Consider the following 72089-nt stretch of genomic DNA (forward strand, 5'->3'; position numbering starts at 1 on the left):
TTATTACTAATACCATTATTAATAAATTTATTAATTATTAACATTTAATAAATATAAAATATAAAAATAGAAGATTACAAATCTGTTATAATTCGCTAGCTGTCTAATTCTTTCTACTATATCTGATTTGCTTACAAAAGGAATCCAATTGCAGAAACATACAAATTAGGTTAGCAATTACTGTCAGGGGCGAATTTAGAGGGGGGGGGCAGTGAAATGTCCCGTTCTTATTGATTAAAAACGTTCCATATTAATTGATTTCGTTGCGAGGTTTTGACCTCTATATGAGACGTTTTTCAAAGACTGCATTCATTTTTAAAACAAACCATAACCTTTATTTCATAGAATAAGGTTTTAAAAAGCTTTACGTAGATTATCAAATAATGATAATCTAAAATATCCTGTTTACACACGATCATTACATAATGGTTTACAATACAAATATGTTACAACAAAATAAGTTTCTTGAATGCAGTTTTTACACAATATCATACAAGCATGGACTCCAAATCTCGTCCTTATTTAAGTATGCGACAGCGGAAGCTCTTAATAATCACCTGAGAATAAACATGCTTAAAACGTCAACAAAAATGTTGGTGAGTTATAGGTTTAACCAATATATATCAAATCATAATAATAGACCACAAGATTTCATATTTCAATACACATCCCATACATAGAGATAAAAATCATTCATATGGTGAACACCTGGTAACCGACATTAACAAGATGCATATATAAGAATATCCCCATCATTCCGGGACACCCTTCGGATATGATATAAATTTCGAAGTACTAAAGCATCCGGTACTTTGGATGGGGTTTGTTAGGCCCAATAGATCTATCTTTAGGATTCGCGTCAATTAGGGTGTCTGTTCCCTAATTCTTAGATTACCAGACTTAATAAAAAGGGGCATATTCGATTTCGATAATTCAACCATAGAATGTAGTTTCACGTACTTGTGTCTATTTTGTAAATCATTTATAAAACCTGCATGTATTCTCATCCCAAAAATATTAGATTTTAAAAGTGGGACTATAACTCACTTTCACAGATTTTTACTTCGTCGGGAAGTAAGACTTGGCCACTGGTTGATTCACGAACCTATAACAATATATACATATATATCAAAGTATGTTCAAAATATATTTACAACACTTTTAATATATTTTGATGTTTTAAGTTTATTAAGTCAGCTGTCCTCGTTAGTAACCTACAACTAGTTGTCCACAGTTAGATGTGCAGAAATAAATCGATAAATATTATCTTGAATCAATCCACGACCCAGTGTATACGTATCTCAGTATTGATCACAACTCAAACTATATATATTTTGGAATCAACCTCAACCCTGTATAGCTAACTCCAACATTCACATATAGAGTGTCTATGGTTGTTCCGAAATATATATAGATGTGTCGACATGATAGGTCGAAACATTGTATACGTGTCTATGGTATCTCAAGATTACATAATATACAATACAAGTTGATTAAGTTATGGTTGGAATAGATTTGTTACCAATTTTCACGTAGCTAAAATGAGAAAAATTATCCAATCTTGTTTTACCCATAACTTCTTCATTTTAAATCCGTTTTGAGTGAATCAAATTGCTATGGTTTCATATTGAACTCTATTTTATGAATCTAAACAGAAAAGTATAGGTATATAGTCGGAAAAATAAGTTACAAGTCGTTTTTGTAAAGGTAGTCATTTCAGTCGAAAGAACGACGTCTAGATGACCATTTTAGAAAACATACTTCCACTTTGAGTTTAATCATAATTTTTGGATATAGTTTCATGTTCATAATAAAAATCATTTTCTCAGAATAACAACTTTAAAATCAAAGTTTATCATAGTTTTTAATTAACTAACCCAAAACAGCCCGCGGTGTTACTACGACGGCGTAAATCCGGTTTTACGGTGTTTTTCGTGTTTCCAGGTTTTAAATCATTAAGTTAGCATATCATATAGATATAGAACATGTGTTTAGTTGATTTTAAAAGTCAAGTTAGAAGGATTAACTTTTGTTTGCGAACAAGTTTAGAATTAACTAAACTATGTTCTAGTGATTACAAGTTTAAACCTTCGAATAAGATAGCTTTATATGTATGAATCGAATGATGTTATGAACATCATTACTACCTTAAGTTCCTTGGATAAACCTACTGGAAAAGAGAAAAATGGATCTAGCTTCAATGGATCCTTGGATGGCTCGAAGTTCTTGAAGCAGAATCATGACACGAAAACAAGTTCAAGTAAGATCATCACTTGAAATAAGATTGTTATAGTTATAGAAATTGAACCAAAGTTTGAATATGATTATTACCTTGTATTAGAATGATAACCTACTGTAAGAAACAAAGATTTCTTGAGGTTGGATGATCACCTTACAAGATTGGAAGTGAGCTAGCAAACTTGAAAGTATTCTTGATTTTATGAAACTAGAACTTTTGGAATTTATGAAGAACACTTAGAACTTGAAGATAGAACTTGAGAGAGATCAATTAGATGAAGAAAATTGAAGAATGAAAGTGTTTGTAGGTGTTTTTGGTCGTTGGTGTATGGATTAGATATAAAGGATATGTAATTTTGTTTTCATGTAAATAAGTCATGAATGATTACTCATATTTTTGTAATTTTATGAGATATTTCATGCTAGTTGCCAAATGATGGTTCCCACATGTGTTAGGTGACTCACATGGGCTGCTAAGAGCTGATCATTGGAGTGTATATACCAATAGTACATACATCTAAAAGCTGTGTATTGTACGAGTACGAATACGGGTGCATACGAGTAGAATTGTTGATGAAACTGAACGAGGATGTAATTGTAAGCATTTTTGTTAAGTAGAAGTATTTTGATAAGTGTATTGAAGTCTTTCAAAAGTGTATAAATACATATTAAAACACTACATGTATATACATTTTAACTGAGTCGTTAAGTCATCGTTAGTCGTTACATGTAAGTGTTGTTTTGAAACCTTTAGGTTAACGATCTTGTTAAATGTTGTTAACCCAATGTTTATAATATCAAATGAGATTTTAAATTATTATATTATCATGATATTATCATGTATGAATATCTCTTAATATGATATATATACATTAAATGTCTTTACAACGATAATCGTTACATATATGTCTCGTTTAAAAATCATTAAGTTAGTACTCTTGTTTTTACATATGTAGTTCATTGTTAATATACTTAATGATATGTTTACTTATCATAGTATCATGTTAACTATATATATATCCATATATATGTCATCATATAGTTTTTACAAGTTTTAACGTTCGTGAATCACCGGTCAACTTGGGTGGTCAATTGTCTATATGAAACATATTTCAATTAATCAAGTCTTAACAAGTTTGATTGCTTAACATGTTGGAAACATTTAATCATGTAAATATCAATCTCAATTAATATATATAAACATGAAAAAGTTCGGGTCACTACAGTACCTACCCGTTAAATAAATTTCGTCCCGAAATTTTAAGCTGTTGAAGGTGTTGACGAATCTTCTGGAAATAGATGCGGGTATTTCTTCTTCATCTGATCTTCACGCTCCCAGGTGAACTCGGGTCCTCTACGAGCATTCCATCGAACCTTAACAATTGGTATCTTGTTTTGCTTAAGTCTTTTAACCTCACGATCCATTATTTCGATGGGTTCTTCGATGAATTGAAGTTTTTCGTTGATTTGGATTTCATCTAACGGAATAGTGAGATCTTCTTTAGCAAAACATTTCTTTAAATTCGAGACGTGGAAAGTGTTATGTACAGCCGCGAGTTGTTGAGGTAACTCTAGTCGGTAAGCTACTGGTCCGACACGATCAATAATCTTGAATGGTCCAATATACCTTGGATTTAATTTCCCTCGTTTACCAAATCGAACAACGCCTTTCCAAGGTGCAAATTTAAGCATGACCATCTCTCTAATTTCAAATTCTATATCTTTTCTTTTAATGTCAGCGTAGCTCTTTTGTCGACTTTGGGCGGTTTTCAACCGTTGTTGAATTTGGATGATCTTCTCGGTAGTTTCTTGTATAATCTCCGGACCCGTAATCTGTCTATCCCCCACTTCACTCCAACAAATCGGAGACCTGCACTTTCTACCATAAAGTGCTTCAAACGGCGCCATCTCAATGCTTGAATGGTAGCTGTTGTTGTAGGAAAATTCTGCTAACGGTAGATGTCGATCCCAACTGTTTCCGAAATCAATAACACATGCTCGTAGCATGTCTTCAAGCGTTTGTATCGTCCTTTCGCTCTGCCCATCAGTTTGTGGATGATAGGCAGTACTCATGTCTAGACGAGTTCCTAATGCTTGCTGTAATGTCTGCCAGAATCTTGAAATAAATCTGCCATCCCTATCAGAGATAATAGAGATTGGTATTCCATGTCTGGAGATGACTTCCTTCAAATACAGTCGTGCTAACTTCTCCATCTTGTCATCTTCTCTTATTGGTAAGAAGTGTGCTGATTTGGTGAGACGGTCAACTATTACCTAAATAGTATCAAAACCACTTGCAGTCCTTGGCAATTTAGTGATGAAATCCATGGTAATGTTTTCCCATTTCCATTCCGGGATTTCGGGTTGTTGAAGTAGACCTGATGGTTTCTGATGCTCAGCTTTGACCTTAGAACACGTCAAACATTCTCCTACGTATTTAGCAACATCGGCTTTCATACCCGGCCACCAAAAATGTTTCTTGAGATCCTTGTACATCTTCCCCGTTCCAGGATGTATTGAGTATCTGGTTTTATGAGCTTCTCTAAGTACCATTTCTCTCATATCTCCAAATTTTGGTACCCAAATCCTTTCAGCCCTACACCGGGTTCCGTCTTCCCGAATATTAAGATGCTTCTCCGATCCTTTGGGTATTTCCTCCTTTAAATTTCCCTCTTTTAAAACTCCTTGTTGCGCCTCCTTTATTTGAGTAGTAATGTTATTATGAATCATTATATTCATAGATTTTACTCGAATGGGTTCTCTGTCCTTCCTGCTCAAGGCATCGGCTACCACATTTGCCTTCCCCGGGTGGTAACGAATCTCAAAGTCGTAATCATTCAATAATTCAATCCACCTACGCTGCCTCATATTCAGTTGTTTCTGATTAAATATGTGTTGAAGACTTTTGTGGTCGGTATATATAATACTTTTGACCCCATATAAGTAGTGCCTCCAAGTCTTTAATGCAAAAACAACCGCGCCTAATTCCAAATCATGCGTCGTATAATTTTGTTCGTGAATCTTCAATTGTCTAGACGCATAAGCAATCACCTTCGTTCGTTGCATTAATACACAACCGAGACCTTGCTTTGATGCATCACAATAAATCACAAAATCATCATTCCCTTCAGGTAATGACAATATAGGTGCCGTAGTTAGCTTTTTCTTCAATAACTGAAACGCTTTCTCTTGTTCATCATTCCATTCAAATTTCTTCCCTTTATGCGTTAATGCAGTCAAGGGTTTTGCTATTCTGGAAAAGTCTTGGATGAACCTTCTGTAGTAACCAGCTAGTCCTAAAAACTGGCGTATGTGTTTCGGAGTTTTCGGGGTTTCCCACTTTTCAACAGTTTCTATCTTTGCCGGATCCACCTTAATACCTTCTTTGTTCACTATGTGACCGAGGAATTGAACTTCTTCCAACCAAAATGCACACTTTGAAAACTTAGCGTACAATTCTTCCTTCCTCAATACTTCTAACACCTTTCTCAAATGTTCACCGTGTTCTTGGTCATTCTTTGAGTAAATAAGTATGTCATCAATGAAAACAATGACAAACTTGTCAAGGTATGGTCCACACACTCGGTTCATAAGGTCCATGAACACAGCTGGTGCATTAGTTAAACCAAACGGCATGACCATAAACTCGTAATGACCGTAACGTGTTCTGAAAGCAGTCTTTGGAATATCATCTTCTTTCACCCGCATTTGATGATACCCGGAACGTAAGTCAATCTTTGAATAAACAGACGAGCCTTGTAGTTGATCAAATAAGTCATCGATTCTCGGTAGTGGGTAGCGGTTCTTGATGGTAAGTTTGTTCAACTCTCGGTAGTCGATACACAACCTGAATGTACCATCTTTCTTCTTGACAAACAAAACAGGAGCTCCCCACGGTGATGTGCTTGGTCGAATGAAACCACGCTCTAAAAGTTCTTGTAATTGGCTTTGTAGTTCTTTCATCTCGCTGGGTGCGAGTCTGTAAGGAGCACGAGCTATTGGTGCAGCTCCTGGTACAAGATCTATTTGAAATTCAACGGATCGATGTGGGGGTAATCCCGTTAATTCTTTCGGAAATACATCAGGAAATTCTTTTGCGACGGGAACATCATTGATGCTCTTTTCTTCAGTTTGTACTTTCTCGACGTGTGCTAGAACAGCATAGCAACCTTTTCTTATTAGTTTTTGTGCCTTCAAATTACTAATAAGATGTAGCTTCGTGTTGCCCTTTTCTCCGTACACCATTAAGGGTTTTCCTTTTTCTCGTATAATGCGAATTGCATTTTTGTAACAAACGATCTCCGCTTTCACTTCTTTCAACCAGTCCATACCGATTATCACATCAAAACTCCCTAACTCTACTGGTATCAAATCAATCTTAAATGTTTCGCTAACCAGTTTAATTTCTCGATTCCGACATATATTATCTGCTGAAATTAATTTACCATTTGCTAATTCGAGTAAAAATTTACTATCCAAAGGCGTCAATGGACAACTTAATTTAGCACAAAAATCTCTACTCATATAGCTTCTATCCGCACCCGAATCAAATAAAACGTAAGCAGATTTATTGTCAATAAGAAACGTACCCGTAACAAGCTCCGGGTCTTCCTGTGCCTCTGCCGCATTAATATTGAAAACTCTTCCACGGCCATGTCCATTCGTGTTCTCCTGGTTCGGGCAATTTCTAATAATGTGGCCCGGTTTTCCACATTTATAACAAACTACATTGGCATAACTTGCTCCGACACTACTTGCTCCGCCATTACTCGTTCCGACACCATTTGTTCCTTTCGTTCTATTAACCCCTGGTCCGTAGACCTCACACTTCGCCGCGCTATGACCATTTCTTTTACACTTGTTGCAAAATTTGGTGCAGAACCCCGAGTGATTCTTTTCACACCTTTGGCATAGCTGCTTCTGATTGTTGTTGTTGTTGCGGTTATTATTGTTGTTGGGATGATTGTTGTAGTTGCTGTTGTTGTTGTTGTTGTTGTTGTTGTTGGGCCGTTTGTTGTAGTTGCGATTGATGTTGCGATTGTTGGGATAATTGTTGCGATTATTGTTGTAATTGTTGTTGTTGTTGTATTGGTGATTCTTATCACCGTTTTCCTCCCACTTTCTTTTGACTTGCTTCACATTGGCCTCTTCAGCAGTCTATTCTTTAATTCTTTCTTCAATTTGGTTCACGAGTTTGTGAGCCATTCTACATGCCTGTTGTATGGAGGCGGGCTCGTGTGAACTTATATCTTCTTGGATTCTTTCCGGTAATCCTTTCACAAACGCGTCGATCTTCTCTTCCTCATCTTCGAATGCTCCCGGACACAATAGGCACAATTCCGTGAATCGTCTTTCGTACGTGGTAATATCAAATCCTTGGGTTCGTAACCCTCTAAGTTTTGTCTTGAGCTTATTGACCTCGGTTCTGGGACGGTACTTCTCGTTCATCAAGTGCTTGAATGCTGACCACGGTAGTGCGTACGCATCGTCTTGTCCCACTTGCTCTAGATAGGTATTCCACCATGTTAACGCAGAACCTGTGAAGGTATGCGTAGCGTACTTTACTTTGTCCTCTTCAGTACACTTACTTATGGCAAACACCGATTCGACCTTCTCGGTCCACCGTTTCAATCCGATCGGTCCTTCGATTCCATCAAATTCCAAAGGTTTGCAGGCAGTGAATTCTTTGTAGGTGCATCCTACACGATTTCCTGTACTGCTAGATCCAAGGTTATTGTTGGTATGTAGCGCAGCCTGTACTGCAGCTATGTTTGAAGCTAGAAAAGTACGGAATTCCTCTTCATTCATATTCACGGTGTGTCGAGTAGTCGGTGCCATTTCCTTCAAAATAGTTAAATGGAACAAGTTAATCATACAGAATATTAAGAGTAGTTAATAGTATTTCGTAGCATAATATGAACTCATTTATAAAAGCTTTTTCTTCATATTAGCGTTTTATAAGTTTAAATTCGGGTAGTACCTACCCGTTAAGTTCATACTTAGTAGCTAATATACAATTCAACTACTACAATTCTATATGAAAAACTGATTATAATAATATTTCGCGTTCAAACTTTTATACAATATTTTACAAACTTACAATACCGCTTATTTTACATAAAGCATGAAATATAGCACACAATAACTTTGATACAAGATAGTTGTGAAGATAATTCTAGCTAGTACACAAGTCGTTCAGCAAAGGCAATAAAGACACGTAATTCATACGTCCAGAAACAAGTCATGCATTCTGGTTTTACTAGGACTACTTCCCATCCTTGGTCTTGTGCAACATAACCGTTATGGCCGTTGATAAGACAGCGTGTTGTAACGTCGTCAAAGGGATGAGGGTTACGTAATGTCCAACAGTCCCGTAATAATCTAAAAACCTCATTTCTTACCCCAATTACCGACTCCGTCACTTGTGGAAACGTTTTGTTTAATAGTTGTAGCCCGATGTTCTTGTTCTCACTTTGGTGAGAAGCGAACATTACTAATCCGTAAGCATAACATGCTTCTTTATGTTGCATGTTAGCCGCTTTTTCTAAATCACGAAGTCCAATATTCGGATATATTGAGTCAAAATAATTTCTTAACCCGTTGCGTAAAATAGCATTTGGGTTCCCCGCAATATATGCGTCAAAGTAAACACATCGTAACTTATGGGTTTCCCAATGTGATATCCCCCATCTTTCAAACGAAAGTCTCTTATAAACCAAGACATTCTTGGAACGTTCTTCGAATGTCTTACAAACTGATCTCGCCTTAAATAGTTGTGCCGAGGAATTCTGGCCGACTCTAGACAAGATTTCATCAATCATGTCTCCGGGTAGGTCTCTTAAAATATTAGGTTGTCTATCCATTTTGTGTTTTTAAACTGTAAAATAGACAAGAGTTAGATTCATAAAAAAAATACTTATTAATACAAGCAATTTTTACATATATCATAAAGCATAAGAACACTATATTACATATATTACACAACACGAATACAACTATCTTATTCCGACTCGCTCGTTTCTTCTTCTTCGGTTTTGGTTCGTTTTGCCAAGTTTCTAGGGATATATGATGTTCCCCTAATACGAGCCGTTGTTGTCCACATTGGTTTAGAAAAACCTGGTGGTTTAGAGGTTCCCGGGTCATTGTTACAACTTAAGGACTTCGGGCGTTGACGATACATATAAAGTTCATCGGGATTGGAATTAGATTTCTCTATTTTTATGCCCTTTCCCTTATTATTTTCTTTTGCCTTTTTAAATTCAGTTGGGGTAATTTCTATAACATCATCGGAATTCTCGTCGGAATCCGATTCATCGGAGAATTGGTAATCCTCCCAATATTTTGCTTCCTTGGCGGAAACACCATTGACCATAATTAACCTTGGTCGGTTGGTTGAGGATTTTCTTTTACTTAACCGTTTTATTATTTCCCCCACCGGTTCTATTTCTTCATCCGGTTCCGATTCTTCTTCCGGTTCCGATTCTTATTCCGGTTCCGATTCTTCTTCCGGTTCCGACTCTTCTTCCGGTTCCGACTCTTCTTCCGGTTCCTCTTCGGGAACTTGTGAATCAGTCCACGAATCATTCCAATTTACATTTGACTCTTCATTATTATTAGGTGAGTCAATGGGACTTGTTCTAGAGGTAGATATCTATCACATAATATCAAACGCGTTAAGAGATTAATATATCACATAATATTCACATGTTAAAAATATATAGTTTCCAACAAAATTTGTTAAGCAATCATTTTTCAAGTAAACACGGTCGAAGTCCAGACTCACTAATGCATCCTAACAAACTCGATAAGACACACTAATGCAAAATTCTGGTTCTCTAAGACCAACGCTCGGATACCAACTGAAATGTCCCGTTCTTATTGATTAAAAACGTTCCATATTAATTGATTTCGTTGCGAGGTTTTGACCTCTATATGAGACGTTTTTCAAAGACTGCATTCATTTTTAAAACAAACCATAACCTTTATTTCATAGAATAAGGTTTTAAAAAGCTTTACGTAGATTATCAAATAATGATAATCTAAAATATCCTGTTTACACACGACCATTACATAATGGTTTACAATACAAATATGTTACAACAAAATAAGTTTCTTGAATGCAGTTTTTACACAATATCATACAAGCATGGACTCCAAATCTCGTCCTTATTTAAGTATGCGACAGCGGAAGCTCTTAATAATCACCTGAGAATAAACATGCTTAAAACGTCAACAAAAATGTTGGTGAGTTATAGGTTTAACCAATATATATCAAATCATAATAATAGACCACAAGATTTCATATTTCAATACACATCCCATACATAGAGATAAAAATCATTCATATGGTGAACACCTGGTAACCGACATTAACAAGATGCATATATAAGAATATCCCCATCATTCCGGGACACCCTTCGGATATGATATAAATTTCGAAGTACTAAAGCATCCGGTACTTTGGATGGGGTTTGTTAGGCCCAATAGATCTATCTTTAGGATTCGCGTCAATTAGGGTGTCTGTTCCCTAATTCTTAGATTACCAGACTTAATAAAAAGGGGCATATTCGATTTCGATAATTCAACCATAGAATGTAGTTTCACGTACTTGTGTCTATTTTGTAAATCATTTATAAAACCTGCATGTATTCTCATCCCAAAAATATTAGATTTTAAAAGTGGGACTATAACTCACTTTCACAGATTTTTACTTCGTCGGGAAGTAAGACTTGGCCACTGGTTGATTCACGAACCTATAACAATATATACATATATATCAAAGTATGTTCAAAATATATTTACAACACTTTTAATATATTTTGATGTTTTAAGTTTATTAAGTCAGCTGTCCTCGTTAGTAACCTACAACTAGTTGTCCACAGTTAGATGTGCAGAAATAAATCGATAAATATTATCTTGAATCAATCCACGACCCAGTGTATACGTATCTCAGTATTGATCACAACTCAAACTATATATATTTTGGAATCAACCTCAACCCTGTATAGCTAACTCCAACATTCACATATAGAGTGTCTATGGTTGTTCCGAAATATATATAGATGTGTCGACATGATAGGTCGAAACATTGTATACGTGTCTATGGTATCTCAAGATTACATAATATACAATACAAGTTGATTAAGTTATGGTTGGAATAGATTTGTTACCAATTTTCACGTAGCTAAAATGAGAAAAATTATCCAATCTTGTTTTACCCATAACTTCTTCATTTTAAATCCGTTTTGAGTGAATCAAATTGCTATGGTTTCATATTGAACTCTATTTTATGAATCTAAACAGAAAAGTATAGGTATATAGTCGGAAAAATAAGTTACAAGTCGTTTTTGTAAAGGTAGTCATTTCAGTCGAAAGAACGACGTCTAGATGACCATTTTAGAAAACATACTTCCACTTTGAGTTTAATCATAATTTTTGGATATAGTTTCATGTTCATAATAAAAATCATTTTCTCAGAATAACAACTTTAAAATCAAAGTTTATCATAGTTTTTAATTAACTAACCCAAAACAGCCCGCGGTGTTACTACGACGGCGTAAATCCGGTTTTACGGTGTTTTTCGTGTTTCCAGGTTTTAAATCATTAAGTTAGCATATCATATAGATATAGAACATGTGTTTAGTTGATTTTAAAAGTCAAGTTAGAAGGATTAACTTTTGTTTGCGAACAAGTTTAGAATTAACTAAACTATGTTCTAGTGATTACAAGTTTAAACCTTCGAATAAGATAGCTTTATATGTATGAATCGAATGATGTTATGAACATCATTACTACCTTAAGTTCCTTGGATAAACCTACTGGAAAAGAGAAAAATGGATCTAGCTTCAATGGATCCTTGGATGGCTCGAAGTTCTTGAAGCAGAATCATGACACGAAAACAAGTTCAAGTAAGATCATCACTTGAAATAAGATTGTTATAGTTATAGAAATTGAACCAAAGTTTGAATATGATTATTACCTTGTATTAGAATGATAACCTACTGTAAGAAACAAAGATTTCTTGAGGTTGGATGATCACCTTACAAGATTGGAAGTGAGCTAGCAAACTTGAAAGTATTCTTGATTTTATGAAACTAGAACTTTTGGAATTTATGAAGAACACTTAGAACTTGAAGATAGAACTTGAGAGAGATCAATTAGATGAAGAAAATTGAAGAATGAAAGTTTTTGTAGGTGTTTTTGGTCGTTGGTGTATGGATTAGATATAAAGGATATGTAATTTTGTTTTCATGTAAATAAGTCATGAATGATTACTCATATTTTTGTAATTTTATGAGATATTTCATGCTAGTTGCCAAATGATGGTTCCCACATGTGGTAGGTGACTCACATGGGCTGCTAAGAGCTGATCATTGGAGTGTATATACCAATAGTACATACATCTAAAAGCTGTGTATTGTACGAGTACGAATACGGGTGCATACGAGTAGAATTGTTGATGAAACTGAACGAGGATGTAATTGTAAGCATTTTTGTTAAGTAGAAGTATTTTGATAAGTGTATTAAAGTCTTTCAAAAGTGTATAAATACATATTAAAACACTACATGTATATACATTTTAACTGAGTCGTTAAGTCATCGTTAGTCGTTACATGTAAGTGTTGTTTTGAAACCTTTAGGTTAACGATCTTGTTAAATGTTGTTAACCCAATGTTTATAATATCAAATGAGATTTTAAATTATTATATTATCATGATATTATCATGTATGAATATCTCTTAATATGATATATATACATTAAATGTCTTTACAACGATAATCGTTACATATATGTCTCGTTTAAAAATCATTAAGTTAGTACTCTTGTTTTTACATATGTAGTTCATTGTTAATATACTTAATGATATGTTTACTTATCATAGTATCATGTTAACTATATATATATCCATATATATGTCATCATATAGTTTTTACAAGTTTTAACGTTCGTGAATCACCGGTCAACTTGGGTGGTCAATTGTCTATATGAAACATATTTCAATTAATCAAGTCTTAACAAGTTTGATGGCTTAACATGTTGGAAACATTTAATCATGTAAATATCAATCTCAATTAATATATATAAACATGGAAAAGTTCGGGTCACTACAGGCAGGGGGCGCCCGCCCCCAGTCGATTTCGAAATTTTAGTGTAAAAATTTGGATTTTTTTCATTTTACCCCAAACTCAAAAGCCATTTGCCCCAAACCCAAAAGCCATTTGCCCCAAAACCTACATATTTTGCCTCAAAACCTTCAAATTTTGCCCACAAACCTTCAAATTTTATCCAAAAACCTCAAAATTTTGCCTAAAAACCTCAAAATTTTGTTCCAAAAACTTCGTATTTTGCCCAAAAAAGTTGCTACGATTTTAATTTTTTTTTTGCCCCCGGTGAAGAAAAATCATGCTTCCGCCACTGATTACTGTCATCCCTTTATTATTTTATTTTTTTTACGTACGACTGAAAACTTATCCTTTAATCGATCAAATTCAGGTTACAAATCAGTAGTTCCAATTTCCTTTCATTATCATTATTACGTACCAATCACAAACACCCTCAAAGCTTTTGTAAAAAAAAAAACGAATTTAAGAAGAACCTGTTCGGTTCCTGTTCTGTCCACGTCTTTTTTTTTTTTTGAAAATACGAATTCAAACTTATTTCAAATTGTGTTAATTCAGTTCAGTTGGAAATCATGTGTTCAAACGATCTGGGAAGTTTCAAACCTCAATTTTTCTTAACGATTTCAAATTTAGGAGTCAAAGTTAAAAATCAAAAATTCAACATAATTGTTCATCATTAAATTCGGGTTTGTTTCAATGTTTTAAGTTTAATTGATGCTTCAGGTAGTTTCTAATAAACCTTTAGAATCCTTTTCATGTTATAACTTTTGTCTGAAACACTTTGGAAATCGAAAATTGATTTAGTGTTCTTCTTTTGTTTTACGAACAGCAGCAGGTTATTTGATAAATAAATTTTTGCTGTCTGATAATATAAATGTAATTGTTGTAGGTCGTTTTAACTAAATTTCAACTCTAATTTAAACCTTAATTCGTTTTAGATTTAGTTGAGTTTAATTCTGGTAATCCGAAGAAGATGAAATAGAGATATTACAGAAAATATTAGGGGTTATAATAAACTGGTTTGGACTATAATCAGAAAAACAGACTTGGAACGATGGTTATGAGTGTTAGCGGTTTAGCGGGAGGTCAAGGGTTCGAGCCTTGCTGTGGCTTATTTTCTTTTTGGAACTCATTTTATAAGAGGTAGTTTTCAATTATTATTATTATTATCATTTTGATTATCATTTATATTATTATTAGTATTAATGTTATTACTATAATTATTATTATTATTATTGATATTATTGTTATTATTAGTATTATAACACTTATTATTATTATCATGGTTATAAGTATTATTAAAGTATTTATTATTGTTAAGATTGTCACTTAAGTATTATTATTATAGTTACCTTTAACAATGTTAATAAAAGTAATATTATTTAGTATTATTGTTATTATCATTAATATTAATATCATTAAACCTTCCTAGCACTAGTATTATCATTGAATATTATTATTAGCATGATTATTATTAATATATGTATTACTAATTATTATTATGATTAGGATTACAAATCGATGTTATAAAAGGTTTAATTATTGGTTTAGAAATTTAACGTGAAGATTTTGATTATGATTAACATAAGTATTGTTATTAATATTATCACAAGTAATGAAATTGCTATTATTATTATAAACTGTATCCTCTAAATATTATTATTATTACTATTATGAAAATAATAAAACTCATTATTAAAATTATTAGTATTAATAATATTGACGTAAGTATTATTATTAATATTAGCACTTTCGTTAACACGAATATTATTAACAAGTACTATTATTATTAAAAATTAATATAATTATTAATAAAAGTATCATTTCTTTAAATCTATATAAAAACTATTATTAATACTATTATTAATATTATTAGTACCATAAAAATCATTATTATTATCAGTATAATTACTCTAAAGTTATTATAACTAGTATTTTGTAAACAAAAGAGTAATTACATAAAAGTATATTCAATATACATACTTTAACTATATTAATATTTTATATACAAAATGAATACATTTAATTAAATAATGAAATATATATATAAGTTATTAATATAAAAATTATATCACTAATAATAATATACATATTTATTCGATTACGATTATATTAATGAATATACAAATGATATAGGTTCGTGAATCCGAGGCCAACCCTGCATTGTTCGGTTGTTCAAATGACGTCATATGTATTTTTACTACAAAATACAGTATTGTGAGTTTCATTTGCCTTTTTACCCTTTATATTTTTGGGCTGAGAATACATGCAGGTTTTATAAATGATTTAAAAAATAGACACAAGTACGTGAAACTACATTCTATGGTTAAATTATCGAAATCGAATATGCCCCTTTTTATTAAGTCTGGTAATCTAAGAATTAGGGAACAGACACCCTAATTGACGCGAATCCTAAAGATAGATCTATTGGGCCTAACAAACCCCATCCAAAGTACCGGATGCTTTAGTACTTCGAAATTTATATCATATCCGAAGGGTGTCCCGGAATGATGGGGATATTCTTATATATGCATCTTGTTAATGTCGATTACCAGGTATTCACCATATGAATGAATTTTATCTCTATGTATGGGATGTATATTGAAAACTGAAATCTTGTGGTCTATTAAAATGATGGACATGATTATTTATGTTAAACTAATGAACTCACCAACCTTTTAGTTGACACTTTAAAGCATGTTTATTCTCAGGTATGAAAGAAATCTTCCGCTGTGCATTTGCTCATTTTAGAGACATTACTTGGAGTCATTCATGACATATTTCAAAAGACGTTGCATTCGAGTCGTTGAGTTCATCAAGATTATTATTAAGTCAATTATAGTTGGACATATTACGAAATAGGATGCATGCCGTTAACTTTCGATGTAAATAAAGGTTGTCTTTTCAAAAACGAATGCAATGTTTGTAAAATGTATCATATAGAGGTCAAATACCTCGCGATGTAATCATATGTTATTGTATTCGTCCTTATGGATTAGGACGGGTCGCTTCATGTGGTATCAGAGCGGTGGTCTTAGCGAACCAGGTCTGCATTAGTGTGTCTAACTGATAAGTCATTAGGATGCATTAGTGAGTCTGGACTTCGACCGTGTCTGCATGTCAAAAGTTTTGCTTATCATTCGTGTCGAAAATCATCTACTTATTATCCTTAGAAAATTACCTGCTTATCATTCTTTGTCTAAACACATCTTACTGCAATGATTGCATGAATAGTGTATAGACAAAATCCATATCTTAGCGTATCTGTCACTGTAAACTTTATCTGACACGTTTCCTTAATTTTCTCCGTAATTCATGGGATCTTTGGAAGTATGTATAGATATTCTATATATAATTAGAATATCATTCGATATTCGAAAATTATTTCATATCAAAACCTTTAACTGATCGTGAGAGATGGATCCTACACCTAGCTTAGATTCCATTAGTTTCGGAAGCGATTTCGAGATGTATATTGAAGCAGACTCCGAAGTCAATGAACCAGAAGTGCCTCAACCATTTAGTTATTTTTCTTTCTGGAGGAGATGGGGGTGGATCTGAGACTTACTCACTCGATGGATAAATGAAGAAGGCGAGCCCTACCGCGAACCAAACTTACCTCCTAACATCGGAGAAAACGATGTACTCACCGGTGAACCTATGCGCAACACTGTATTCACCCTTCTTGCTAAAGTTTTTCACCTCGAAGGTCGCATTACTGCAATCTCATAAAATATTCAACCTCTACTTCCGAATACCAATAGAAGGGGAATATTAGAAGAAGTTAGGGAGCTTCGAATTGATAATCAAGATCTATCGAATCAGATGAGTGGATGGATAGAAATGATAGAGGGTAGGATAGAAAACCTGACAAGAATGGTGCGTGATCTACAAGCTATACTTACTACACCAACATCATCACCAACCTCAGCACCAACAACACTTGTAGCACCGACAGCAACAGTACCACCATCAGCAGCATAACCAGTACCAACCACAACAACATCATCACACGTCTCAACCTCGCAGTCTATACCTCTAGCATAATCATCGTTCTACGAATCGTTCTACATAAACTATCTTCGTCCTTCATGGCGATTATATAATCTCTAATGTTTTAGAGATTATGTACTCTAGTTCTAGCCGTACATCTGATGAGTTTAATATCACATTGACTCATTAAATCCATGATTACGTCTGAAGAAAATATATATGTATATATGTTTTCATAAAGATGGTAATTAAAAGTTTTATTGTACAAACTGTTAATGGTGAAAATATTTTAACGGGTAGGTAATACCCGAGGAATATTTAGATTTCACATTAATAAGTTACATTGTACGTTCTTCGAATCTGATTCAACAGTCTTTTACTATCCTACTTACATCCATCGATATACAAATCCGTTCACCACAGAATAACCATATTCATCTAATTTTATATTGAGATTTTGATTTATCAGAATCCAACAAGTGGCATAATGAAGAAAACATTTGACAAAATAAAATTTGTTAGAAACAAACAAATTAACTATGAGAAATTTTGTTAAGAATCCACGCTAACTGTTCCTAGCTAATTGTTCCTAGCTAACTGATTACATTTTATTTATCGCAATTTAATTATCGCAATTTACATTCTCGCAATTTTATTTATTGTCATATAATTTTCTGTTATTTACTTTACGCACTTTATTTATCATCATTTAAATTTCTGTTATTTATTTTACGCACTTTAAATATCGGGACAAGTATACAATATTTTGACATATCATATCGACCCATCTATATATATTATTTGGAATAACCATAGACACTCTATATGCAGTAATGATCGAGTTTTCTATACAGGGTTGAGGTTGATTCTATAATAATATATATAAGTTTGAGTTGTGATCGAGTCTGAGACATGTACACGGGTTACGATACGTATTAATTAATTCGAATATTATATAGTAACTTATATATGAATTATTATTTGTACACTGCTAACTGTGGACTATCAACATTGGACAATTAAAATGAATTAAAATATTGATTATAACATATGAAACTAAATAATTCTTCAAGTTTGCCACTTGATTTCAACTTAAACCTCATTTGTATCTTGACAATTCTAATCTGCGTTCAAACCTTTCATGATTCTTGAAAACACCTCAATTGAAAGGATGAACCAACCGCACTTCATCTATGGAAGAAAAGATTGACGCATATAGTTATGCACCTGAAAACTCCCGGACCCTAAGTAAAAGTTTAACACGTGTCTGTCTTAGCTCCTTTGGCATTGTTATTACCGAAAATAACATTGCAACTCTTTTTCAAATTAGCCAATTTTATCACATCTTCAACAAATCAACTTCAACTTCCATTCGAATTAGCCTTATTATAACCTCGATATATAAGTTTGCCTGTCGTCATTGTTACCGGAGAACCGTTTATATTTCACCACATTAGCAGTAAAATTACCATCAACTTCAATGAATTTGGACTTTCCGAAAAATCATTATATTCATTAAAACCCCATCTTGTATTCATCTATACCCTATAACAATAATTGCCATACCAATTACCGGGAATCAGCAATCAGTATTTCGAATCTCGTAGCATTTCTACATCAATAGTTATATGTATACATATAACAATTATCTCCTAGAATTACGATCTTCAATTCTGAAATTTTGAAAAGGCACCCAGTTTACGAATCGATACTCTGAATGTGAAAAAGCTGAATGAAGCAGCAGAAACTGTAGGCAACCGTAAACGACCTTAGTCATTGGAAGTTTGATGATAAAGAATAATATGTTGGAAAAGCTCAGAAACGTTGTAACTGGAAAACGGATAGAGTTAACCATGAAGGAGACCAAGGACAAATACAAAGACCATATCCTATATTCAAAGAATCCAGGTAATTCTGGATCCGTTGAAATCTTTAGAAAATATCTTGCTCCGAAGTCATGTTAAAATCTTGCGAAAAATTTTTCTTCATCAACCATCGAACTTAGAAATTCTAAAATATCATCATCAATATCTTCGATATTTCTGAGGATATTTTCATAAATATTCTCGTCCGAAATTATATACCTCTTCGTGCTTCCTGTGTATCATTATATTGGAAACATTCAATAGAAAATTTAGTACTAAAAAGCAGATTATGCGAAACTATGAAGAAAGCCGTGGACAAATCACAAAGAATAAGTTTGACTTCAAAGAATCCAAATGATTCAATGTCTGCTAAGGTATTTAGTGAATATCTTGCTCCTTACTCTAAACCCTTGCAGACAATAGTTTCTATCATCCTCTGATCTTAGATATTCCGAGATATTATCGTATCTTTCATTATAAATATCCTCCATATTTCTAGAGATATTTTTATAACTATTCTTATCTGAAATCATTAATCTCTTCGTACTATCAGTATTACATCGTATAGAAACTGTTAGTTTCTATATTCTGTAAACTTTCGAGCTTAAAATATGAATGTTATTGAAGTAATGTTGGGAACTGATGCATGAGTTAGTATAATATAATGACACTTGATCAACGTGATTATATTACAGTAAGTCATGCCGAGTTGATAATGGAATGTGATGATTCACAGTACCATCATTATGTGCCATGTTACACGATTCTTTCATTCTACTTAACCTCTAAACATATCAAGAAAATATTTTCTTGATGGTTCTGTCTTTTCCGTAACTTCTGGTAATTTAACAATTTAAATCGTGCTATTACCTTTCCTTTCCACTTAGAACATTAAGTTATGTTCATTCGAAATTTTATACGTACGAATTCGAGACGTCTTAATAGCTTTACTTTAGGTCGGGGAGAAAACAAAAACATGGAGCCTCGAAATACAAATTGGAGTATAAATCGCAGCAAACAAGAAAGATCATAAACCGTGTATGTCTATGCGAATAGCAAGATAAAGACACGGGAGGATCAGGAATACAATAATCCCTAGAGCGTAATAGAAGTAAACAGATTCTTCTGGTGGTAAATGAAAAAGATGAATTATTGTTGCAATGACTAGAATAATATTCAGAATTAGAACTGGATTGAGCATTTTCACAATCCTTAGAAGAATAGATTGAGGAAGAAAGTATATGAGTGATGAAAATAAAAGGAACGAAAGAGGTTGATTTATAGCGAAGCGATCGAGGCAGATGACCGCATTAAATTAAAGAGAATCCTAATTTTATTAATTACCGAAGAATCAAATCTTATAGATTACAAAGATTTTCTTTAAATCCCTTGAATTCCGGAATTCAACCCTGACTCTGTCAAAAGTTAATACGAATTTTTACTTTTCCTATCTCAATCTTTTGTGATAACTTCATTCGTACTCTTCGATTAATCGAATAGTTTTATCCACATTACTCAATGATGATAAAACTCTATTTACCAACTCATATTCGTCATGAAATTTTTTTTTTGTTAGCCATGACCACCTCACTCAAATTTTGGGACGAAATTTCTTTAACGGGTAGGTACTGTGATGACCCGGAGATTTTTGACCAAATTTAAACTTAATCTTTGTATGTTCCGACATGATAAGCAAAGTCTATAATGTTGAGTCTTGATAATTTTGAAACAATGTTCATATAGTCAATTACCCTTCGACCATTACTGACGATTCACGAACAGTTGTGTAAATAAAAATGTAAATTATATATACATATATAAATATAAGAATACGTATTAAATTAAATTAATAAAATACAAAATAATCATTTGAATCGAATATGTAAAGTATGATACAAAATAATTAAACTGTTTTAAAAGGAACCTATGTTTATATATAAGATTTTTGCATACAATTGATATATTATGTATATTGTATTAAATATTCGAATATATTATATGAATAATATAATGGATAATATGTAATGTTAATATATTAAATGTAATTACAAGTGGGAATATAGTTATTATATAAATGAATATTACTTTCACTATTAATATTGACATCAGTATTATAAATCTTATAAATTTAATACATAATATATAAATATGAGATTCGATAAGCATAAATTGTTATATCAATATTATTAGTATTACTCTCATTATTAGTATTATTATTTGTATTATCAATATTATTATTTATGATAAAAAATATAGATATGAAAGTGTATATATATAAAATGTTATATTATTACTAATACTATTATTAATAAATTTATTAATTATTAACATTTAATAAATATAAAATATAAAAATATAAGATTACAAATCTGTTATAATTCGCTAGCTGTCTAATTCCTTCTACTATATCTGATTTGATTACAAAAGGAATCCAATTGCAGAAACATACAAATTAGGTTAGCAATTACTGTCATCCCTTTATTATTATTTTTTTACGTACGACTGAAAACTTATCCTTTAATCGATCAAATTCAGGTTACAAATCAGTAGTTCCAATTTCCTTTCATTATCATTATTACGTACCAATCACAAACACCCTCAAAGCTTTTGTAAAAAAAAAAAAACGAATTTAAGAAGAACCTGTTCGGTTCCTGTTCTGTCCACGTCTTTTTATTTTTTTTATTTTTTGAAAACACGAATTCAAACTTATTTCAAATTGTGTTAATTCAGTTCAGTTGGAAATCATGTGTTCAAACGATCAGGAAAGTTTCAAACCTCAATTTTTCTTAACGATTTCAAATTTAGTAGTCAAAGTTAAAAATCAAAAAGTCAACGTAATTGTTCATCATTAAATTCGGGTTTGTTTCAATGTTTTAAGTTTAATTGATGCTTCAGGTAGTTTCTAATAAACCTTTAGAATCCTTTTCATGTTATAACTTTGGTCTGAAACACTTTGGAAATCGAAAATTGATTTAGTGTTCTTCTTTTGTTTTACGAACAGCAGCAGGTTATTTGATAAATAAATTTTTGCTGTCTGATAATATAAATGTAATTGTTGTAGGTCGTTTTAACTAAATTTCAACTCTAATTTAAACCTTAATTCGTTTTAGATTTAGTTGAGTTTAATTCTGGTAATCCGAAGAAGATGAAATAGAGATATTACAGAAAATATTAGGGGTTATAATAAACTGGTTTGGACTATAATCAGAAAAACAGACTTGGAACGATGGTTATGAGTGTTAGCGGTTTAGCGGGAGGTCAAGGGTTCGAGCCTTGCTGTGGCTTATTTTCTTTTTGGAACTCATTTTATAAGAGGTAGTTTTCAATTATTATTATTATTATCATTTTGATTATCATTTATATTATTATTAGTATTAATGTTATTACTATAATTATTATTATTATTATTGATATTATTGTTATTATTAGTATTATAACACTTATTATTATTATCATGGTTATAAGTATTATTAAAGTATTTATTATTGTTAAGATTGTCACTTAATTATTATTATTATAGTTACCTTTAACAATGTTAATAAAAGTAATATTATTTAGTATTATTGTTATTATCATTAATATTAATATCATTAAACCTTCCTAGCACTAGTATTATCATTGAATATTATTATTAGCATGATTATTATTAATATATGTATTACTAATTATTATTATGATTAGGATTACAAATCGATATTATAAAAGCTTTAATTATTGGTTTAGAAATTTAACGTGAAGATTTTGATTATGATTAACATAAGTATTGTTATTAATATTATCACAAGTAATGAAATTGCTATTATTATTATAAACTGTATCCTCTAAATATTATTATTATTACTATTATGAAAATAATAAAACTCATTATTAAAATTATTAGTATTAATAATATTGACGTAAGTATTATTATTAATATTAGCACTTTCGTTAACATGAATATTATTAACAAGTACTATTATTATTGAAAATTAATATAATTATTAATAAAAATATCATTTCTTTAAATCTATATAAAAACTATTATTAATACTATTATTAATATTATTAGTGCCATAAAAATCATTATTATTATCAGTATAATTACTCTAAAGTTATTATAACTAGTATTTTGTAAACAAAAGAGTAATTACATAAAAGTATATTCATTATACATACTTTAACTATATTAATATTTTATTTACAAAATGAATACATTTAATTAAATAATGAAATATATATAAGTTATTAATATAAAAATTATATCACTAATAATAATATACATATTTATTCGATTACGATTATATTAATGAATATACAAATGATATAGGTTCGTGAATCCGAGGCCAACCCTGCATTGTTCGGTTGTTCAAATGACGTCATATGTATTTTTACTACAAAATACAGTATTGTGAGTTTCATTTGCCTTTTTACCCTTTATATTTTTGGGCTGGGAATACATGCAGGTTTTATAAATGATTTACAAAATAGACACAAGTACGTGAAACTACATTCTATGGTTAAATTATCGAAATCGAATATGCCCCTTTTTATTAAGTCTGGTAATCTAAGAATTAGGGAACAGACACCCTAATTGACGCGAATCCTAAAGATAGATCTATTGGGCCTAACAAACCCCATCCAAAGTACCGGATGCTTTAGTACTTCAAAATTTATATCATATCCGAAGGGTGTCCCGGAATGATGGGGATATTCTTATATATGCATCTTGTTAATGTCGGTTACCAGGTGTTCACCATATGAATGAATTTTATCTCTATGTATGGGATGTATATTGAAAACTGAAATCTTGTGGTCTATTAAAATCATGGACATGATTATTTATGTTAAACTAATGAATTCACCAACCTTTTGGTTGACACTTTAAAGCATGTTTATTCTCAGGTATGAAAGAAATCTTCCGATGTGCATTTGCTCATTTTAGAGACATTACTTGGAGTCATTCATGACATATTTCAAAAGACGTTGCATTCGAGTCGTTGAGTTCATCAAGATTATTATTAAGTCAATTATAGTTGGACATATTACGAAATAGGATGCATGCCGTCAACTTTCGATGTAAATAAAGGTTGTCTTTTCAAAACGAATGCAATGTTTGTAAAATGTATCATATAGAGGTCAAATACCTCGCGATGTAATCATATGTTATTGTATTCGTCCTTATGGATTAGGACGGGTCGCTTCAACCACCCAGTGACGGAGGATTGTAAGGGCATGGGGTGTCATGGTCCCTCCAAAACGTTTTGTCCTTACAAGCGATTTGTATAGATTTAGGGACTAAATATGTTAAAATTCAATCTTTGCCCCCATCAAATTTATATTTGAATGTCTAGCATACTGTTTATCAATCCTCTGTTTTTAAATTGAGAGAATACATCTTTTGATTGAGTTTATTCGCCCCCTCATTGTAAGTGTTCAAGCTCCGTCACTGTTACCACCACTACCTCCGACGATTATAAACCTGAATCGCTAACTAAGTACCGCTGCCTCCGTTTTCCGATCAAGCAACCCATTTTTTGATTCGAGGATACTGCTGGTTTGTGTCTTAAATTGATTAAAGAGGTAAATAGTAGTGATGAAGATATGTGCTTTTTATGATGAATAAAAGACTGACGTATTTACTTTCACCTTGGACGAAAATATCCTCACATGCCTTGCACTTGCGTCACTTAACAGATATTGACTTACAGTCAGGTACCAACCACGTAATTGGTGCAAACATTAGGTTCATCCATGTCACAAAAATACTTTAGGCCAATTCGTATAATTACCATTACCAATATAACTAATTGACAAAATTTGTCTTATTTGTTATGAATAGTAATATTCAATTTTTCACTTTTCACAAACCTATCCCCCTAACTTTAATTAAAATACAAATCGAACCCCCACTTTATACCTATATTAATAGACAAAATTTGTCTTATTTGTTATGAATATTACTATTCAATTTTTCACTTTTCACAAACCTAACCCCCTAACTTCCATTAAAATACAAATCGAACCCCCACTTTATACCTATATTCTAACTTATTATTTATCCCATCACTAACACCAAAAATACTGAATAATAACACCCACCACGCTTTACCGACTTGTACACTGCGCTCAAACAGTGAGACCCACATAGACCACTACTGCGCTACATTTTTTTTTGTCTCCAACGATAAAAGAAACAACTTTCTTAAAAGGAACAACCCTTCAATGCTACCAAAAGATGTCGAAAAACATTCTTTTTTACAAAATAGATCAACTAACTTTAACGCTAAAAGAAGCAACTTTCACAAAAGGAACAACCATTCAATGTTAGATGTCAAAAAAAATTCTTTTTTACAAAATAGATCAAGATTTTTTTTTTTTAACTCGCATTCAAAACGGAGCCCCCGGCACGAAGCGAGGACTCCGCAACTAGTTTTGACCAAACATCATGTACTAACCGTGTAAATATATCTTTGTTTTTTAGTAAACGAAAAAAAATTATATATAAAGGAGCAACTTCGTAAATAAAGAGGAATAAAGTTTGAAATTTGGAGTTTGTGGATGGTCGAAAATGACGATGGTAATATCGTGAATATATTGGAAAAAGAGACCCTAAGCTCTTAAACGACCCTAAATTCGGGTTGCAATTGTCTGTCTGATTTTGAGTGTAGAGCTTTTGCTTGACCAGACCTCTCTCTCTCTCTATATCAATATTTTTTATATGTACACAAATATAAATATAAATATAAATATATATATAATATGATTATAATAAATAAATATTAAATATATATATACAGAGAGTTTTCACTTTTCAGAGCAAGAAAACCCTACACAACACATTGCTTTGCTGTGTGTATATACATTTAAATTTATTTAAATTTATATCTATTTATTTAAATAAATAATTATATATATACACATAGATACAAATTTCTCACCTCATTTTTGAGAGAGAGAAAATAATTCCAAGAACTTCTCTTCATACTCTTCTCTTATTTTAAATCATCATCATCTTTGTTACTCCGTATATTTTTGTTATTATTACCGCCGATCTGAGTTACCGAGTTCGTGTGAGTTATTTAACTCAACTCGTTCCTTCCCTTATTACTTGATGAGGAGGAGAGAGATCGATTGTGCTCTCTAGTTATCCTGAATTAATGGTTTGTGAAGTTACTTTTTTTTTTTTATTTTTTTTTTTCCTTTTCATTTTTGCTTGATAATAATAAACAAATAAACAATAATAGCGGCTAATATGCAGCTTTATATTTTCAAGTCAAATCTGTTCAACCAAGTTTCTACATGTTCAAATCTTTGTGTTGTGGTTGTCAATTTCTCATATATCTTGATTGATGCTATAATTTCTTTTGTAAATCTATTTTGTTTATGTTGGTAGTATATATTTAGGGCGATTTGAGGCTTAATTAGCTCATGTTCTGGAGTTATGCTGAAATTATTCGGTGTTAGTTGTATTTGATGTAGTAGGTTGAGGTTAGATTGAGGACCTTTTAGAGCCGAAGATACTTGAAGGTTTAAGTAGTTGAAACTTTAAAAATTTGTTAACTAGAGAATTTAGGGTTTTTTTGACTTATGAGTTGAACTTATATAGCCAACATCCAGTTCTAATATTTGATTCAGGGATATATAATTGATTTGGGATGGACAACCCAATCATCATTTTGGCTTTGCAATTTGTTATCAGGAAAACAAAAATCAATGTTTTAGAGAGGGAAAAAAAGATTTTTATACTCATTTTTATTAGGGAATTAACTATACTACTAAATCAGTTTAGGAAATTAAGGTTACATATTTGACTCTCATTTCAATGAAGAATCACTGTGACAAATGTGCTATTAGTTGCATAGTATTGTGTAATTTGCTTAAATGACAACTTGTTAAATCAACACTTCTCTACTAGAACAAGATGGCATAAGATGCTTTTGGAAAACTTAATATTATTATGGTTTGGATTAGCCTTCGTAGAAATTGGTATGCATGTATTTAGCAAGGGTGACATATAAAATGGGCTAAACAGCATATTACTTGTGCACTATCGATTAGCTCATTAGTTGGACCGTTTTTTGGTTGTTTGCTTCACCTTACTTCTTCTCTCGAATAACTTGAGACTTGTGTAATGATTAGTGAGGTTGTGCTTTGGAGATTGGTAAGCACTACACTTTTATCTCTTCATATTATATTATATATACTTGAGTGTCAGTTTAATTGGTTAACAAGTCTATTTTCATGAAAGTTATAGAAATACCTATTTATTAAACGTAACAGTTGATAATATACATCATTTGAATGCAGAGTGTGGATTATAGATAAATGCTGGCACAAGTCATTAGTGCAGTGTTCAATGCCTAGTGTTCTATATCGAATTTCTAGAACTTTCTGTTGTATTCTCCTTTTCATTTCTAACACAATAAAATACAATACTTGCAGGCGGCACCGGTTAATATTATTGTAGGCTCACATGTATGGGTTGAGGATTCTGCTTTAGCATGGATTGATGGGGAAGTGACCCAAGTTAATGGGCAAGAACTTCTTGTGCATACCACAAAGGGGAAGACGGTGAGTGGTGTAATGCTACATTGACTTATGTTTAACTTAATTGACCTGGGTTTGACTTTGATTTAACTGACTTATTTGATTGATTGTAGATTGTTACAAACGTCTCAAAAGTGTTTCCTAAGGATACTGAAGCTCCTCCTGGAGGTGTAGATGACATGACACGGCTTTCATATTTGCATGAACCTGGAGTTTTGCAAAATTTGGCAGCCAGATACGAACTTAATGAGATTTATGTGAGATGTCATATTTCATTATTCCTAGAAGTTTAGAAGTTATATCATAAGACAAGATAACCGGGTTGCTGACAGTAATTTTCGTGTATTTCCCTTTTGTAGACATATACTGGAAATATTCTAATTGCTATAAATCCATTTCAAAGATTGCCTCATCTCTATGATACCCACATGATGGAACAATATAAGGGAGCAGGATTTGGCGAACTCAGTCCCCATGTATTTGCTGTAGCAGATGTTGCGTACAGGTATAGTTAGTTAACATTCTGTTTAGCTCATTGTATGTTACTTTTTGGCTAATATATGTTACTTTCTGTATAGGGCGATGATTAATGAGGGAAAAAGCAATTCAATCTTGGTCAGTGGAGAAAGTGGTGCTGGCAAAACTGAAACAACAAAGATGCTTATGAGATATCTTGCACATTTAGGTGGCCGATCAGGTGTGGAAGGACGTACAGTTGAACAGCAAGTCCTGGAAGTAAGTTTGGAATTTACTTTATTGTCCTTGTATCCTGATTCTAGCTCTTAAAATGTTATGACCAACATGTATTTTTTTTCGTCTCACAATGTTATTATGGCTGATAAACTTTGCAGTCAAATCCAGTACTAGAGGCATTTGGCAATGCAAAAACTGTCAGAAATAACAACTCGAGGTACATTATTACTTTGAAACTTTAAAGTTTGGAAATTTTCAGTAGTTGTTTTATACATTTATTTTCATTTGTATGAAACTGATTATTATTGTTATGTTGATTGTGGCATGTCAAAATAGTCGTTTTGGTAAATTTGTTGAGATACAATTTGATAAGAGTGGGAGGATATCCGGGGCAGCTATTAGAACTTACCTGCTTGAGAGATCTCGTATTTGCCAAATATCAGATCCCGAAAGAAACTACCACTGCTTTTATCATCTTTGTGCTGCACCACCTGAGGTATTCATAAATTCTCCAGTTATAATATATAACTTTTTTGATAATTTTTATTTTTTATTTTTTTTTACGCGATACTTACAAGAGCATTTTCTCTTTGAAAACTTTGAGAAAACTTAAGTCTTATTCTCTATTGGCTGATGTTCAAAACAACTTACTATATAGACACAATTCAAACATGTGTAACCATCTAATTCTTGAACTATCCCAAACTAAGTTTATCTCAGACAAATAACCTCGTTATGAAAATAATGATAACTAACAAGAATAGGAGATAATGATACAATAATAATAACATTTGGAAACTAAACAAGTTTCTCCATTTTTCAGGACAGAGAGAAGTTCAAATTAGAAAGTCCACAGTCGTATCATTATTTGAATCAGTCGAAATCGTATGAGCTTGAGGGTGTAAGTGATGCCCATGAATATCTTGCCACAAGAAGGGCAATGGACATTGTTGGTATCAGTGAAGAAGAACAGGTCAGTATTCTAATAAGAAATGGCATCCCTATCTTATCCTTAGTTATATTTATTGGATTGGATTCTCACGTTTCAGATATATTTCAGGATGCAATTTTCAGGGTTGTAGCTGCCATTCTTCATCTTGGTAACATTGAGTTTGCAAAGGGAAAGGAGATCGACTCTTCGGTGCTTAAAGATGAGAAATCTAGGTTTCATCTGAACGTGACAGCTGAGTTGCTTATGTATGTTTACTTATCCAATTCATATTCTAACTAATTATGTCGCGCATTTTTAAATTTTGATTAACCATAATACATACCAACAGGTGTGATGCCAAGAGTTTAGAGGATGCACTGATCAAGCGTGTGATGGTGACACCAGAGGAAGTTATTACACGAACTCTTGATCCTGAAGCTGCACTCGGTAGTCGGGACGCGCTTGCTAGAACAGTCTACTCTCGCTTGTTTGACTGGTGAGTTAGTAAAACCAGAGTCAACAGTGGTAGATGAATTTCTTGTTTTATCTTACAAATTTATTATATAGCTTGATTGACTATATATATATTCTGTAGGATTGTGGAGAAAATAAATAATTCAATTGGACAAGATCCAAACTCAAAATCAACAATTGGTGTCCTTGACATATATGGGTTTGAGAGTTTTAAGCATAACAGGTAGTGTATTAGAATCAATTCCATTCCAACTTAAAAGCATGCATTTGAATGCTTTCATGCTGATAAAAGGTTTGTTTGAAATAGTTTCGAGCAGTTCTGTATCAACTTCACAAATGAAAAACTGCAGCAACATTTTAACCAGGTACAGTTGTCTCAATTTCAATCAACGTAACGAATTATATACATTAATATCAGCTAATTTTATTTTCCTGTTATCATGTTCTTTTTTGCAGCATGTGTTTAAAATGGAACAAGAAGAGTACACAAAGGAAGCAATAGATTGGAGTTATATAGAGTTCGTTGACAACCAAGATGTTTTGGATCTTATTGAGAAGGTGTTGTGTGTCTTGCATGCTTGCATGTATAATTCAATCCATTCATAAAAAAATATTATAAATTATAATGGGAATTAATAAATTTAATTGCAGAAACCTGGAGGGATCATCTCACTTCTGGATGAAGCCTGGTACGATCCTATTTTTTATATGTCATGATCTTCATATCCAAAGCATGTTTTGCATCACAAATAACAAAAAACCTCGATGCAGCATGTTCCCAAAATCTACTCACGAAACTTTTGCTCAGAAGATGTACCAGACGTATCCAAAACACAAGCGGTTCATTAAACCAAAGCTGTCCCGCACTAATTTTACTATATCTCACTATGCAGGGGAGGTGAATTTTGGACTTTATCCATTTAATTATTCTGTCATTACACAGGGTAATAATGTGCAAGCTATTAATCGTACTGCAGGTGACTTATTTGGCTGATCAATTTCTGGAAAAAAATAAGGATTATGTGGTGGCTGAACATCAAGATCTGTTAACCGCGTCACGATGCCCCTTCGTTGTTGGTTTATTTCCTCCACTTCCTGTAGATTCATCCAAGTCCTCAAAATTTTCCTCGATTGGTTCGCGCTTTAAGGTATAGTTACTGTTCTTTGTTGCTTTTTACTTGTATGTAAATGAAACTCTCTTTAAAAAAGGCATTTAATGAAAGATGAATGTGTGTACCAATTGCAGCTGCAACTTCAGTCTTTAATGGAAACCTTGAGTACAACAGAACCTCACTACATCAGATGTGTGAAGCCAAATAATGTTCTTAAGCCTGCTATTTTTGAAAACCTAAACATCATCCAACAATTGCGATGTGGTGTAAGTATTTCATTAACTTATATTGTTCAATCTTCAAGGACTTAATTTTTTTCTCATTAGTGTATAAATTGTACCTTTTAATGAAGGGTGTTCTGGAGGCAATTAGGATCAGTTGCGCTGGTTATCCTACTAGGAGAACATTTGATGAGTTTCTGCTACGGTTTGGTGTTCTTTATCCCGATGTTCTGGACGGAAAGTACTGCTCAAATTCTTATTTCTTTTTCTTTTAATTTTTTGGAGGTTCTTTTTTTCTTCATTTTAGTAATCCGGTAATGTAATTTTATGTAGCTATGATGAGAAGGTTGCATGCCAAATGCTGTTGAATAAAATGGGATTGAAAGGCTACCAGGTAACAAGTTTGACAAATATTTTCATTTCCAGAAATTTGAATATTTTAGATGTTACTGAGTTTTAAAATAGTAGTTGTAAGAAGAAGCTTCAACAAACAAGGAATTATCTTGATTATCCTTTTTTTGCAGATCGGTAAGACAAAGGTGTTTCTACGAGCTGGTCAAATGGCAGAACTAGATGCTAGGAGGGCAGAGGTTCTTGGGAATGCAGCTAAAATCATTCAAAGACAAATGCGTACTTACATTGCACGCAAAGAGTATATATCTATACGCAAAGCAGCTATCCAGTTGCAGGCTTGCTGGAGAGGTAAGCCTTTTTCTTTTTTTTTTTTTCAATCACAAATTATCTTTAAATTCATTATTATAAATAACTGTATCATTGTTCTATTAGAGATTGGCTGACTGCCTTTCTATTCTTTAATCAGGTTTATCAGCTTGCAAGCAGTTTGAACAGTTGAAAAGAGAAGCAGCTGCACTCAAGATTCAAACGGGCTTCCGATGTTTTGTTGCTACCAAATCTTATCTAATTCTCAGGGTGTCTGCAATCACACTGCAGACAGGTCTCAGAGCAATGACTGCACGAGATGAATTCAGATATCGCAAGCAAACAAAAGCTGCAATTTGTATACAGGTTCAACAAACAGCATGAAGCTTAAGTTATTTTCCAATAAATATATGAGTTATATGTTTATTTCATGATTGATGATGACATGCAGGCTCACTACCGTTGCTACAAAGCGTTCTCTTACTACAGGAGTCTTCAGAAGGCTGCATTGTATACTCAGTGTGGTTGGAGGCGAAGAGTTGCTAGGAGAGAGCTGCGGGAACTCAAAATGGTAATTAAAATTCTTTTAGAAACCTGTATGTTACTTTATTATAATGGATTTATGTCTAGAATCGGTATTTATTTGTGAGTTGTTAGGCTGCAAGGGAGACGGGGGCCCTCAAAGAGGCAAAAGACAAATTAGAAAAGCGTGTGGAAGAACTTACATGGCGTTTGCAGTTGGAGAAGCGACTAAGGGTAAGTTTACTTTACTGTCCCTGGCTTTGAAAATTTGAATCTTCTATTATTGTAACTTTGATTTGATTTGATACAACTTTATTCTTATATTACAGATGGAATTAGAAGAATCAAAAACCCAAGAAACTGCTAAGTTACAGGATGCACTACGTATAATGCAAATCCAAATAGAAGAAGCTAATGCCAATGTAATTAAAGAGCGTGAGGCTGCACGAAAAGCTATTGAGGAAGCTCCCCCAGTAGTTAAGGAGACCCCAGTCATCGTTCAGGACACTGAAAAAGTTGACACCTTGACAGCTGAGGTGGAAAATTTGAAGGTATGCACTTTTAGTCTAGATGATAATAAAAAATTGTATTAGATGAATGATGATTAAGTCGGTGGTGGTGGAATGTAATAAAATATTATCCTAATGAAATTTTTTGTTCAGGCGTTACTAGAAAATCAAAAACAGGAGGTAGAAGAGGCTAGAAAGTCTTTGGTTGAAGCTGATGCCAGGAATGCTGATTTAATGAAAAAGTTTGAAGATGCTGAGAAAAAAGCGAACCAGCTTCAAGAATCTACTCAAAGGTGAAGTTCGAGATCCATTATGGAATAATGTGATAACGCATTTTGATATAAGCTGAAATTATGGCTAATGATTGTTCACGAGTTATTAAAATGTGTTTTCTTGATTATTATATAGGCTTGAAGAAAAGCTCTCAAATATGGAATCTGAGAATCAAGTACTTCGCCAGCAAGCACTGACCATGTCACCTACTGGAAAATCTGCAAGGACAAGAACAATGATTATTCAGGTGAAGCACAAAAGGAACTTGTATTTGAAGTTCAGTTACTTGGGTTAGCTGCTCATGTATATGCTCGTTAATTCTTATTTTTTTTTATTTTTAATTTTTTTGATAATTCTACAGAGAACCCCGGAGAATGGGAATGTTCACAGCGGGGAATCAAGGGTGGCTACCCCTGTAAGAATGCTTATAGTGTGATTAAAATGACTGCAATATAATATTCAGATGCAGAAATTATTTATTGATGTTGTTTTTGTCATATGTTACAGGAGACGACGCTTGCTCTATCAAACTCACGAGAGCCTGATTCTGAGGAGAAACCACAGAAATCCCTTAATGAAAAGCAACAAGTAAGCGACGTCGAGCATTAGTTGTGCCAATTTGTATTCTTAACAGCCAATTTTGATATATTGTTATTTTTTTCTAACTTGATTACCTAATTTTCGTTTTCAGGAGAACCAGGATGTACTTATCAAGTGTATCACACAAGATTTAGGGTTCTCAAGTGGCAAACCAGTTGCAGCTTCTCTGATATACAAAAGCCTACTCCATTGGAGGTCATTTGAAGTTGAAAGAACTACTGTTTTTGATCGCATAATCCAAACCATTGCTTCCGCTATTGAGGTAAGTATTTTGTCTTATTTTGATTCGTTTATCATGACTTATGTTGACCAAAATCAAATAAGTAAAAAGCACGGACGTAGCTGATTTTGAATTTTGTGTGATAAAAGGTCCAGGATAGCAATGATGTGTTGGGGTACTGGTTATGTAATACATCCACATTACTTACACTACTTCAACACACCCTTAAAGCAAGTGGAGCAGCTCATATGACTCCACAAAGGCGGAGGTCATCATCAGCATCTCTTTTTGGAAGGATGTCTCAAGTATGGTGTTCGTATATAGCATAATATATAATATTATGTTCATTGATTGATGTTTTTCTTTGAATAAAGTCTTAAACTTTGATGAATTTCAGGGATTACGTGCATCTCCTCAGAGTGCAGGCCTTTCATTTCTTAATGGTAGAGTTCTTGGTAGACTTGATGATATACGTCAAGTGGAGGCCAAATATCCTGCTCTGTTGTTCAAACAGCAACTAACTGCATTCCTTGAAAAGATATATGGAATGATACGTGACAATTTGAAGAAAGAAATATCTCCATTACTTGGATTATGTATTCAGGTAAACTATTCTTATGCTCAGACTATATATGGACCATTAATTAATAATATCAGTTCAGCTTTCGAGGTATTTACATGCAGCCGCCTAATTGAATTGATGCAGGCTCCAAGGACATCACGTGGAAGTTTAGTTAAAGGGCGGTCCCAAGCTAATGCCGTTGCTCAACAAGCGTTGATTGCTCATTGGCAGAGCATCGTTAAAAGCCTTGATAATTACTTGAAGACAATGAAAGCAAACTTCGTAAGTTTTATACCCTTAAACAACAGAAATAATTGAACTTCCTCGGTACTGACATGTTTTCACTTCTGGATTTACAGGTACCCCCGTTTTTGGTGCGCAAAGTATTCACACAGATATTCTCGTTTATCAATGTTCAGCTATTCAACAGGTAAATGGTGTTAATTAGTTTATGTATTCCCGTTTACCTACAACGTAATATATCTTTACTGACTGATTGTTATTTCCTTTTCGATGGAAGTCTTCTATTGAGACGTGAGTGCTGTTCGTTTAGTAATGGTGAATATGTGAAGTCCGGGTTGGCTGAACTTGAACAATGGTGTTGTTATGCAACCGAGGAAGTAAGCATTCATATATTTTAGTTAGATGTCAGGAACTTTTTTATGATTTTTTTACTTGCATATATTGATGATTCATGATGAATTATACAGTATGCAGGAACTGCATGGGATGAGTTGAAGCATATTAGACAGGCTGTTGGATTCTTGGTTATACATCAAAAGCCCAAAAAGACCTTGAATGAAATAACCAATGAACTTTGTCCTGTAAGAATATGAGAATCTGCGATGAAATTCAAAACATCTCAAATAAATAGTTAAAAATCTTTTGTTATGATTTGAGGCCTTTGTTTTTGCTTTGTGCAGGTGCTTAGCATACAACAGCTATACAGAATTAGCACGATGTATTGGGATGACAAATACGGCACACACAGTGTTTCTTCAGAAGTATGTTACTTTAGACCAAAATTTTGACTATATGTACCATCTTTCCAATAATTTGGTTTTGAATCTAATTGTTATTCAACATCCTTCTAAGGTTCTTTTTTTTTGGGTACTTAGGTCATTTCAAGTATGAGAGTTATGATGACAGAGGACTCAAACAACGCTGTTAGCAGTTCATTCTTGCTTGATGACGACTCCAGGTATGTTAACAAAAACAGTATAATAATAATAAAACTATGATTCTTGTGAGTATATGTTAGTCATATCACATTCAATTTTTTTTGTGTGTGTGTATAATGGTTGATACTTGGGCTTATTGTATTGATGCAGCATACCATTCTCTGTGGACGACATATCCAAATCTATGCCACAAGTGGACATAGGCGATATTGAACTTCCGCCATTGATTCGTGAAAACTCAGGTTTCGTATTTTTACATCAAAGGACAGAATGATGGTTGAATGAATATTCAGGTGAAAGGAAAAGAGTTGAAAACATGCAATCATTTTGATGCCATGGCTGCTGCATACCTGTGAATACTATGTTTTTTGGTTCATTCAGTTACTACGGTGTTATTTTATTATATTTTTTTTTCTTTTTTTTTTCCAGGCATTTTGGGTTTTTATTAGTGTCTGGGTTCCTACAAAATTTATTTTGTGTCCCTTGAGCCCTATGGTTGGGTTGATAAGGGGTGATTTTATTGATTAGATATGGCAAGATCCAAAATGTTGCCAAAAGTGTGGTAATGGGGATTGGGAAGGTGGATGTTAGGGTTAATTGCAAATTGTTAGGTTACAATTTGTGATATAGTTGTCAACAAACCAAAACCTGTATAGATTGATTCCTGGAATTCGTATAATGTATGTATATCACACCTTCCCATCCCTTCAGGATCTACTTTGTGTTTAATTTACTTTTATGGATGGATTGATTCTATCTCTGTGGTTTCCTCTCGTTGAGTTTTTTATTTTTTAACAAATCCGACTTTGATAAGTTGGATGATTTACTTTCACGAAATGTTAACTAGTTATTTGCCAATTGGGTTGTATGTTTTAATGAAAATAATATGATCGATCAAGTAAATTACTCCCTCTCGGTCAAGTTTATTGTTCATATTTTCCTTAAGAGTCCACAATAATCATTTCCTTATTAAGCTGTGGTTTTTATGGTACCGTAATACACTGATACAGTGATACGTAGTAACTTGGAAGGGAGTATGTATATCACAACACTTGATTTAAATGCTACTACCGTGTTAGTTTAAAATATGGGACTGAACTTGTACACCTGTAATTCTGTATATATGTGATATTAAATTGTGTCGTCAAATCTGTGTTTAAGATTCAAACGGAAACAAAATAACCAAAGTATGTTTTGTTGGGATTTAACTTGGTATAAACTGTAAAATATGCTAGTTATGATTAGCGAAGATCATCTTATTCTTGCGGCTGTTAACTACACATATGACATGTTGTATTTGAAAGTGAATCCAAAGCTGCATACATGGTATCTTTAAAAGTGAATTAACCAGATTACTAATCCACCCATCACAAGGAAAACGAAATCTGAAGTTTTATTTATCCCGTATCAGACGAGAATTAGAAGCAAGTAGAATGGCAGAATCTAAGTGTAATGTCGAACAAGTAGGTGTAAATGTTGAGTTATACAGTGAACTCAATGGAGTCAATTACAAATTATGATTCAACAAGATCTAGTTACGTTCAAGTGAGAGATTCTAGTCAAATGAAAGGGTATCAGAGATCATTTTGATTCTATTAGTAATGTAAGCAAAATCAACCATTAGGTAACATTTGCATTAAGTCTTGCCTAAAGCAACCAATGGTGATATCAACGAGTCATTGGTTATAGCAGTATCATGATCGCTCTTCTAATTATGAGATTGGCGGTTCAAATTATGGGATGAACAAATGTATATATATATATTCGTGATAAGTGATGGAGTGTGTCAGTTTGTCATTTGAGAAAACAACCAATGGTGATATGAACAATCAATAATTTTGTATTATTTTTTTTGGGTTTTTTTTTTTCCGCTTATCTTACAAATGCAGATGCAGAATGTAAAATGAAAGCCATATAATATAATAATATAATAATGTAAGTTATTTTCCAATGATAAATAAATAAATAAATACATACATTGTTATGAAATACCGAGTAAAAGATGAAAAGAGTATGACAAATGAGAGTTATTTGTAAAAGTTGAAGGGGAGATTTGTAATAAAGAAAACCATGAGGGAGCCAATTCAGACATTTTCTCTCTTTTTATTCATGTTTGAAAAACTTTTGTAGGAAAAAGGGTCAACTTATAAGATAGGTATATATCTCTCTCTATACAGATAGAGAAGAGAGGAGGATAGTTACAGAATACAGAGTTATTCAAACAAAAAAAAACACCCAAATATTCATATTCATTGAAGTTACAGTAAGATGATGATTATCTAAACAAACAGATGCAAAGATCGAAGTAATTGGAGCTTTTTCTTTTTTTCTTTTTTAAAAAACAACACACGCAAGCATCAATCTCTATGGATTTAAATTAGGGCTCTTCTTTACGGATTCATCGAGGCAAGTGTTTTAATCTCAATAGTTCATATGAAATTTGAATTTTCACTTAGTTTCCTAGATGAATTTTATACATTTGTATAAAAAAATCAACTATATTTGAACTGGGTTATCATAAAATTTGAATTTTAATCGTGCCTCATTTATCAATTTAATAAATCTGTAAGCTAATTAAATTAGGTATTTTTTTTATTATTAATTTTTGTATATGCTAAGTTAGTTTAGGTAGTTAACAGGATGTCAAGGAGTGTTGTGAAGAGAACAAGTGATGAGGGTTCAGGAAATGAACAACTTTATAATGATATCAATGTTTTGTCTAAAGCTTTGTATGGAGATAATAAAACAAGACCTAGGATTGTGAATTCTACAGCTAGTAGTCGATCGGTTGCAAAACCACAATTTCCGGATACAACAAGGTCTAAACCTAAAGTTAGTAGTAACGAAGATCGGTTTTTGAAAGACAAGAAATCGATTTGGAGTTGGAACAGTTTAAAATCGTTTACTCATGTTCGTAACAAGCGGTTTAATTGCTGTTTCTCTCTTCAAGTCCATTCAATCGAAGGACTTCCTCCGAGTTTCGATAATCTTACGGTCTGTGTTAAGTGGAAGAGACGTGACGGTGAGTTGACCACTCGTCCGGCTACCGTTTCGCAAGGTGTGGCTGTGTTTGAAGAACTGTTGACAAATACTTGTTGGGTTTATGGTAGTAGGAGTGGACCCCATCACTCAGCTAAGTACGAGGCTAAACACTTTTTGTTGTATGCTTTTGTGTATGGTGATGACGTTGACCTCGAGGTTGACTTGGGAAAGCATAGGGTTGACCTTACTAGATTGCTCCCTCTTACATTGGAGGAGCTAGAGGACGAAAAAAGCTCGGGGAAATGGACTACGTCATATCGGTTGTCGGGACAGGCGAAAGGTGCAACTATGAATGTCAGCTTCGGTTATTCGGTAGTTGACAGTAGAGTCAAATCTCCTGCAAAACCGTCTGGTATCAAACGAGGTGAAAGTCTTCCTTCTTTTAATCGTTCTGTTGAAGATATAAAAGATCTTCATGAGGTTTTGCCGGTATCAAAATCGGAATTATCTGAATCGGTGAGTATGTTGTATAAAAAACTTGAGGAAGAAGAAGATAAGTCACTTATCTCTGATGATCATGAAACACAACCGGATGTTCAAAGTGAAGTTAAACCCCTGTATCAAGATCCAAATCCAGATCCTGATTATAATAATAACACGATCAGTGACTTTTCTGTCCTGGATCAGGGAATTGAAATTTCCTCGAAAGAAAATGTAAAACAAGAGCAGGATGAAAGTGTTACGAAAGAACAAAACTTTGATGACAAGGAATTACTGTTGCAAGAACTGGAGTTGGCGTTGAGTAATGTAGTGAAAGATGAATCTGATTCTCAAGAAGAAACTGAAAATCTGAAAGAAGATGATGATGATCATGATGACGTATTATGCAGCAGCACAGAATCAGGTTTTAGATATGAAGAAGAAAGTGTTAAAACTGGTTATATAGAGAAAGGGAAATCGGTTAACTTGGATTACGCAACTGAGTCTGTGACTGATGATTTCTTAAACATGCTTAAGATGGAACAAAGTCCGTTTACGTTGAGTTCTGAAAGCGAGTCGAACTCTCCACGTGAACGGTTACTTAGACAATTTGAAAAAGATTCCATGGCTAATGGTTCTTCTTCATTGTTTAACTTCAATATTGATGAGGATGATTATGATGAAACGGGCTTCATATCTGACCCTTCATCGGCCTCAATGTGGGGTCCAGTACCAATACCAATACCAGAAGAAGAAGCACCAAACAAAACAAAAGCATCTATTTTGGAAGACTTAGAGACGGAGTCTTTGATGCGTGAGTGGGGTCTACGTGAGAACGTTTTTCAGCGGTCCCCACCGAAAGCCCCGGTAGTTGAGATCTCTCGTGAAGAGCCACTTGAGCTTCCTCCCCTTGGAGAAGGGTTAGGGCCATTTGTTCAGACCAATAATGGAGGCTTCTTACGCTCCATGAACCCCGAGATTTTCAAGAATGCTAAAAGTGGAGGGAACTTGATTATGCAGGTTTCCGTTCCGGTTGTCGTACCTGCAGAAATGGGGTCCGGGATTATGGATGTGTTACAATGTTTGGCTTCGGTCGGTATCGAAAAACTTTCAAAGCAGGCAAGCAAGCTCATGCCATTAGAAGATATATCTGGAAAGACCATTCAACAAATGGCTTGGGAATCCACACCACCTTTGGAGGCACTACAGATGTATGTATGCATGCATCAGTTTTTATCTTATTACTCTGTTCATTTGGATAATTTACATTACATATATTATTATTGTTATTGTTATTATACATCTATTGTGCAGGAAGGAATCGTTGCAGCAAGAGTCGGTTGTTGGACAATATGCAGCAGGTCAGTCGAGTGTAGAGTCGTCTGGTCGTAGTAGGTTAAAGAAATATGATTTGGGTGCAGCAGATCAAGAATACGTATCATTGGAGGATCTTGCTCCATTGGCAATGAACAAGATTGAAGCTTTATCAATGGAGGGATTAAGAATACAGTCGGGGATGTCAGATACAAATGCGCCTTCAAACATCAGTCCACAATCAATTGGTGAAATCTCAGCTCTCGAGGGTAAAAGAGTAAATTTTGATGGATCTTTGGGTTTAGAAGGAACTGGAGGACTGCAGTTGGTGAATGTTAAGAACAGTAGTGATGCTCATGATGATGATGGTGATGATATGGATGGTATAATGGGTTTATCGGTTACCCTTGATGAATGGATGAGATTAGACTCTGGTGAAATGGACGATGGGGATGAAATAAGTGATAGAACATCAAAGATTCTTGCAGCTCATCATGCTAGTGATCTAATGCCTGCAAGAAGAGGCAAAGGTAAAGGTAAAGGCTCAAAGAAAGGCGGTGGTGGTCTGTTGGGTAATAATTTCACCGTTGCGTTGATGGTTCAGCTTCGCGACCCGTTAAGAAACTTTGAGCCTGTTGGTACTCCAATGCTTGCTCTTGTTCAAGTAGAGAGAGTTTTCGTCCCACCGAAACTTAAGATTTACAGCTCTATTTTTTCGTTGTGGAATAAACCCGAAGAAGAAAAAGAAAAAGAAGATGATTTGAAAGTTGAAACAGAGAAAGTTGTTGAAAAAGAGAAAATTAAGGTTGAAGAAGAAGAAGAAGAAGAAAGTGTTTTGGTTGGTCAGTTCAAGATTACAGAAGTTCATATTGCAGGTGTGAAAAGTGAGGAGGAACCAAGTAAGAAGAAGAAGGCGATATGGGGTTCGAACGCTAAACAAGAACAGGCTGGATCACGATGGTTGGTTGCAAATGGAATGGGGAAGAAGAATGCAAAGCATCCGCTTATGAAGTCAAAAGGTGGTAGTAGTAGTAGTAGTCTGTGGAGCATATCATCAAAGGGGAAGAAGGGATCATCATCGTCAGTAGTTAAGGAAGAAGATGCACAACCTGTAAGAAACCCTAATGTTATCATACCCAATCAAACAGTCAAGTTACTTAGTGGAGCAGGTTTTGTATAGACAGACGTACTCTTGATGAACGAACAACACCCCCCTTAAAATTACATGCATCGTTAAATGGATTTTTGACGTGTAATAAGGTGAATCTATCTCTCTCTTGAATGGTTTGATGTGGCAAGTTACTACTTTTTAAATTGATGAAAAACTATGCTGCTGCTGCTGCTGTTTGTTGTCATGAGCGGTGGACTTGGATTGATTAATAGGATTAAGACTTTTGGAGCCAGACCTGATTAGCAGCATATCTTAATCTTATTGACTGCTACACTATGTGAATCATGGTATGGTATGTTGCATATGTCTGACTACTTGATGTTTCGAGTTGCATTATCAATACTTCCCATTGTTCATGTTTTGTGTAAGATGATGTTTTTTACTGGCTTTTTGCTTCTATCTTTGTATTTGCTACATATATATTTAGAGTTGACAATGTTATATGACATTTAGTGCTTGTAGTTTACTGACAACATATCAAGTAATCAAATATGTGTAATTAGTAGCCAAAAAATAAATAAATAAATAAATAAAAATTGCCGAATGGGTCATATAGTTGTGCTTACAACCTTCCTGTTCGTTTTATTTAATTAAGCATCTTTACAAAAAGTTTTATTTTATTTTTAATTAAGAATTAAATTAAATTGGGAAAACATATGAATTTGTCCACTACGAATATGGAGAGTATCATGAGAGGCCAACGAGAGAGTATCAAATTAAAATTATCATAAATAATACTCCCTCCGTCCCAAATTAGTAGTCACTTTTCAAAGTCTTGTTTTCGCAACTTTGACTTTAAATATCATTGTTTGTGTTATATAACCTTTGATGAAATTTATACGAATAGAATGAGTTCTAGATGTACTTTTTATTGGTATAACTTTCATGGAATATTATATATTCTAAATAAAGATATTTAAGGTCAAATGTTATAAAACAAGACTTTGAAAAGTCAAAACAGGACTATTAATTTGTGACAGAGGGAGTATGTAATAATTAATGAATAATTAATAGTGAGTAATTGTAAACGTATACTAGCGGGTAAGTCAGATGAGTCGTATAGATTAGTGGATAGGATTTTACCCGAGTCAGGTAGTGAATACCATCAACCCGTCCATGACTCGGTGGTACACTTTTTTACTCACACCCGTGCCCGCGACGCGTGTAAAATTTTACAAGTTTACCAACCCATCATGGATCATGAATATTTTCTCGCCCATTAGCATCCCTACTAGAGTTTCTATAATAAAAGCAAGCGTAAAACTTGCTCATCTTAAACTTATCATTTTATGCGTTCCATTAAAAAAAACCTACTAATATCACTGAAAAACTGACATATCGAGTATATCTTAAATTCAACATAGGATAAGATACCAGGATTGGAGTACTAAAAAATTTCTTTTATGTCATTTCTCATTGTTATTAAAATGGTATACACAAAAAAAAAAAAAAAAAATTCCTTTTTCTTTTTTTCTTTTTTTTTTTACGAAAAAACGAATACTCATATAGAAATGAGGTCGTTTTCCAAAGAAAAACGCCCTCAATAAGGAATACTAAAAGATGGGAAAACGGGAAAACTCGCACCTAGAAAGCAACTATCCAATCGAAACTATCTATAAACGAGCCTCCCAACGACCCGAAAAACCATAAACACAAACTAACCAAACAAAACGAATACAACACGAAAAGAAGAATCACAACAAACTAACAAACAAATGGAACCGGACCGCTCAACCTCGAGGTCCCGCCCTTTTCAATTACCGTTTACCGTCTCTTTTAAGGAATTCTTCCCGGACCGATTCTCAATTTTGTACGACACCACATTGGCGGAACCGCCACGCGGTGCGCTCTCGTTGGCCAAACGTGTCATCATTTCATCGAAAGCCGCAAAAGCCTTCGCGGACATATTACCTCGCCCGAATGTTGATAAACTACCTTCTTTACCTCACCCTTATGTTGGTATTTATAAAAAATAACATTAACAAACACACACATGAATCATCGGAAAACTGCATTAATCAGGCGACACACTCACCCATGAGTGTATGGCTGGCCAGACTGTATCTAATATCTATCTACACTTTATATGTAGCCAGCACAACTAATGTATTTTTCGCAATATTTTTTATGTATGGCGAGTTTTATGTCAGCACAAGCACCATATGAACTAAACTATGGTAAAACTCTCTTAACCAAACTGCAGACTGCTGCTGCAACTATTTACATATTCCTGAATATCAACAACAAACACAATAAGAGACAACAAACGTCTGCCTTTCTCCAAAAACTGCTTACAGTACCAAAGGCATGTCAAAACAAAAGACTGAATTTCTACTTGGAATCATTATATTATCAATTTATACAAGTAAAAAAGGGGAAAAAGATAAGAGAGATCTAAGTTCATGTCAACACATTAGCACCATAATGGCAGGGTCAAAATAAGTGCACAATTAAACGGGATGTAGATTCTGATATGGCAGCACCATCTTCACATCATGGGCGACTGTAGTGAGGAGGATCACAAAAAGCTTCTGGTCACTGCAATTGTCAATAAACAAGAAGACAATTACAGTCTTGATATCTCACCTACTCGCAGGATTCGCTATCTGAGAAAAAATTACAAAACTATTGACGGTGAATTTAACTTAAAATAAAACAATACTGAATATTATATTTGTAACAATAATAGTAAAAACATACTTAAGTATTCTAAAATATCTAAAACACTCAAAGACAACATAGCTTAATTCAAATCCATCCTATGAGTTACTACTTTAGAGCTTGACATAGACTATTAGTATTCAAGTATTTGAAACTACCTTCAATATGAAAAAAAAAAGTGGACCCAAATGAATATATAGTTGATTTTCAATGAAGTTGCTGAGTAAATAGGCCATTTCAATTTCAAATCTTGAGAAGAAATAAACTGAAGTTTAGTGACTTTCTTGGGACAGGGACATCCCAATCCAGAGTGTTGCAAAATTCACAGGTTTATTTATTTGTACTAATGATTGATTGACAAACGCTTACTGCTTTTTCTTAATTAATAATAACATACCGTTTCCATTGTGCTGAGATTCATTGCTTTTTTTTAAGACATTTTGGTGTAAAAATGTACGGACAGTTGTCCAATAATGATCACCACCAGCTATCCATGTGTCCATATGCATGCCAGTAGGGAAATCAACAAAGGTGCATCTTTTGTTATGCACAGCTGCTTTTGCATATAGCATATCCATGTGAAATGAAGGAACCATCTCATCTCGTCTCCCAGATAGAAAAAGAATTGGCTGTTTGACCTAGGCATCAATGAAAAAAAAAGAAATATGGCCAATCATTGATTATCGAAGAAACACAATAAGAATAGTTTTAAGAGTTGCAAGCATCACAAAGTGACCCAAATTCGCTAGTAACCTTACCTGTCCAATTACGTCGATCGTGCTCCACGGAGAACGAACAACGAAATTAAGAATTTTGGGGCCTTTAGTGGTGCTACCTCCAATAAACCACTTCAAAAAAGGTAACAAAACTCCAGCCATGTCCAGAATTGAAGTAAAAGTGTTTTCCAATATCAATGCTGACACCTGAAAAGGTTGACACATATAATAGAAAAGTTGCGACTTGTGACTCATATATAGATAATACACTACGATATATAACACGAGTAAGAGTTAAAACTAGAAACATAACTTCAACCCAGAACTTGGAAATCTTAATATAGATAGGACAATAATAAAGGGATATATACACCACAGGCCAATATGACATGACAATGGTATGATCTAACGATAGTACATGATATTGGTATGGCTGGCAACAAAATGTAATGCAATATATAACTAAAGACCAGGACATCTAACTATAATAACTAACCTAAACTTCATGGAAAATGATAAAAAAAGAAAAAAGTAGAAGTGACATATCCAGTCAGTGAGTTTTTAAGAAACATATTGTTGATTAAGGTTTACCTTATCTGGGTTGTTTTTTGTAACAACGGCACCAACGGCCCCACCAAGAGACCTTCCAAAGACTACTATCTGAGAAGTGTCAATATCGGTTCTCTGGCTAAGATGATCTAGAGCAGCCTAGTCAAGAATGTGAATGCATTCCCAAAAAGTTCAAATAAAGAGCAAAACAATAATAAAAGAATATTAATATAATAACATTGTCTGGAATGCAGACCTGTGCGTCCCTGATGATTCCTTGTTGAGAAGGATAACCCTCACTAGAACCATAACTATTAATTGTCAAACACACAATATTAGTTAGATGAGCAACAATACGATGAACATATCTTGATTGAAAAATAATAATAACAGGATCGCGTTTTCATATTATTATACGAAACAAGAGCATACCCTCTATAAGAAAGCATAAAAACATTGCAATGCAACTTTTGTAGCATAATGCGCACCATCTCAAGACGATGTGCAATATCTATAATTCATCAGTTAGGGGCTCCAATAATCAAATCCACTCAAACTTATATTGGCAGAAGAAAAACAAAATTTGGAATTCACGTTAACAGAAATAACTAAATAAGTATTTAATTCAGTCTATAGCAAAAAAGGATACTTCCAGCATTTTCTTGGAAAAACAGAATAGTTGGGCCTGCAAATGAAAGAACAATAATCTTAATTATGCTTCAAAGTAGAGAACACCAGGGATCTGGGTAAAAGAACTATTCGAGATTACATTCTATAAAATATTTGGTAATTAACTTTCTCCTGGGTAAGATATAGATATATTTTTTTTTATGGGCAAAAGGAGAAATATATTAATAACAAACTCGTTACAATACAAGGCACAGGAACAAACCTGCCCAAAAGATCAATACAACACCAAAAACAAAACGAACACAACCACCAGAAAACCAAACATCAACACCAACCTAAACTAAGCCGTCTCATCTTTCACGACGCGCTACATTTAGGCAACTAATCAATCTCATAATGGAACTACATATCCCTCCATTTAAGATCCCAAACCTCGGCTGCTTTAATCACAGCAGGACTCTTTTTGACTTTTAGAGTCAACATTTTGATTTGAACATGTTGTACACTGCAATCCGTTCACATCTTGTAGTGGATGGAATACAAACATCATATCAAAATGCAAAACTAGATTCACAATATAATATCAAATATAGCACAACTTCTGAAGTACATAACACCAAAACTGTTGGTGGAAGTTTATTGAGAGCATGGTGACGAGTAGTGTAAACCCTAAGTTTCAATATATGTTTATCGGATCTGAAATAATTGTGGCTAACAATAAGATAAAGGAGCTGAAGTTGGATATGGATTTGGATGTGAGATCACAGTTACAAAAGTGAGATCAGATAATATCAGATTCATAATAACAGATTAGTATTTAGTAGTAAGTGAATACGAATACAAATTTACAAATTACTAATTACGAATTACGAATTATAATAATCGCATAGATAGATGAGGGAGGTACAAAACTAAACCTAAACCTAGGTACCATACGAAAGCCCTAACTGAAAAGCAATATATATCCATAGCTATGAAAAATGAAAATTGAAGAAGAGAAATGTAGATGAGAAGTAAACCTGTACAATCAGGAGAGAATTTGATGAACCAGGAATGAAGACGAACACCATCGGAGGAAGTGAGCCAAACATCTTCGAAGATGAGACGAAGGCGAGCAGGTGTGATGGGATAAGACTTGGTGAGACCAGGCAAAACAGGAACGTAAACTAATTTCTCCTGTAAAGCCACTAATAATGCCATTCCGGCTACCACTATTCCACCTACGCCGTACATCAATAAGTTCATGTACGACACCATCTTTATCTCTCTCCTCTCCTCTCTCTCTCTCTCTCACACTCGCAAATACTTAAAAACCAAACTTATGTTATTACTCCCTTATTAGTACTTTTTTAATGGTCCCTGTGCTTCACACTATAGTACACACATAGTCCCTAAATTTTTTTATTTGGGTGGTGGTCACCATAATTATCAATATTACGTGAATGGTCCCTGACTCTAACAGATACAATATTAAAAAAATCCATAAGTCAATATTTTGGTGGTCCCGATGCTAACACACGTTAATCGATTTGGTTTCGCGTTTCGATTTCCCATTTCGATTATGTGTTTCAAGATTGAAACGAGAAACTAAAACGTGAAACTTGAATGCGAAACCGAAACACAAAATCGAAGCGCGAAATTAAAACCCGAAACCAAATCGTGAAATCGAAACATGTTTTGGCATTTATTATAATCATCAAGAATTCTGACACCAACTTATGATGTTGTCAACGTAATAATTAAAAAGATAAAAAAAAATTCTTCATTGTAAACTAAACTTTATTGACATGACATTACTAAACTAAACTTATTTTTTATTTATTATACTCTATCAGTCTCAAAATAACTGTCTCATTTTATTTTTCAAAGTTTATCTTCTTAAATTTTGACTTTAAATATTACGGAGTATTATTTTTAGAATATACAGTATTTACGAAATTTATATGAATGAACTCAGTTTTAAAATATGTTTTCATAATTACAATTTTAAAAAAAAATATATATTATATAATACATATAATAATATTTAAAGTCAATTTTGTAGGATAAAGGCTTAAAAGGTTAAAGCGGAACTGTAATTTTGGGACAAAAGGAATATTATTAGTATTTATTCTTATCGTGTATATATATATATATATATATATATATATATATATATATATATATATATATATATATATATATATATATATATATATATATATATATATATATATATATATATATATATATATATATGGGAGGGATCCACTGAGAACTCACTAAGAGTGAGAACCTGAGAACTCAAATTCGAACAAAAAATTTGGCGGCCGAACAATTTGTGGTTAGTCGAACAAAAAATTTAGATGCATGAAAATCACATGTTCTACAATTCTATTTATTTCTACAAAATTTGGTTCGGTTCTACAAAATCGTAGAGCAAAAATTAGTTGGAATTGGAGCATTTTTGTTCGGCCGCGTGAATTTTTTTCGTTTCTACAAAATTTTGGTTCGAATCTACAAAATTGTAGAACTAAAATTGGTTCTAATTACTCATTTTTTGTTCGAATTACTTCTGTTCCTTTGATTTTTTTTTTTTTATTTTTTTTTTGATTTAGCCCGATTTAGAGTTTAGGGTTTAGGGTTTTCGGACCCTAAACCCTAAACTCTAAACCGTTCGTGTAAAAAACTCATTCTAAACCCTAAATCTAAACCCTAGAATCTAAACCCTAAAACCCTAAATCTAAACCCTAACTTAATTTGATGAAAATTGATGTAGAACTAGTGTAGAACAGCATGTTCTACATGCTGTTCTATCATCATCTTCTACATAAAATGTAGAACAAGCTAACAATGCATCTAAAGACCAAAAATAAAAATTGTTCGACTATGCCTATTTTTTGTTCGGCCGCGTCATTTTTTTTTTGCTCGAATACCTAGTTCTCTGAGTTCTCATTCTAAAAATGGTTCTAATTCGATCCCTCTACTATATATATATATATATATATATATATATATATATATATATATATATATATATATATATATATATATATATATACTCTCCCTCCGTTCCATCTTAACTCTTAAGTGTCCACTGTTGACTTCTCAAAGTCATTTTTTTATCAACTTTGATCGTAAATATTTTTATTTATATTATATAATATTTGATGAAAATTATATGAATGAAAACACATTTAAAACTTAATTTATTCATATAATTTCCATCAAATATTATATATCACAACTAAAAATATTTACGGTCAAAGTTGAAAAAGAAAGAATTTAAAAAGTCAACAGTGAACACTAAAGATGGGACTGTGAGAATTTATACTAAATGGTGTAACTTTTAAGCTATATGATTGGCTCAATTGTTTAATTTTATTTTATTCTTATTATTACTTTTATATATGCTAAATCATATATATATATATATATATATATATATATATATATATAGGCAGGATCAATGGGGAAGTACCAATCGGGGGAAAGCAAATTTTTTTTTTCATTTTTTTTTTTTTGGAATTTTTTACAGGCATCAAAATCACACGAAAATATGAACATTTAAAAAAGACACTTCGTGATAAATGTTATTATTTAGGCGGGAAAACGATCGACAAAAATAACATTCAAGATAATATTGATCGTGAAGAATGCTAACGTTTTTTTCATGTTTTGTGAAGTAAAATTTAGCCCGATTTAAAGTTTAGGGTTTAGAGTTTAGAGTTTGGTGTTTTGGATTTAGTCCCTAAACCCAAAACCCCAAACCCTAAACCATAAACTCTAAACCGTTCGTGTTAAAAACTCAATCTAAATCCTAAATCTAAACCCTAAACCCTAAATTTCTAAACCCTAATATCTAAACCCTATAAAACCTAATATCTAAACCCTAATATGTAAACCCTAATATCTAAAACCTCAACATACGCTCGAAAAACACGATAATTGTTATATATTACTTCTTCGAGCGTTTTTCCGTCAAAATAAAAACATTTATCATAAAGTGTCTTTATTAAATGTTAATATTTTCATCCAATCTATAATGTTTGTGAACAAAGTTTTTTCAAAAAATGAAAAAAAAATATTGCTTCCCCCCGCTTCCCTCCGATTTGTGACGGTCCGGAAATTTCTGACCAAATTTAAACTTAATTTTATATGATTTCGAGACAATAAGCAAAATCTATAAGGTGGAGTCTCAAAAATTTTGAACTGTTTCATATATTCAATTGACCTTTCGACCAGTTTCAACGATTCACGAACCACTATCTGTAAATAAACACATATATATTTAAATATAAATATCTATATCTATCTATATCTATCTATATTTCTATATCTATATCTATATCTATATCTATATTATATATAATAACAAAGTCACTTTCACCTAATCATCCCTTAATTTAGCTTAAATGTCAAAGCAAGAACCATTAGATTAAAATTTAACTTTCAATAATAACCATTGATCTAAATGATAACGATTGTCTCTCTCTTCACTTTTATTTGTCTTCCGACTAATCTACCCATCACATCTTCCGCATTCGTTTAAAAAATTTGGGATCATCACGTTCCTTTCAAAAGGGTCACGAACGAGAAAAAATAACATCAAACTCCACACGTCAAAATTCCATCCAACAACAATTACGGTTCACGATTCAATCAGGAAGCAGACATCAACATCGATCTATCCTTTTAGCGCAATTGAATATGCACACCTTCTTTTATTAAAAATGAAGCGATTCAATCAAAAAACAGATATCAACATCGATTGGTTTGATTAATTCTTAATTAGCGAAATTATTTGACACTTATGTTTCATATTATGTTAATGCAGATCGATTTAAAGTGTTCGGGTGATTATGATGGTATAGTCGCAGGTCATCAAACATCATCGGTAAATTTTTATCGACTTCATATATGAAAGACTTTTGATGTAAAATCTTTCAATTGGTGATTCAAGGTAAATTTATATACATTATTCAAAACCCTAATTTTAATTTATGTAGTTATCTGTAACACGTTCTGAATAGGGCTTTTTGTTATTTATGAATACGAAAGATTTAAGGATTTGGTAAATTTAAGATTTAATTACTTATTTCACGAAATTATTTTCTAATTTGATTGATTCTGGTGCTTAAAACTTTTTTTAAAAATTGTTGCAAGTTGTGATGTGATTGTATTGTTTTAAAGATTTTAACTTTAAACATTTAACACAATTAACCAACAAAAATCTGTGATGATAATACATATTATTAATTGTGCGTTTTTGGATCTTATGTATAGGTCGGTTGCTGTGATTAACTACATTCGAGTAATTTAGTAGTGGATCATCCGTTTCTGACTACACCCCATGAAAGCTTATGTAAGTTGGTATCCTTCACAATTAATGTGTCCCTATACTTATGAAATTTGTACTATTGGAAATTTGCTATTATGGCTTTAGACGAAGATGATGCTTCTATTTGGATCAGTGATAATTCCCCACATGTGTTGGTTATATCAATACTGAAACTATTTTAATTGTAAATGACAGGTTGATATAACAGGATAGTATGAAACGCATAATAACATCATAGTCTGGATTTAATGCATACCTTTCAGAATGTTTATGTTCGTGTATTCAAGAATTTGATATTTAAGGAGCTTGGTTGGCAGCTGCCCAAAGAGGAATACATGAATTAGTAAGTCTTACATAACCGCATCTCCGAATGCCTTTATAGTTATAATTTAAGTCCTATATAATTATTTCCACATAACGACAGGTTCTTTTATTTTCGTCAATATGAACTTGTACAAATTACAGATCATAAACTACTCCTTTGCAATCTTTTAATCTTGATTATAGTGATAGTTCTCTATTGATTATACTAATGTATATCATATACCTTAAAAAGTCGTCAACCCATCTTTTGTCATTTTAATTGAAAGTTGTCAAAATTACTCTCGAGCCTAATAAGCGTGCTTGAAACTTAAAAAGGGCAAAGTTTTGGAGAACGCTAATTACTCGGTTATAAAGTAGACATGACGAGCTTTAAATTGATATATAATATGTTTCAGTATATCGATTCAATACGCATTTATTCAGGTTTTGCATTTGTTAAAATGCTAATGCTGTAACAACATGTGCACTGTTTTGCAAAGTTATCTGTCATGTTTTTATTAACTTATTTGGCCAGGTTGCTGCAGAAAAGCATTTACATATATAATGGTGCTTTCAAGCCACACCTTGATCAAATGACTGGATACACAAAAGGTTATGGATTGATCAAGTTTGTAGAAGAAACTTAGCAATTATAACCTACGACTGAGATGTGTACTAGTATATGCTAAAGCTGACTAATGAGTTTTGGGGCCACAAAGTATTTGTAGCCTGGTAAAGATTTTTTTATATATGAGATATCGTATACGAGGTAAATGAGCATCAGATACATGTTTGTTTATGTTTTAGTTTTAACAGACCAATGTTATTGGAATCTTTTCATTAGCAACGAGTCCTGAGAGACATGGCGGATGTTGAACGGGACCAGAGTGCTAAATGTTGTGATATGAAGGATCCATTCAGATCATGCTACGATGTTTATCTCAGTCTTAACGGCTCAAACTCTTGCGGTTAGTTTTTGTTATTTAATTTGTTCATACTTATTTGATCTCATTCTAAGGCAACTGGTTCTCATTTGCTCAATCACCAGAGGTGATAAATTTACTTAATTTGAGTCCCTTCTTATATTTAAAATCTTAAAGTTTGACTGTAGCCAGATCATAACCTACAATTATCTTTATCTATAACTAATAAATAAATTTAGTCAGCAAATCTCCTATTTAAATTATCATGAGTATAATAAAAAAGTTTATTTTTGATACATATAATTGATATTGATATTTGATATGGAGTATTAATATTAATTTTTGAGTCAAATCACTATGCTATAGGAAATGCACATCCTTTCCTAACAAAATGCCAAAATTATACTGCTTCTAATTACTTCGTATTTTCGGTATATATTTTATAGCATATTCGACTACCATAAATTTTTACAGCTTATATACTTACAAAATTTTATGAAGGCTGAGAACAACATCGAAGAAAAGAAGTAATATCACTTTGAAGAATAAAGAAAACATCAATGCTTCAACGTCAGCGAGTAATGACAATCAAAGAAGAATGATGGATAACGACATAGGCGTTGACGTTGATAAGGTAACTACTTTAAAATCTTAGTATATTAAGCGGTATATGATTACACGTGTTTGTTAATATCATGATCCAAATCGGTTTGGACTATGGTTTGTAAAATAGACAGAGTATAAAACTCCAACAACCATGAGAAATCTTAGTGATGTTTTTTGATGAGTTTTGTTTCATCTTTAGAATTAGGCTGCTTCATGATGTTCATATGATCTTAGGGGGTGCTGGAGTTCTATTGAAGGAATGCTAATGATATAGCAATAATAATGATAATGGTAATGGGAATATAATGGAATAATATGAATATTGTATTCCCATTGACAGTGGTTGGTAAAACTTAAAATATATTCCTATGAAATAATGAATTTGAGTTCGCGTGACAGTAACTTTGGATGGGTTAAAAGTTTGAAATTTAGTTTATTATATTACTATCTAATAAAATTAAAATAAAATATACCTATAATAACATGAATACTACATCAAACACTTACAATCTTTTGAAACACTTACAATCTTTTGATTCATTTCAGGTTGATCAGTTGTGTATAAATACTTTGACTAACCTTTTAGAGAGACGGACAACTAAACAATTTGCAGTATCGTTAGTGTCAATTAACGCGCATTTTAAGAGAATAGAAGCAAGAAACTATGCTTGAGAATTACGTCCACAAGCATGAAAGACCTATTTTTTTCCCTTAACTATTTACATACATACCTCCTTGATACAGATTCATTAAACTATTGTATTGACATTCGTTTTACATAATTGTTTGATTTAATTTACACGTGCTTTTATAACATTATGAAATATATTCCATCATATTTATTTTTTTTCATTTGCCATAGATTAATCATTCCAATACATTTCTCCTTACCATTCAAAATAAGTTTCATAATCTTTACTTTTAAGCTAGTATAAATATAAATATATATGAAAGAGAAACTTATGTGATTTAATTCATTTGTGTAAATAAAAATAATTTATAACATTACTATATATATATATATATATATATGATTTAGAATTTTTTTAATAAACGCTCGTAGCACTCCTTGTCATTTGATAGTTATTAATCAAGTTAAAAATGAACTTATGTGATTTTAAAATAAACGGTGATCCAAAAATGAGTTTTATAAATTATAGGCTTATTAATAATACATTTAGAAGTTATTTGATAAATTTTAAAACTTTTTACACTTTACTTGGGGTTGGGAGTGAATAATTAATGTAATATTTATTTGATAGTTAATGACCAAATTTTATACCATAATGATCTAAATAAATAAAGATATTTAATTTAAAATTTTAGAATTTTTCTAGAGAACTTTTATACGCCACTAATTACTAACAACGGAGCACGATATGATACCTCGTGAAACTGTCGGTAGATAGTCCAAGATATCTAGCTACTACTGAACTATATTGACATGTGAATTTCTGTTATCTTTCTTTTCATATCCATCCACTATCACATATAATACATTAAATATTATTATATCTATTTCTATATCTATACTCACATATCTCATTACATATGGAGAGACATTTTACACTTACATGAACGAACCTAATCACATCCCTACAACCACAATCATCTTCGTTAATCACCCTCGTTGATTTCCATCACCACCTTCATTATTCGAGAACCACCACCTGCCGTCACTTTAATTGATCAACCACCACTTAGCTTCTCCATGTGATCACCATCACCATGGTTCCATCATCACCACCTTTCACAATAAAACCACCATACTCCACCCATGATCCGCCACCACTTTCACATTTGAAGACCTCTGACGTTCTAACACCACCTTGCTCGAGCCTTTCTTCGTTTTCCTACTTTGTACCAAAGTACGCCACCCTACATTCCAGTTTATAAAGGAACAAGATCACCGAGCAATCACCGCGAACCACTTTCTCTTTCTTTCGTGATCCACAACTATCACACCACCATCTTGTAAACCAACTCTACTACTGTTTCTACACAACCATCGACCACCTATGTTTTCTTTCTCTTGTTGGTCGAGCTCAATCACTAACACCATCTTTTTCTCTTCTTCTTCCTCGATCCTGTAAATCCAAGCCATCACCACCACACAAACCCATGACCATTACTTGCTGCTATTCTGTTGATATCCTCGAACACCCAACCCACACATACTATTCAAAACATGAACCATCGAATACCACAAAACCGAAACCCATTTAATTCTGTCATTCGTAAACCACTACCACCTTTTGTCACTTTTTAATTTTCGTGAACCATAACAATTAACCACCAACGAATCATCAAGACAACCTTTGTGTAATTGCTAATACTCTCTTACTTCTGCTATTCGAACAACCGGTTACCCCCATCACCTTCAACCTCACCATATCTCTCTCTCCATCTTCTTTACTATATTTTTTTTCTCTGGTTCAAATGATACTCAACCCATTTAACCATTAAACAACCATCTTGCTGATGCCATATGCATTACAACTTTATGTTATCAATTTAAAAAAACATTTAAAGGAGTGTTTTCTTTCTTGATGGCAGACATATACCAGCACACTAACCCCACTTGCACAACTTGTTAATTTAATATTATGGCCGCTATTGATCCTGTCTCCAGCTTCTATTTCGATTCTTTTTACAAACTGAAAACATTGGGCTGTGTGATTTAAGTGGACTGTTAACTTAATAATGTGACTGTTGTGACAACCCGGAAATTTCCAATCAAATTTAAACTTTACCTTTATATTATTCCGACACGATAAGCAAAATTTGTTAAGTTAAATCTCAAAAATTTTAAATTGTGTTCATACATTCATTATAACCTCGACCAAATTCAGACGATTCACGAACCGTTATATATAAATAAATATGTATATATATGTATATATATATATTATAACTTGAGAATATTAATAAAGTATTAAACGTATAATACTTTACATGATCGTATTTATTTCAATATGTTTATCGATGGAATTAGAAGATAATATCAAATTGTTAATTTATCAGATACATTATGATATGATTACGGGTCTATGTTATGAGGTCCACTGTGATTTAAGAAATCTATTCTTTTTGACAACATTCGGAAAATGGTAAAGTGATTTATAAGTAAGAACGTGAAGTGTAAATAACTTAGATGTTGGATATCGACAAGTTAAGTAACTCGACATTTTTCATTAAGATGATTTCATACGTTTATTTAACCTTTGAACTTTATCCCATGCTTCACCAACAAACTGTAATTTAAAAACTTGAAACCTATTATGAATATATATGATTCTACTTTTTTAAAACATTTTATGATATAACGATTTCCATTATTTTAACCTTTAAACAAAATGATTCTTAAAAATATATTTGGTTTTGGAAAACAAAATTATTATATTTATTTGATTTAGTTTCAAACGTACAAAAACGTTTTCAGTTTAAAAAGAACTTTATTATTAAAACGTATATAACTTTTATAAATATCTAGAACCACTTTTGACAACTCATTACTTAACCAGTATGATAAAGATAACGATATTTATATTTCATTTTATTAAATATATATAACGATTTAAATTAATATTATATATATTTATACGCGTATTATACGTACATAGTTTTATACTTTTACTATACTTAAACTTTACCTTTACTTTATTTTTACTTTACTTTAACTTTAATAATTCACTTTAATAATTCATACTTTAATAATTCACTTTAATAATTCATACTTTAATAATTCACTTTAATAATTCATACTTTAATAATTCACTTTAATAATTCATACTTTAATAATTCACTTTAATAATTCATACTTTAATAATTCACTTTAATAATTCAAAAATCTATTATAAATAGAATTCAATAGATTTCATTATTTCATAGAAACTTGAAAATATTTTTCTCTAAACTCTCTCAATCGATTTACATATATATATTTACTCCGTATTATTTCAAGATATTATTAGTATACATAAAATATTACGTCAGAGTGCTGTCCGAGTGATTTCGAAATTGTTTTTCGAGTGGGATTGGATTAGGAAAATTATGGGTTATAGCTATGGAGGTGATTGGTATGGTTCATGGGTATGTTCGTGAGGTCAATATAGTGTTTATCATCTCCGTTGCGTCTACGTACCTTTCCTTCAATATTGAATCTCAATATTGATACGTGAGTACTCATAATTTAACTTTTACATACTAATAGTGTATCCCTGACTAGTGCTCGAGTATATAGGATTATGCATGTTTGTACTTTTGATATTGCCTTTAGTTAGGTTATGTTGAATTCTGAATTAGTTATATATGCGACTGAGATAAGGTATAAGATATGCATGTCGTTGGAAAGCTAGCGAAAAATTAAGAACTTTTCATTTAGATATCGAATGATTTCGATGAACGGATTTGAAGTTATAGTCCATCGAATTTTTGTATTATTATTAAAAATGATTATTATTATCGTCGTTATTATCGTCGTTCTAGTTTTATCTTATTATTATTATTATTATTATCTTTATCAATAAAAGGATTTATCATTAAAAATTGTTATTTTTTTTATTATTACTATCGTTATTATCGTTAAAGTTATAATTAGTATTATTATTATTATCCAATTATTATTATTATTATTATTATTATTATTATTATTATTATTATTATTATTATTATTATTATTATTATTATTATTATTATTATTATTATTATTATTATTATTATTATTATTATTATTGGTATTATTATTATTATTATTATCATTATTAATATATATATCATTATTTAAAAATGGTTATTGTTATTGTTATTATTATTATTACTATATTATCATTAAGATAATTATTAGTATTATCGTTAATAATGTTATAGTAACTATCATTATTAATATTAGTGTAATTAAAACAAATATTTGTAACACCTAATTATTTTGATTACTATTATTATCATTATTACGAACACGATATAAAAGACGATTAAAAGCTATTAAACGAAACGATTAGGAAATAATGGGTAAGAGTATCATGATGAAATTAAAATATTATAAGATATTGATTTAGATAAAATTATTGTTCTTATTATTTTTATCATTACTATTATTATTAAAATTATCGTTAGTATTAAAACTATCATTTTAACAAAAATTATCATTTTAATAGAAATGTCATTGTTACTATAAAATATCATTATTATTATTTTAAATAGAATTATTATTTTAAAGATAATATTAAAAATTATCGTAAATATTAAAGTTATCATAATTAGAATTATCGTTTTATCATAATGTCATCTTAGTAATTATAAATATTGATATTTTTATAATAATAATTATTATTACAAAATAATACAACTTTTACTTACTATCATTATAGATATTATTTTATCAAATAAATATTTGATACAAATATATTTTACTACGCGTAATAACTTACTTTAATAATACGTATCATATTATCTTTATAATATTAAATGAACCCTATAAATTTTATTACTTAATATATATAAAAGTATATTTTATTATATAAATATAATATAAAATTTTATTTATTAATAAATAAATTATATTATTTACTCTAATAAATCTTTTAAAAATATTTAAAAATATAAAACGACGATATTTTAACTATATATTAATCATGTATAAATTTTTGGAAATTATTTTGAGTCAAATTTACTTTTGTTGACTTTTGCATATTAGTCTCGAGCATTAGGATTGTGGTACACTATGACTTGACCTAATTTGTTAGACAAATATTGACCAACACATAAATATATATAATTAATTTAGGTTCGTGAATCCGAGGCCAACCTTGCACTTGTTCAATGACGTTGTATGTATTTTTACTACAAAATACAGTATGGTGAGTTTCATTTACCTTTTTACCCTTTATATTTTTGGGACTGAGAATACATGCGCTTTTATAAATGTTTGACGAAATAGACACAAGTAATTGAAACTACATTCTATGGTTAAATTATCGAAATCGAATATGCCCCTTTTTATTAAAGTCTGGTAATCTAAGAATTAGGGAACAGACACCCTAATTGACGCGAATCCTAAAGATAGATCTATTGGGCCTAACAAACCCCATCCAAAGTACCGGATGCTTTAGTACTTCGAAATTATATCATGTCCGAAGGAGGATCCCGGAATGATAGGGGATATTCTTATATGTATCTAGTTAATGTCGGTTACCAGGTGTTCACCATATGAATGATTATTTTTTGTCTCTATGCATGGGACGTATATTTATGAGAACTGGAAATGAAATTCTTGTGGTCTATTAAAATGATGGAAATAAATGATTATGATAAACTAATGAACTCACCAACCTTTTGGTTGACACTTTAAAGCATGTTTATTCTCAGGTGTTAAAGAAATCTTCCGCTGTGCATTTGCTCATTTTAAAGATATTACTTGGAGTCTTTCATAGCATATTTCGAAGAACGTTGCATTCGAGTCATTGAGTTCATCAAAGATTATTATTAAATCAATTTATAGTTGGATAGTGGATATTATGAAATGGTATGCATGCCTGTCAATTTTTGATGTAAAGAAAGATTGTCTTTTAAAAACGAATGCAATGTTTGTAAAATGTATCATATAGAGGTCAAATACCTCGCAATGTAATCAACTATTGTGAATCGTTTATAATGTATATGAACGGGTCCTTTCAGTTGGTATCAGAGCGGTGGTCTTAGCGAACCAGGTCTGCATTAGTGTGTCTAACTGATAAGTCGATAGGATGCATTAGTGAGTCTGGACTTCGACCGTGTCTGCATGTCAAAAGTTTTGCTTATCATTTTGTGTCAAAAATTAACTACTTATCATCCTCAGGAAATTATCTGCTTATCATTTTTAGTCTAGACACGTCTTGCTACATTAATTGCATGAGTAGTGTATAGACAAACTTCATATCTTAGCGTATCTGCTAAATCATATCTTATCGTATCTGTTACTTTAAACTTTACCTGACATACCCCGCAAATTCCTCCGTAATCTATGAAATCTTTTGATCTCTATATATAGATATCCTATGTAAATAGAATACCACCCGATAGCCGAAAAATCATTTTTATATCGAAAATCCTTTATCCAATCGTACAAAATGGAATTTGTCATCAGTTCAAGTCACTCGGATTCCAAAATGGAATCTCACTCAAGCTCCGAAAGCAGCGTGATCGGAATGGATCAACCAATCAGTCATCACCTATTCTAGATGAATTGGGGATGGGTTCGTAGCCTCCTCAATCATTGGAAACAAGAAGAAGGCGATCCTTTCCATCCACCACATTGCCCTCTTGGCGAAGAACCTGAAGCACTTACCGGCGAACCTGTTCGAGACACCATTTTCTCTCTCATTTCCAGGGTATCTCGTCACGATTATATACTACTTCAAATTCTAGATTTTATTTATCCGCTCGTTCCGACCGACAATCATCCTGGAATAATAGAAGAAGTCAACGAACTTCGCGCTCGGGTAGTGGCTTTGGAGAATATGGTGCAGAGATTACAAACACCAGCAGTAGCACCAGCAGCATAACCAGTACCACCATCATCAACGCCAACAGTACCATTACCACCTCCAACCACAACCGCGTTGTAAACCTCAACTTCACAATCTGTCCCACGAGCATCAACGTCATACGCACCATAGATACCAAGGAGTACCAACAACAATAACTGACGAAGTATTAATTCATAACTTCATTGGAGAAACATTCCGCGGCGATTATATAATTACTAAAGTCTTAGAGATTATCTAATCTAGCCCTAACCATAAATCAGTTAAGCGAACCAAAATGATAGAAGGAAGAGTAGAAACCCTGACAAAAATGGTGTGTGATTAACAAGTTAAACTTGTTTTACCAACAGCATCAACAGTACCGTCAACGTCACCAGCATCGTCAGTACAGTCAACATCAGAATCAACAACACCTATAACATCACAAACTCCGTCAGTTCAAGAATCACTGTAGACATCATTACGAATCAATAACGTGTATATTTTATCAACAAGTTATGAAGAATTAACTCATTCCCTCTGAAGAAATTATATATATATTTTATATATATATATATATATATATATATATATATATATATATATATATATATATATATATATATATATATATATATATATTTGAAATAAAAAATAAATCTTTCCGTGCTAAGCTATTGTGTGTGAATCTTAACTACTCAGTTAATTCATATTACAAATATGCAATAATGTACGTCCCTCACCCGCGACTTAACCATCGTTAACTACAATCTCTGTCTCAATTCAACAAATTCCAAATCCTAATAAATCAAGTATGTATTTGATTTTACACTTCATCATTGATGTAACCGAAACTTTTCAGATAACATCATTCGTACTTTGCGAAGTTCACAAGAATTTAACGAAAACCAACATCACGTCTCAACAAATAACGAAGTATTGATTCATAATTTCAATATTATTGAAGAAATACTTATGTAACCTCTAAACCTTCAAGGAATTATTCAATTCTAGTTCCAACCGTAAATCGAATGAGTTTAATTTAGTATTAACTCATTAAAATCTATGTTACATCTGATGAGAATATATACATATATATATTCATAAAGACTGTAATAAAATTCTTATGTACAAAATATTAATTGTGAAAATTTTTTAACGGGTAGGTAATACCCGAGAGATATATATAAATTCACAATTAATATATTACATTCTTCGAATCAGATTAAGTAAATTATCAATTATACTTCCTACTTTCACAATAATATACATTCTTTCATAGAAATCAAAACAGCCATACTCATTCAAACCCAATTACGTATTCTGATTTTAAAATCTCAGAATTCAATTCGAGATATAACCGGTACCATTACTTTTAGATTCCTACATCTTTCAAAGCTATACTTTGACTTCAAAAGTGTGTTAGAACATCAAATGTATACAAACGATTACAATCTATGTTCAAACCCTTCGAAAATCTCTGAAGACACTTCAAATAATGAGCAATCGAGATGATGATCCAACCACATATTACCCACAGTTATGTACTTAAAAAGCTCTCGAAACCAAAGTCATAATTCAACACATATCTGTGTCAGATCTTTTGGCATTTATTAGCAAAAATAACTTTGCAATTCCTTTGCAAAGTAGCAAATTATATCACAGCTCCAGCAAGACAACTTCGATTTTTTCATTCGGAGTAGCCTTATCATAATTTTGATATATGTGATTACCCTTTTTATTACCGGAGAACCTTTCATATTCCACCACATTAGCAATAAACTTACCAACAACTTCACTGATCTTGGGCATTCCGAAGAATCTTTATATTTATCGAAACCTCATCATTTACTCATCTGCCTCTTGTAACGAGAATTGTCATACGAATCATTGGGAGTTAGCAATCAGTATTTTGAAATCTCACAGCATGTTGACGCCAACAGTTATACATAACGTCTATTTCCAAGGCTTACATACTTCGAATGTGAAGTTTCTGAAAAATACTCTGAACCGCGAACTAGTTCTCGAAATGCTGATGAAGCAACAAAAACTGTAAACGACCTTAGCAGTAAAAAGTTTGATGATAAAGATTAGTGTATTAACAAAGCTCAGAAATAGAGAAGTTTTGGAACTGGAAAACGGATTGAGCAAGGTATGAAGGAGGTTGTGGACAAATCACAAAGACTGAACCTTCCTTCAAAGAATCCAAATGATTCAGTGTCCGCTGAAGTCATTAACGAATACCTTGCTCCTGACACTAAACCCTTACAGACAATATTCTTCATCATCCTCTGATATTAGAAATTCTAAGATATCATCGTATCTTTCATTATAAATATCCTCCATATTTCTGAAGATATTTCCATAACTATTTTTATCTAGAACCATTTATCTCTTTGCGCTATCTGTATTACATCAAAAAGGAAACTGTTTAGTTCCTATACTCTGTAAACCTTTGAGTTTAAAATATGAATGTTTTTGAAGTAGTGTTGGAAACTGAAGCATGAGTTAGTATAATATAATGACACTTGATCAACGTGATTATATTACAGTAACTCATGCTGAGTTTCTAAATGGAACGTGATGATTCACAGATCATAACATCATCATGTGCCATGTTATACGACTCTTGTATTCTATTTAACCTCTAAAATATCAAGAAAATATTTCTTGATGATTCGGCCTTTTCCAAGGTATTCTAGTAATTTGACAAGCCAAGATCGTGCCATCACAATTTCCTTCCTAGAACATTAACAATGTTCATTCCGAAAATCATATTTGTGAATTCTGGACCATTACAAGCGGTGCTTAATCGCAAGAAGAAGAAACGAAAGGACAAAACTCTGAAATAGAAATTGGGGTATAAATTGCAGCAAATAAAAGAGAGCATTAACTGTGGATGACAATGATTATAGAAGATAGAAACAGAGACTTTGAAATATAAGGGAAGATATAAAGCCCAACGACAAACCAAAAATTATAAACCATATATATCGATGCATATAGCAATATAAAGACACGGGAGAACTAGAAACACTATAAACCCAAGAGTATAGTAGAAGTAAATAGATTCTTCCGGCGGTAGATGAAAAAGAAGAATGACCGATATGAAAGTTATAAGTATATCGAGAATCAGAACTGGATGGAGCATATTGATGAATACTTTAAAATATGAGTTGAGGGGGAAAGAATAGAAGGTGATGAAACATGACTAGGAACTTAGAAATCAACAGATTTAACTCACACAATGACGGAATAAGTGAATCAAACCCTCTAGTGAATAGGTTAAGCTTTTTGTGATTAATTTAGTCATACCACAACTAAATCAAGTGTGATTAGATCAACACCTAGAGCTATTATTCACCACCTGGGTGATTTGGGTTGAGAGAGAATCGGAGGAGCTCACCAGATCTGAGTGTGTGTAACAAATGAGAGGCTTAACCTAAAAATGAAGAACATAAGACTTTATATACCCCTGCTATTGACTCACCAGTACGATTCATCCATCACACATACGAGTTGGCTTCATCAGCCGTACGGGTGATCACTCACTCGTGTCTTCTCATTTAGGTTGTAATTGTGACTTAGCTCAGCATCAACCGTGCGTATGAGCCTGTCAGCCGTGCGAGTGAGGCTTCACTCGGATGTCTGACTAAGTCTAACATAGTCAAACATCCACATCTCGTTCCTGCAGTTGCTGTAGCCACATACAAACACGGATAGGATAATAACGAACGATCATGGTGGCCTGCAAACTGTTGTACCTGCAATGGACGTGGGTAGATGTCTAGAGACTTGCATAAAATGCATCAACAGAAGGTGTGAGTTGTAAGAAAAGGAAGGAGGTGAATTTATAAGAAAATCTCCGACAGAACAATTAAAATGGACGATCGCATTTAAAGCGGATCCTAATTCTTTTTGTTACCGGAGAATCAAATCTTATTACAAAGATTTTCTTCAAATCCCTTGAAATCTGGAAATCAATCATATCTACGTCAAATGATAAGATGAATCTACACTTACTCATTTCACTCTTCTATGTTAGCTTCATTCGTACTCTTCATATAAATGGATTGTTTATCCAAATTATTCGCTGATGATAAAAATCTAATTTTCAGCATGTATGCATCATGAAAACATACTTATTATCATTCACGACCTTTCCACTCAAATTTCGGGACGAAATTTCTTTAACGGGTAGGTACTGTGACAACCCGGAAATTTCCAATCAAATTTAAACTTTACCTTTATATTATTCCGACACGATAAGCAAAGTTTGTTAAGTTAAATCTCAAAAATTTTAAATTGTGTTCATACATTCATTATAACCTCGACCAAATTCAGACGATTCACGAACCGTTATATATAAATAAATATGTATATATATGTATATATGTATATTATAACTTGAGAATATTAATAAAGTATTAAACGTATAATACTTTACATGATCGTATTTATTTCAATATGTTTATCGATGGAATTAGAAGATAATATCAAATTGTTGATTTATCAGATACATTATGATATGATTACGGGTCTATGTTATGAGGTCCACTGTGATTTAAGAAATCTATTCTTTTTGACAACATTCGGAAAATGGTAAAGTGAGTTATAAGTAAGAACGTGAAGTGTAAATAACTTAGATGTTGGATATCGACAAGTTAAGTAACTCGACATTTTTCATTAAGATGATTTCATACGTTTATTTAACCTTTGAACTTTATCCCATGCTTCACCAACAAACTGTAATTTAAAAACTTGAAACCTATTATGAATATATATGATTCTACTTTTTTAAAACATTTTATGATATAACGATTTCCATTATTTTAACCTTTAAACAAAATGATTCTTAAAAATATATTTGGTTTTGGAAAACAAAATTATTATATTTATTTGATTTAGTTTCAAACGTACAAAAACGTTTTCAGTTTAAAAAGAACTTTATTATTAAAACGTATATAACTTTTATAAATATCTAGAACCACTTTTGACAACTCATTACTTAACCAGTATGATAAAGATAACGATATTTATATTTCATTTTATTAAATATATATAACGATTTAAATTAATATTATATATATTTATACGCGTATTATACGTACATAGTTTTATACTTTTACTATACTTAAACTTTACCTTTACTTTATTTTTACTTTACTTTAACTTTAATAATTTACTTTAATAATTCATACTTTAATAATTCACTTTAATAATTCATACTTTAATAATTCACTTTAATAATTCATACTTTAATAATTCACTTTAATAATTCATACTTTAATAATTTACTTTAATAATTCAAAAATCTATTATAAATAGAATTCAATAGATTTCATTATTTCATAGAAACTTGAAAATATTTTTCTCTAAACTCTCTCAATCGATTTACATATATATATTTACTCCGTATTATTTCAAGATATTATTAGTATACATAAAATATTACGTCAGAGTGCTGTCCGAGTGATTTCGAAATTGTTTTTCGAGTGGGATTGGATTAAGGAAATTATGGGTTATAGCTATGGAGGTGATTGGTATGGTTCATGGGTATGTTCGTGAGGTCAATATAGTGTTTATCATCTCCGTTGCGTCTACGTACCTTTCCTTCAATATTGAATCTCAATATTGATACGTGAGTACTCATAATTTAACTTTTACATACTAATAGTGTATCCCTGACTAGTGCTCGAGTATATAGGATTATGCATGTTTGTACTTTTGATATTGCCTTTAGTTAGGTTATGTTGAATTCTGAATTAGTTATATATGCGACTGAGATAAGGTATAAGATATGCATGTCGTTGGAAATCTAGCGAAAAATTAAGAACTTTTCATTTAGATATCGAATGATTTCGATGAACGGATTTGAATAGGAGATTTGCTGACTAATAATATGTTTACCTGATTTCGATGAACGGATTTCGATGAACGGATTTGAAGAGGAGATTTACCATAATATGTTTAGGTCGATGAATATTGATGATGATGGATGATGGTAAGTCGATAACGAAATGGTTCTGTGATGATAGTAAATAATAGAGATGATAAAACAAAGAAACGATGGCGAGATTATGATAATTATATACGAGAAGATGATGATGAGATGGGTCTTGTGAGGTTAACGTGTATGATTAGGATGTTGGTCATAATAAAATCGTACAATCATGATGATGATTATGTTAAAGGAATGATAATGAAATGATGGAAGCATGATGATAATGGGGTTTTAAATTCAAAAGAAAAACAAACAGTTAAAGATTGAATCGAATTAAGTTATCTATTAAAACAAAAAAGTAACAGCAGTGCAATGGTTGAGTGTGGTATTGGGCGAACGAGACGTCGCGGGTTCAAACCCGGACTTGGGCATTTATTTTAGGGCTACTTCTTTGAGGTAGTTTACTTATTACTTATTATTATTATTATTATTATTATTATTATTATTATTATTATTATTATTATTATTATTATTATTATTATTAAAACAAGTATTATAATTAATATTATCATTATGATTATTAATATGATATTTAGTAATGTTATTATTAAACTTATTATCATTATTATCCTTAGTAGTAAAATTGTATATTCTTAGTTATTATTATCAGTATTAATATTATTAAGTATCATTATTGTTAGTATTAGAATTAACATTTGACATTAAATATTAGTATTATCATATAATTATTAAAACTCTATAAAAACTATCATTCTTATCATTTTTTTTACATTATCATTATTACTATCAGTATTATCTATATCATTATTATTAAAGTTTTAATGACATTGTTAAGGTTATAAGTATATAAACAAAGATTATATATACAACAATATATCTAAATTACATAATTTAACTATATTAATATTATTCTGTACAAAATGAAAATACATAAATAAATAATGAAACTTATAAATTAATAAATAAAATAATTACATCACTAATAATAATAATATATATATTTAATCAAGTACAAGAATATATTTTAATACATATATGAATGATATAGGTTCGTGAATCCGAAGCCAACCCTGCATTGTTCAGTTATTAAATGTCGTCATATGTATTTTTACTACAAAATAGAGTATGGTGAGTTCATTTGCTCCCTTTTACTCTTTATATTTTGGGACTGAGAATACATGCGCTATTTTACAACTGCTTTATTAAATGCTTTTGAAATATATTTTGAACCGCGAATACATGAAATGCTTTTATAAATGTTTGACGAGATAGACACAAGCAAAACATTCCTCGAATGAATTATTATGCAGACAGAAGTTCTGTGGATTATTATTGAATTAGTTGGACGTGATAATTGCCACTAATTATTGTGAATATTTTTCCCCTGATTATTATTGTTTGGTAACCTAAGAATTAAAATCGGGTATGGCCCTAATTCACGCGAATCCTAAAGGTAGCTACCGGGTTTAACACCTCCACCCAGAATGTTCACTAGACGGAAGAGCTAGTGGGCGTGGTGTTTAGTACTTCGAGGTTTATATATTATACAGACGAGATGTTCTATTTTGGGGATATTATTAATGCGCATTATATGTTAAGGTCGGTTACTAAGCCAAGCTATGAAAGCAAAGAAATGTGAATGTTATGAATCGAGAGAATGATTTTATACACAGGTTATGTGTATGATATTTTGTACACGAGATATGTGTACGGTTACAAAGAATTATTGAAAAATGGTTTTGTACACGAGATAGGTGTACTGTATTTAAATCTTGTGGTCTATCAAAATGATGAATTTTATTGTTTTATGATAAACCTATGAACTCACCAACCTTTTGGTTGACACTTGAAAGCATGTTTATTCTCAGGTATGAAAGAAATTTTCCGCTGTGCATTTGCTCATTCTAGAGATAATACTTGGAGTCATTCATGACATATTTTAAAAGACGTTGCATTCGAGTAAGTGAGTTCATCAAGATTATTATCAAGTTATTTATAGTTGGATATATTAAGAAGTGGCATGCATGCCGTCAACTTTTGATGTAATGAAAGTTTGTCTTTTAAAAATGAATGCAATGTTTGTAAAATGTATCATATAGAGGTCAAGTACCTCGCGATGTAATCAACTATTGTGAATCGTTTATAATCGATATGGACTTCGTCCGGATGGATTAGGACGGGTCATGAAAGTTGGTGTAGTGACCCGAACTTTTCCATGTTTATATATATTAATTGAGATTGATATTTACATGATTAAATGTTTCCAACATGTTAAGCAATCAAACTTGTTAAGACTTGATTAATTGAAATATGTTTCATATAGACAATTGACCACCCAAGTTGACCGGTGATTCACGAACGTTAAAACTTGTAAAAACTATACGATGACATATATATGGTTATATATATAGTTAACATGTTTTTATTATAAGTATGTATCTCATTAGGTATTTTAACAATGAGTTATATACATAAAAATGAGACTATTAATTTAAGAAACTCGAAAACGATATATATAACGATTATCGTTATAACAACGTCTTACTAGGTACATATGAATCATATTAAGATATTGATACACTTGGTTAATTATGTTAAATGATAAGTAAATATATTATTAAGTGTATTAACAATGAAATACATATGTAAAAATAAGACTACTAACTTAATGATTTCGAAACGAGACACATATGTAACGATTATCGTTGTAACGACATTTAACTGTATATACATCATACTGAGATATATTATATATCATAATATCATGATAATATAACAATTTAACATCTCATTTGTTATAATAAACAATGGGTTAACAACATTCAACAAGATCATTAACCTAAAGGTTTCAAAACAACATTTACATGTAACGACTAACGATGACTTAACGACTCAGTTAAAATGTATATACATGTAGTGTTTTAATATGTATTCATACACTTTTGAAAGACTTCAAGACACTTATCAAAATACTTCTACTTAACAAAAATGCTTACAATTACATCCTCGTTCAGTTTCATCAACAATTCTACTCGTATGCACCCGTATTCGTACTCGTACAATACACAGCTTTTAGATGTATGTACTATTGGTATATACACTCCAATGATCAGCTCTTAGCAGCCCATGTGAGTCACCTAACACATGTGGGAACCATCATTTGGCAACTAGCATGAAATATCTCATAAAATTACAAAAATATGAGTAATCATTCATGACTTATTTACATGAAAACAAAATTACATATCCTTTATATCTAATCCATACACCAACGACCAAAAACACCTACAAACACTTTCATTCTTCAATTTTCTTCATCTAATTGATCTCTCTCAAGTTCTATCTTCAAGTTCTAAGTGTTCTTCATATATTTTACAAGTTCTAGTTACATAAAATCAAGAATACTTTCAAGTTTGCTAGCTCACTTCCAATCTTGTAAGGTGATCATCCAACCTCAAGAAATCTTTGTTTCTTACAGTAGGTTATCATTCTAATACAAGGTAATAATCATATTCAAACTTTGGTTCAATTTCTATAACTATAACAATCTTATTTCAAGTGATGATCTTACTTGAACTTGTTTTCGTGTCATGATTCTGCTTCAAGAACTTCGAGCCATCCAAGGATCCGTTGAAGCTAGATCCATTTTTCTCTTTTCCAGTAGGTTTATCCAAGGAACTTAAGGTAGTAATGATGTTCATAACATCATTCGATTCATACATATAAAGCTATCTTATTCGAAGGTTTAAACTCGTAATCACTAGAACATAGTTTAGTTAATTCTAAACTTGTTCGCAAACAAAAGTTAATCTTTCTAACTTGACTTTTAAAATTAACTACACACATGTTCTATATCTATATGATATGCTAACTTAATGATTTAAAACCTGGAAACACGAAAAACACCGTAAAACCGGATTTACGCCGTCGTAGTAACACTGCGGGCTGTTTTGGGTTAGTTAATTAAAAACTATGATAAACTTTGATTTTAAAGTTGTTATTCTGAGAAAATGATTTTTATTATGAACATGAAACTATATCCAAAAATTATGATTAAACTCAAAGTGGAAGTATGTTTTCTAAAATGGTCATCTAGACGTCGTTCTTTCGACTGAAATGACTACCTTTACAAAAACGACTTGTAACTTATTTTTCCGACTATAAACCTATACTTTTCTGTTTAGATTCATAAAATAGAGTTCAATATGAAACCATAGCAATTTGATTCACTCAAAACGGATTTAAAATGAAGAAGTTATGGGTAAAACAAGATTGGATAATTTTTCTCATTTTAGCTACGTGAAAATTGGTAACAAATCTATTCCAACCATAACTTAATCAACTTGTATTGTATATTATGTAATCTTGAGATACCATAGACACGTATACAATGTTTCGACCTATCATGTCGACACATCTATATATATTTCGGAACAACCATAGACACTCTATATGTGAATGTTGGAGTTAGCTATACAGGGTTGAGGTTGATTCCAAAATATATATAGTTTGAGTTGTGATCAATACTGAGATACGTATACACTGGGTCGTGGATTGATTCAAGATAATATTTATCGATTTATTTCTGTACATCTAACTGTGGACAACTAGTTGTAGGTTACTAACGAGGACAGCTGACTTAATAAACTTAAAACATCAAAATATATTAAAAGTGTTGTAAATATATTTTGAACATACTTTGATATATATGTATATATTGTTATAGGTTCGTGAATCAACCAGTGGCCAAGTCTTACTTCCCGACGAAGTAAAAATCTGTGAAAGTGAGTTATAGTCCCAATTTTAAAATCTAATATTTTTGGGATGAGAATACATACAGGTTTTATAAATGATTTACAAAATAGACACAAGTATGTGAAACTACATTCTATGGTTGAATTATCGAAATCGAATATGCCCCTTTTTATTAAGTCTGGTAATCTAAGAATTAGGGAACAGACACCCTAATTGACGCGAATCCTAAAGATAGATCTATTGGGCCTAACAAACCCCATCCAAAGTACCGGATGCTTTAGTACTTCGAAATTTATATCATATCCGAAGGGTGTCCCGGAATGATGGGGATATTCTTATATATGCATCTTGTTATTGTCGGTTACCAGGTGTTCACCATATGAATGATTTTTATCTCTATGTATGGGATGTGTATTGAAATATGAAATCTTGTGGTCTATTATTATGATTTGATATATATAGGTTAAACCTATAACTCACCAACATTTTTGTTGACGTTTTAAGCATGTTT

The 72089-nt window shown here is 32.1% G+C and overlaps 3 protein-coding genes across 3 annotated transcripts; 2 read left to right on the forward strand and 1 right to left on the reverse strand.

Moving 5' to 3' along the window:
- Positions 1–26131: 26131 nt before the first annotated feature.
- LOC139902903 (myosin-17-like) lies at positions 26132–36461 on the forward strand. Its single transcript, XM_071885591.1, has 38 exons — positions 26132–26356; positions 27639–27767; positions 27857–28000; positions 28103–28248; positions 28322–28478; positions 28595–28653; positions 28773–28932; positions 29260–29409; positions 29497–29633; positions 29717–29863; positions 29963–30064; positions 30149–30206; positions 30298–30399; positions 30493–30530; positions 30613–30739; positions 30819–30989; positions 31088–31219; positions 31306–31415; positions 31508–31568; positions 31699–31876; positions 31995–32200; positions 32286–32405; positions 32492–32590; positions 32686–32907; positions 33019–33158; positions 33274–33385; positions 33500–33553; positions 33646–33726; positions 33830–34000; positions 34108–34263; positions 34356–34562; positions 34665–34802; positions 34880–34950; positions 35041–35140; positions 35231–35344; positions 35444–35524; positions 35639–35721; positions 35852–36461. The coding sequence occupies exons 1-38, from the start codon at positions 26354–26356 to the stop codon at positions 35973–35975; spliced, it is 4590 nt and encodes a 1529-aa protein (XP_071741692.1). The 5' UTR covers positions 26132–26353; the 3' UTR covers positions 35976–36461.
- Positions 36462–37850: 1389 nt separating this feature from the next.
- On the forward strand, positions 37851–42141 carry LOC139902904 (protein PLASTID MOVEMENT IMPAIRED 1-RELATED 1-like). Its single transcript, XM_071885592.1, has 3 exons — positions 37851–38107; positions 38341–40374; positions 40478–42141. Exons 2-3 carry the CDS (start codon positions 38342–38344, stop codon positions 41655–41657), a joined length of 3213 nt encoding a protein of 1070 aa, XP_071741693.1. The 5' UTR covers positions 37851–38107; position 38341; the 3' UTR covers positions 41658–42141.
- Positions 42142–43837: 1696 nt separating this feature from the next.
- On the reverse strand, positions 43838–47473 carry LOC139898449 (alpha/beta hydrolase domain-containing protein WAV2). The gene is made up of 8 exons (XM_071881178.1): positions 47224–47473; positions 46224–46259; positions 46007–46085; positions 45831–45885; positions 45617–45733; positions 45068–45232; positions 44707–44947; positions 43838–44254 (listed from the first exon to the last, which is right to left on the reverse strand). The coding sequence occupies exons 1-8, from the start codon at positions 47459–47461 to the stop codon at positions 44235–44237; spliced, it is 951 nt and encodes a 316-aa protein (XP_071737279.1). The 5' UTR covers positions 47462–47473; the 3' UTR covers positions 43838–44234.
- Between the last annotated feature and the right edge of the window lie 24616 nt (positions 47474–72089).

This window comes from Rutidosis leptorrhynchoides, chromosome 3, assembly GCF_046630445.1.
Source record: "Rutidosis leptorrhynchoides isolate AG116_Rl617_1_P2 chromosome 3, CSIRO_AGI_Rlap_v1, whole genome shotgun sequence".
Lineage (NCBI taxonomy): Eukaryota > Viridiplantae > Streptophyta > Magnoliopsida > Asterales > Asteraceae > Rutidosis > Rutidosis leptorrhynchoides.

Bases quoted from the DNA above. Each gene is read 5' to 3' on its own strand.
- LOC139902904 (XM_071885592.1), top strand. From the start codon at position 38,342: ATGTCAAGGAGTGTTGTGAAGAGAACAAGTGATGAGGGTTCAGGAAAT. The intron at 40,375-40,477 runs GTATGTATGCAT...TCTATTGTGCAG, and splicing joins CCTTTGGAGGCACTACAGAT to GAAGGAATCGTTGCAGCAAG.
- LOC139902903 (XM_071885591.1), top strand. The intron at 28,654-28,772 runs GTACATTATTAC...ATGTCAAAATAG, and splicing joins GTCAGAAATAACAACTCGAG to TCGTTTTGGTAAATTTGTTG. The intron at 34,803-34,879 runs GTAAGTTTTATA...CTGGATTTACAG, and splicing joins AGACAATGAAAGCAAACTTC to GTACCCCCGTTTTTGGTGCG.
- LOC139898449 (XM_071881178.1), bottom strand. From the start codon at position 47,461: ATGGTGTCGTACATGAACTTATTGATGTACGGCGTAGGTGGAATAGTG. The intron at 46,260-47,223 runs GTTTACTTCTCA...TTTCATTTGCAG, and splicing joins ATTCTCTCCTGATTGTACAG to GCCCAACTATTCTGTTTTTC. The intron at 44,255-44,706 runs GTATGTTATTAT...ATTTTTTCTCAG, and splicing joins ATCTCAGCACAATGGAAACG to ATAGCGAATCCTGCGAGTAG.